Source organism: Panicum virgatum, chromosome 5N (assembly GCF_016808335.1).
Source record: "Panicum virgatum strain AP13 chromosome 5N, P.virgatum_v5, whole genome shotgun sequence".
In the NCBI taxonomy this organism is placed as follows: Eukaryota; Viridiplantae; Streptophyta; class Magnoliopsida; order Poales; family Poaceae; genus Panicum; species Panicum virgatum.
In genome coordinates this window covers 59911286-59979594 of record NC_053149.1, presented here as the reverse complement: position 1 = coordinate 59979594, position 68309 = coordinate 59911286, and the positions used below count along the sequence as shown (strand labels likewise).

At 50.1% G+C, this 68309-nt stretch overlaps 7 protein-coding genes and 1 pseudogene across 8 annotated transcripts; 5 read left to right on the top strand and 3 right to left on the bottom strand.

Moving 5' to 3' along the window:
- Positions 1-7045: 7045 nt before the first annotated feature.
- LOC120672461 (salicylic acid-binding protein 2-like) lies at positions 7046-8576 on the bottom strand. The gene is made up of 3 exons (XM_039952864.1): positions 8098-8576; positions 7784-7918; positions 7046-7517 (listed from the first exon to the last, which is right to left on the bottom strand). Exons 1-3 carry the CDS (start codon positions 8458-8460, stop codon positions 7239-7241), a joined length of 777 nt encoding a protein of 258 aa, XP_039808798.1. The 5' UTR covers positions 8461-8576; the 3' UTR covers positions 7046-7238.
- An 874-nt stretch (positions 8577-9450) lies between these two features.
- LOC120672462 lies at positions 9451-12040 on the bottom strand. Its single transcript, XM_039952865.1, has 4 exons — positions 11528-12040; positions 11352-11424; positions 10478-10634; positions 9451-9720 (listed from the first exon to the last, which is right to left on the bottom strand). The coding sequence occupies exons 1-4, from the start codon at positions 11627-11629 to the stop codon at positions 9639-9641; spliced, it is 414 nt and encodes a 137-aa protein (XP_039808799.1). The 5' UTR covers positions 11630-12040; the 3' UTR covers positions 9451-9638.
- A 10219-nt stretch (positions 12041-22259) lies between these two features.
- On the top strand, positions 22260-24275 carry LOC120672460 (peroxidase 27-like). The gene is made up of 4 exons (XM_039952863.1): positions 22260-22683; positions 22884-23069; positions 23208-23373; positions 23501-24275. The coding sequence occupies exons 1-4, from the start codon at positions 22435-22437 to the stop codon at positions 23920-23922; spliced, it is 1023 nt and encodes a 340-aa protein (XP_039808797.1). The 5' UTR covers positions 22260-22434; the 3' UTR covers positions 23923-24275.
- A 1785-nt stretch (positions 24276-26060) lies between these two features.
- LOC120672458 (autophagy-related protein 18f-like) lies at positions 26061-32139 on the top strand. The gene is made up of 8 exons (XM_039952858.1): positions 26061-27004; positions 27987-28448; positions 28525-28941; positions 29791-30024; positions 30098-30928; positions 31031-31197; positions 31393-31732; positions 31844-32139. Exons 1-7 carry the CDS (start codon positions 26825-26827, stop codon positions 31706-31708), a joined length of 2607 nt encoding a protein of 868 aa, XP_039808792.1. The 5' UTR covers positions 26061-26824; the 3' UTR covers positions 31709-31732; positions 31844-32139.
- A 724-nt stretch (positions 32140-32863) lies between these two features.
- LOC120676666 lies at positions 32864-35847 on the top strand (annotated as a pseudogene).
- An 8101-nt stretch (positions 35848-43948) lies between these two features.
- LOC120671874 (uclacyanin 1-like) lies at positions 43949-45211 on the top strand. The gene is made up of 2 exons (XM_039952135.1): positions 43949-44341; positions 44420-45211. The coding sequence occupies exons 1-2, from the start codon at positions 44152-44154 to the stop codon at positions 45019-45021; spliced, it is 792 nt and encodes a 263-aa protein (XP_039808069.1). The 5' UTR covers positions 43949-44151; the 3' UTR covers positions 45022-45211.
- A 6196-nt stretch (positions 45212-51407) lies between these two features.
- On the top strand, positions 51408-53783 carry LOC120676704. The gene is made up of 2 exons (XM_039958034.1): positions 51408-52346; positions 52874-53783. The coding sequence occupies exons 1-2, from the start codon at positions 51548-51550 to the stop codon at positions 53539-53541; spliced, it is 1467 nt and encodes a 488-aa protein (XP_039813968.1). The 5' UTR covers positions 51408-51547; the 3' UTR covers positions 53542-53783.
- A 2827-nt stretch (positions 53784-56610) lies between these two features.
- LOC120676971 (pentatricopeptide repeat-containing protein At3g13160, mitochondrial-like) lies at positions 56611-59823 on the bottom strand. 2 transcript variants are annotated; one of them, XR_005676059.1, is made up of 2 exons: positions 58231-59823; positions 56611-57122 (listed from the first exon to the last, which is right to left on the bottom strand). XR_005676059.1 is itself a non-coding variant. In XM_039958317.1 (1 exon), exon 1 carries the CDS (start codon positions 59757-59759, stop codon positions 58350-58352), a length of 1410 nt encoding a protein of 469 aa, XP_039814251.1. In that variant the 5' UTR covers positions 59760-59823; the 3' UTR covers positions 58017-58349. The 2 variants fall into 2 exon arrangements, 1 of the variants encoding a protein (XP_039814251.1); XM_039958317.1 differs by lacking the exon at positions 56611-57122 and having other exon boundaries at positions 58017-59823.
- Positions 59824-68309: the final 8486 nt, after the last annotated feature.

The following is a 68309-nucleotide window of genomic DNA, read 5'->3' as shown; positions in this document are numbered from 1 at the left end:
CTAGAAATAAAACATCGCATTCACACTATAAAATTTTATCGAAATTGACTGAAATTTGTTGGAGATGATTCAATATAACTAGCAGCTACTATGTGCAAAGCGGTGTGGCAAAATCTACACTATAAACTTTTTTTGGAGAAACGGGTTCTTATTGAGTTGTAACTATAGTTTGGCTAATAATTTATTCCATGCGCAACCCGACGAACGAGCATCCGCTTCCTTTCGGCAAGCGCACGCGACCGCGCGCGTCGGCGTCAGCCGTAGTTGAGCCGGAATATGTCATTCTGCACGAAGAAGCTCCCCTGCTCGTTGGGCACCAGCTGAAACATCTGCGAACCCCAAGATCGAACCGCACGCATCATTCAAAACTTGAAACATCGAGCTCAAAATTCAAAGACAGTTCGTGATCGAGACTGTCGTGTGCAAACAATGGACGATGCCGCCGAGATGGAGCGTGCACCTAGGTAGGTAGGTATTACCTGGCTGAACCTGAGCTAGGCCGGTATTACCTGGCTGCACCTAGGCCGGTGGAAAGGCAGAGCGGCTTCATCGATCGGGTTTTCCAATGGAAGGGAGTTCAAAAAGACTCCAGGGACATAATCTTGTATTTTTTCTGCTATGTCAATAGAAATGCACTCGTCGAGTGTTGTTCGTTCAAAAAAAAGACAAGAAACAAAGACAAAAAAAGCAGCAGGAACAATAATATTGCTTGCCCAAAGAGAACTAAAGAAGAGTTTGGCTCTGTTTGGTTACTCCTAGAATTCTAAAAAATATAATTTTGATCGTTAATTAGAGATATATTAAATAAAGACAGTTTACAAAACCAACTACAGAACCGGTATTAAATAAAGACAGTTTACAAAACCAACTATAGAACTCCAACCCCTGAAAATGTAATAATGCCTTAGACCGAGCATCACTTTAGCCAATCATTAATTAATTATCGTTATTAGATTCGTCGCGAAAAGTTAAACTCATTCGTGAAGAAGTTTTGCAAATAAACTTTATTTAGTACTCCATGTATGCAAGATTTCCTTCTTAGAATTGAATTTTCTGGAATGATCCAAACGGGACCTTTGGGAGAAAGGTAACTCGTGCAGTTCATAGGAACATATTATCTAACTCAGGTGCATCGACTATTTTTCTGCACGCAAGGAATCCACAGGTGACGGCCTCTAACAGGAAGTGAACGAGCACAACAGGTGTAGCACGCAGGTGCCGTTGTACCAGGCCCCCTTCATGGGGAAGTAGTAAAACGCCACCGAACTGAGGTGGTAGAGATCAGAGAATCCTGTCGAGCATACATGCACGTGGCGGAAACATGAGCTGAAGTTTTGCCCACGGCCACCGCACGACGGAGGCCTTGCATCGTGTTGTGGGCTTGGTTTCGGTGGTGCATATCATGTACGTACTGTGCACACTAAAGCTACAGATAAACGATGTACCGCTACTTGCTGTCTAGCTGCTTTAGAAACTTTTAACAAAGAAAAATCCCTAGGATTGTATAGAGAAAAGACTGGATTGTAAAAAAAAAAACTAGTTCAACTCGCGGGGGTGGCGCCGGCCTCGATCGTGTAGGCGTCTTTCTCGGGGCCGGTCTTGTATGTGATCTTGGCACGGCAGCGCAGGCACCTCAAGTAGAAGCGGAAGACCCTTGGGAGCGCCGATGTACCTCTCGCCCTCGGTGAGGTCCTCCTTGTGCCCGGTGAGAGGGATGACATTGTCGTGACGGAAGCCGCAGGCGTCGCAGCGGAGGTGAATCGGCAGAGACAGGTGCACTAGGTGCAAGCGCCTGTCCCTCGGATTGCTGCTCCACATCATCATCATGTCGCCTGGGTGGATGGAGGTCGGCGGCGGCGGCGGCGGCGGGAGGGGCTGCGGCGTCGGAGTCTGATGGGCGAGGCGGATCTCGATCTCGGTTCTTCTTGATCTTGGTCTCTTCGGGGAACACTAGCCTTTGCGACCCTGCCTGCGTGTATATTTATGACCTTTTTTTTAGAAGAACCGGGTTTTCATTTTATTCATAGCATCTGATGATTACAACCCAAATTACAAAGACATCCTTAAAGGATAAGGAAATTACATTCAAGTCTTTGTAAACTCCCGGTCGTCGTCGCCACCGGCGGCCGGAGCTCTCAGCTTGAAGCCGACCTCCTCCCTGGCGAAGAACATGGATTTTTGACGCCGTCTTGAGCAGCACATCAGAACCGACATGCACTACAAACACTGAACGAACTGGCTGAAGATGATGGCCAAGACCATCACATCGTCAGGCAATGAGGGATCCGACACCCCAAGGACCTCCAGAAACCCCAAATCGCCTAGCGACGAAGAATCCCGAAAGGGAACTGAACCACCAGATGTGGGAACTAACAACCAACCCGAATCCACTTCGTGTTGGTAGGTAATCCAACTCTTATTCTCTACGAGTTGGCAAACAAACCTTCCAAAATTTCTAAACATATCCATTGCCGTATTTTGGTTTACAAATCTAGCACTATCTTTGGAACCATGGGCAGCAAAGGCATCAAGAGAAACACAGGGAAACCAAACATCGATGCAGAAGATAAAATCGATGGCAAACCCATCGATGTTGAGACCCCCGCAAAAGATATCACCATTAAGCACCACATGCACCTCAGATAGCACAGGACTCGCTCACCACAAACACAAGCAATAGTGGAGAAACTCCGAAAGGGACAAAAGCTTACCGTCGACAGCTCCGCTGGTAAGAACTCTAACCCTAGACTAGGTAAAACTACTCTAACAGAAGAGGATATATACATCACCCACCGGATCCGCTGTTCCCCAAGCACATCGGCGCCATAAAGGCCACCGACGGTGAGGAAAAGCAGCGAATCCGGCGGGGAGTCAAGGAATCGCCGGCGCGTCGGCTCTCTGTTGGGGAACGGATGCTTCGAGAGATGTTGGCGCACGCGGAACAAACTCGGGCACGCCAGCGAAGCCCACGGTCCAATCCTCGAGCGGCCCATGCAATTGTAGCGCAGCCCAACTTGTTTTTGCGTGCTGTGGGCTTGCTTTCGATGTTCCTCTCCGGCCCACGGTGGGTCCGTCTCGTTCGGCGCAAGCAACGGGAGGACACACCTCTAGACTACTACGAGCCCTGATTGGTTGGCTGCCAAATTGTTGGCATGCCAATGTTTTGGCTAGGCAAAAGTTGCCAATTTTTTTTGTCAGCACTTGATTTGCTACTAATAGTTGTCAATATCTCACATTTAGTTTACCAAAATGATGACAAGTTTTTGTCTATATTTTGGCATGCCAAACCGCCTTGCCGCAGTGCGCTCGATCCATGTACTTCGAGGGGCGAAATTCCACACGCGCGCCCGGCCAGCCATAAATCACATCACATCATCAGGAATTGAGGATCCATCGCCTCGCCGTGCAATGTCTGATCAAGCAGTTGGACTCGCAGGGGCATAGCGCACACAGGGCCTGAGGGGCCAGCACAGTCGCGGCACAGATAAGGTCGCGGACGCTAGCTAGACAGCGCCCCAACGGCAATCCTTCTGTCACAGCCCAGAGAAGAAAAAAAAGAAGAAAGAAAAAAATCCCTCGCCGGGCCCACCCGTCAGCCTCTCCATTCCCTCCTCTCTTTGTTCTGCTCGGCGCGCCGCGCCGCCGGCCATTCTCGTAACACGTGTCGGCCATCCTCGTTTCGCGCGCGCGCCCTTATCCGCGGCCTCGCACTCGGCCTTATCCCCTCCGCCGCGTTCCCCTCCTCTTCCTCCTCGAGCTTGGAATGAGCAGAGCCGCCCCGCCGCCGGCACCCCGACCAACCTCGGCCGCCGTTCCTTGATTCCGCGCACCCACGGCCCCCTCACCTCGCCCTCCACCTCCTCCAGCCTCCTCGAGCTCGCTCCCGCGTTCACCCGGCCGGAATCGAGCCGGCGCCGCCCGGCCGCCATTGCCGCCGCCACCTAGAGCTCCGCTGCCGGCCACGATTCGTCGCCTCCGGTGAACCACTCCTCGATTCCTCGCTTGGGGAGCATCATCCCCTTCCCCTCGACCCTTTCCCCTCCTCACCCGGCTTCCTCCCCTCCCGCAGGGCCTCCCCGGCGGAGCCCTCTGCCCGCCGCCGCCCAGCGCCGCCGGGACGCTGCCTCGTCGCCGCTCCCCGCCTGCGTCGCCGCCGGTAGGGATCGCCGCCGTCCCCTCCACGCCGTGCGCGCGCCCTCGGCCCCTCTCCGGCCCTGCCACGCCGGCGCCGCCTTGCGCCGCCGCCGCCGTCGCCACGCACGATGTGCGCGCGCGCGACGCACCGCGCGACGGCGTGGTCGCGCCCACGCACGGGTCAAGGCGCGTGACTTGCTTTGACCCGGCCTGGTGGGCCGCTGACCCGTGGGCCCTGCCTGTCAGCCGCTGGGCCGGCCGGCTGGGGGTGCATCTAGCATTTTTCAGGGTGTTTAGTTGAGCAGCAATTTTGCAAAATTTGTAGAAATTCGTGTATAGCTCAGAAAAATATGAAACTTATTTTTTTGGATTCCTCTAGCTGAGATCTACTTAGGAAAAATATTGTTTTATATGTTACCTTGCAATAGATTTATCTATAGTTTTATCTTGCAAAAGTGAATTTAATGCTTAGTTATTTGTATACTGCTCGAAAAATGCCAAACCAAATTTTGTTAGGTTCCTCGTGAAATATTCTTTCCAGTGGTACAACTTACTCATGTGTTTCCTTGATGATTTTTAGGGTTTTATTTCGATTTCGTGTTTGCTGTCCAAAATGTGGTTTAATATAGAACTTTGTCTGGAAAGTGAGAAAATAGTAAAACCAATTTTGTTAGATTTGTTTTCATGCCTAGTTTCTATGATAATTTTATTGGATTTGTTTGGTTAATTTTGCATGTCTTTTCTGATATATCTTGTTTAGAAGAGCTGAAAATTAATATATTTATAATTAATTATAGGAAAATGCTTTTGCTACAAAACCAATTTTCCCGAGTTCCTTGTAACGTCCTGTATATGTTCAATTTAATTTGTGATTTATGCTTGCTGTATAAGTTTATTTATTAATTCTCGGTCTAGCTTTTCTGTTCGCGTGTGCGTTAGTGATTGTTTGTCGTCGCGTGTGTTACGTTTGTGCATCATCGCATATGTGCCATTCATTATGCATGTCTTATCACCCTTGCATAATCTATAGTATCACACTAATGCATGCATCCCATTTCATGCATAGCATTTCTTGCACAATCATGGCATCATGCTAATTCTTGCATCGCATTCATGCATTATAGTGACCGAGCCGTCAGAGGTCGAACCCGTGGAGCCCACCGAGTCCGTTGAGCCTGAACCCGGAGTCCCGTTCGTGGTCGAGCCCGAAGTTAACCAAGTCAAGTAGCTAAGCATAATTCCTTGCACCTATCTAATTTGACTAGCTTAGTTATCTCACTTAGGTAATGTTGGGTTATATATAGTATGTATGTATTGCATTTTTGTACCTATTTTGATGCTCTATCCTTCCTTAAATTGTTTAACCATGTCCTTGCCACATGTTAGTTAGTTAATAACTTAATTTGACTAGATGCTTAGTTCTGCTTAGAATACTCAACTGGCTTACTAGAAAGAACAGCTGGAGTATCACATTTACCAGTTACCCTTGATCGCACTGGTTTGGTTTGGTGGCTAGTGAAGTGGTAGTACCGAGATTCGAGCGGAATGGTAGGGACTAGAGAATGAAGTCACATGGGCATAGTCCGCTTGGATCGATTAAGAACCGAGTGGATGCCATCGGCCTTGAGCACATTTCCGTGCTACCACATATCCAATATAATGGTGCGGATGAGCCAATTACTTTTTTTGACTTGATCATTGATGTGCAGTCCTAGATACGTGGCTACAGGCTATGTAGAGAGGCTTAGTGTGTCCCCAGGTGGACCTATGTGTAGGAAAGTTTAGAGATGTCCCTGGTGGAACTAAGTCTCTACTCGTAAGCTAGGTGTGAGGTTCAATGATCGAGCCTTGTTGGGAACGGTTGACGTGAGTACCCCTTGCCCGGCGTGATCGGTTGGGTGAGTCGCATGGTCCTCGCGTCGTGTGGGTAAAGTAGTACATCATTGCAAGGTTATAATCAATTCGAATTGCTGCGCTCTCGGATATGAGCAAGCTCTTAGTTCGTCGAATTACTCTTAGAGAGTTCCGGTTTTATTGGTGTTGGTTTCATGTCTTGTCAATGATCTATTGATTATTATGTTATTCTTTTAATCAACTAAAATTATTTAGGGGTTTGGGCAACAATAATTAATTCTGATAAGTGATAGTGTAGAGAGCTAATGCTTATGCAATAATTACTTAACCTTAAAGTTTTTACTTGAGCCAATGCATGATCCTTACTTATTTAATCGCGTAAGTCTTGCGAGTACCTTTTGTACTCAGGTTGCTTTCTAAACCTAGTTGCAGGTGAACCGGAAGTGGTGTTCGGCCACTTCTACCCCGCTGATCCTAATGTGGGGGAGGAGTAGGTCGTTGTGGCTGTGGTGATGTCCTTGAGCAAGGCATCATCATCTTAAGTATGTTTTATCGTAGTTGAACTCCGTGAGAGTATGTAAATGCAATAAACTTTACGTTTCTGTTTAATATGACGTTCGTGAGCCCAAGGCTTGTAATGGAAGTTAGTCGAACCCTCCTATATTGAATTTGTAATATTAAGTTTTGAACTCTGGTACTGTAAAACTGCTTTTTGTGGATTATTGGCGATGTATTCGATTGTAAACGGTATGTGCATATGCTGATTCTGGGCGTATGTTGGAGCACATACCAGGACTACCGGATTTGATATTATTTTGGATGAATGACGTGTCGGTTATTCGTGTTTCTAGATGTGAGATAACACGTGGCACACTCTCCGGCAAGCACGTGTTAACTCTCATCTAGATGATAATGACCGATAATTTATTTAAAATATTATCAAATTGAGCGGTTCTCACACCTTCTGAGCAGTCGCTGCAGATTCAGGACGAGAGGCGCCCAGGGCGCACCAAATCTTCTGTGCGGATTCGCAACGACAAGTGTTGGGGTAGCCTCGTTAATAAACATCCACGATTGGTCAATTGCTCGCCACACCGTGAACTTCAATCTCATTTCGAAACAACAGGCTCGAGTTCTCCAAGGTTTCTTTTTTGATTAAGAAAGAAAAGAAAGCTGATCACAACAGAACACCATGCATCCACGCAGCGGCAGATCTATCGAGCATCGATCTTCCTCATCATCATCATTCATCACGCGTACTTGTCGGCGATGTCGGCGAGGCACCGCGCCAGCTCGTCGGGCCTGGAGAGCATCACCAGGTGGTCGGCGGCGATCTCCCTCACCTCCTCCACCGGGTTGTTCTCCACCATCCAGCTCTGGAACCCCTCCACGATGCCGTAGTCCTCCGAGCACACCACGTACACCCTGCGCACCGAGCCGTACCCGCCCGCGGTGAACGGCTGCTGGGCGGCCAGGTCCTCCACGAACATCGAGCTCACCCGCATCAGGGACGACGCCAGGGTGATGTCCTGCCGATCAGACGACAGCCACGTCGTCAGCATGCTAGCAAACGATAGTCCTTCCACGATTTATTGTGTTTGGCTGCTAGCAAACGATAGCGCTAGGCGTCCTTTTCAGGCGAGGACGCTGATGAGCCGCGACGCGACTGGGTGGCTAGTGGACATCGCTCTCGCTCTGATGCGCTATAGCTACAGATCAGTGAAAGCTCCCCTCGCAACTTGGCTGGCACGAAGGAGAAGGACAAGCAGACCAGATTCATGCACGGTGCGCGTACCTCGGGCGAGCAGAGCTGGTAGAACTTCTCCCGCAGGATCCGGGGCCCGAACATCATGGACGTGGGGAGCTTGCCCTCCGCGTCCTGCGGCTTCATCTCCGTGTCCATCCAGTCCAGCCACTTCCCCTCCACGAACTTGATCCGTCCGTCACGGCAACCACAAGAAGGTGAAACGGGAGGAACACACGGTGGTTACTTGGTCAGTCCAGATAGAGGGAGGCATCTCGTACGTTTTCGAGGAAAATAAGATGACAAGGACACGCACGACGCGACAGGAACAGCTCGATCGGCAGGTCGCGGTTCGTGGCCCTCACCTTCTCGAGCACGTGCGACGGCCGCGCGGCGCAGTCGGGCATGAAGGCGCAGAGGAACACGGCGGCGGCGACCTTGTCCGGGAACAGCTCGGCGGCCAGGGCGACGCTCAGGCCGCCGAGGCTGTGGCCGACGAGCACCACGCGGTCCCCGGCCGGGAGCGCCGCGAGGAGGTCCAGCAGCGGCGCCGTGTAGTCCCGGAACGTGGGCACCTCGCGGAGCGGCCGCGGGTCCACGCCCGACGCCGCCAGGTCCGGCGCGTCCACGCGGTACCCCGCGGCGCGGAGCCGGGTGGCCACCTTGAACCAGGACCAGCCGCCGAGGCACGCGCCGTGGACGAGCACGATGTGCTTGCTGCCGCCCATGGCGAGAAACTCGGGTACGGTGCTGCTTGCTGCGCGCGCGTCGGCTCGAATGCTCGATCACCTCTCGTGCGCCTGCAGCCACGTCTCGGCGCACAAGAAAACTTGTAGACGACGGCCTTATATAGCCGGCGCCGCCTGCTGCAGATGTGCACCAGCTGAACACGCCGCCGCTCTGGGCCCGCACCTAACGATGCCGGGTTGTCAGAGCTGCAGGCAGTTCTACTGCAACTGGGAAGGTTCGGAGTTGGTACATGTTCCCCACCGCAGCACAGATGATTAACATAAAGATCTGGCGTTGTTACATCAGGAGTGTTTCTTAACACAGAAGGTTTCTGCGATATCAGATGGTGCAGCCCGGGATAGGAATAGGATATCCTCGTGTGGCAGATTTTCTACCACCTGACGTGACTTGCATCCACATGCCTGTTCTAGAAAACGGAGTTACCCGCGACGTACATGCACACCTACACAGATTGCCAACGACCAGTTCGAATATGACAAATGAGAATGATACGTGTGACGGTGTGAGGCCAGAGGCCACCAACCTCTTTCAGAGATCAAATTGCGCACTTCATCTTTCATTGCCACAGGTCCAAAGTTAGTCCAGCGAGGCAGCCAGATTTCAGAGAACCAAATGTACTGCACAGGAAACTAATTGGCCTTGTTTATGCATGATGCAGCTTGCTTTCATCAGAAAGCAACCACCACTGCCACACTTCAATATACCGAGGACAAACAGCCACTGATTCAGGCATTCAGCTGGTAGTAACTGGTAACTGAGCATCTCAAATCGACATATTTACTAGTGTAGGAGCTGTTCAACGCACGAGAGAGAGAGAGAGAGAGAGAGAGAGAGAGAGAGAGAGGAGAGAGAGATGAGAGAGAGAGAGAGAGAGATGAGAGAGAGAGAGAGAGAGAGAGAGAGAGAGAGAGAGGAGAGAGAGAGAGAGAGAGGAGAGAGAGGAGAGAGATGAGAGAGGAGAGAGAGAGAGAGAGAGAGAAAGGATCTTCACTTTTATCTGTAAATCTTTCCTGTCCCTATGTACAAACGTCTCAAATCATGCTGGTATCCACACCGATGTATTGCTTCTCAATTAGCATCCAACCAACTCTCAGTTTCTTCTGTACAACCATTAGTAATGCGATGGCAAGCAAGGCAAAAGCAAGGGTAGTGTGTATCACTGGCCGTCAGCTTGACCTCCTGCCTTCGTCCCCATGGAGAGCGTAAAGTAGAGCAGTATCAACGTGCCCACGCTGGACCTGCCAATAGAAAAGAAAGTAAATAATGCAACGCAGCAAGCAGTGGTACCTCTGTAGGCGAGGCACTATCATATCAGGAATAAGTCAAGGTTTCACATATGTCTACGACATAACTAATATACCCAAACCAGTAAATGGTACAGTACGTTCTAAATCCAAAGGGCAGTCACAGGCAGCATTACATGGAGGTAACTCAATAAGCTAATAAAACTACAAATATGGAATTTAATTGGCATCTTTAAAAAAAGAAGGAAAAAAATGGTTCATTACACTGAATGTATGTAAACTACATTGTACTAGCAGTCTAGCACACTGCTCTTATATACTTGCCTCCAGATCAGATTTGCATTTTTTTTCTTCAAAAAAAAGATAAGAATGCATTTAAAATTTTCGGTCATGGCCAGTACAAATTGAAAATTGAATCTAAGACAAAATATATCCTACACACATAGCCAGACGGAACAGCCATATTCTAATCGATTGAGCTATTTTCAACAGTAATCTATTGATAGCTTTTCATCAGAAGAAAAAGAAGACAGCAACAAGGTTCCTAACTGCTGGTTGAGACTAGTGACACACACGAGGCAACAGAATGCAACGCGCACAATTGACATTGAAAGGGACCCTTTTCGTACTCTAATCATGCTGCTTCCAGATGACTGGAAAGATTAAGCCTGGAGATGAAAGAAAACGTATGGCCTGTATGGAATAGGACCACAGAGACAGAGGAATGGAGTATGGGTTGCTGGCTACTTACAATGCTGCAAAAGCGAAGAGGATCTTCCTGGGATCGCGCCACACGGGAACACGCCGGTTCGGACGGCGTCGCTTTGGTGTTGAGGGGTGGTACTGCTCCCTCGGGCTACCGTCGACATGCACCGGCACCGCCTGTTTCTCATACACACTCACCATACCTGTGCATAGAAAAAACTTGAACTTCAGTTCAATTCAGAGAGGGAGGGGGAACCGAAGAGCAGAACTACTTAGTGCTACCTCCTTGTTGTTGTAAGCCTTGATTTCCAATGCATCAATTCTCATTTTCGCAGCGCAACAAATATAAAACAAAATAGTGACAAGGGTTTTCATTTTATTTCAAAATTGTTTGTTCACACTTCTATCCGTGGAGTCTAAATGTTCTTCCTGAAATCAGAAATCTTGAGCAATGTATTTGCTAAAAGTAGCAGCAGATGTCCCTGCAGGCATTTTTTTTAAGAACATCCCTGCAGACCGTAGCATCAATGTGTACGTACATAGTAACTAGTAACAAAAGTAGTTCTATGATGGACTGAGTAGGTAGCGGGTAAGCACCAACGTCCATTTCCAAGGAAGGATTGATGAGAATGCAGCTATCTCACGCAAAGCATCTGACATGACACACAGCTTAATAAGGCCTATATCTGATGACAAGTCCTGCCAAACTCGTGCGTGGAGTACTCCTCATCTACATAGCGTGACGCAAGCCGCGAATTTCAATACTAAAATCAGTTTTGATGCTAAAGTATCTAGCGCTACCAAACTTAAACGGGCAAAGAACTTGGGAATTTCCTTTTTAAAGAGCTCGAGATTTGAAGTAACGAGGATTCAGAGTAGGAGTAGATGACAGAGCGAGCAGGGAGGATGAACGCGCTGACCGGTGGAAGAAGAATTGGCGTCTGTGCTCCGGTCCCGCTCGAACCCCTTAGCGGCGATTGAGGACTCCACCATCTTCTCCGGCAGCACACCAGAATCGGCCGCAACAGCGAAATCAGAAACGGAGAAAACGAAGAGAGTATACAAGCGAAGCAAATTCTATTCGAGCGAGGCTTACCAGGTCCGGCCCGGGCCCAGGCGACTCCTCGTCGCCGCGGATGTCGAGCGCCACGAACTCCGGCGCGGCCCCCTGGTCCGCCTCCCGCCGGCCGAGGTCCATGGATGTTGGGTGGCTCCTCCCCCCTCTGCTCGGTGTGTCTCAGCGACCAAATAACGCGGCGAGGAGGAGCATCACCGGTGGCGGCAGCCGGCAGGCGGCAGGTACCGCGTGGAGGAGCCGAGCACGAGTCGCCGCCTTGACTTGAACCGGTCGCGGTCCTTGACCCGTGCTGTTTGGTCCTCCGCGAGAACGGAGCACTGCAACCGCCGCGCACCAGCGACGTGATGGCCGCGGCGGAGCCTGGCTGACGACTGGGGGGGAGAGAAGGGGAGGGGCCGAGAGATGGAGGCTCCGTGGTTTTCGGCAGCGTGCGAATTAATGGCGGCCGAACAACAACCGAGCAGGGCAGGGGAAGCCCGAGGGCGGCCGCTCACCGGAAAGGGGCGCGGCGCGGGAGACACGTCGTGGCGGGCGAGGAAAGAGTGGGGGAAAACCTTCACGTTTTGGATTTCTTCTCGCCGGGAAAATACAACTCACGTCTGGGAAACGCAAAAAAGGGAAAAACATTTGAGCTGTCGCTTTAGATGTAAGGAAAGGCTCACTTTACACTTTATCCACCAACAAAATCAGAACTGCCAGCGCAAAAACGTTCGAACAGAACTGTACTCAACTGTGTTTTTCTGGGCTGGCGGTTTTGATATCCAGAGTGTTCTCCACGCAAATGGCATGCTCGAATTCTAATCTCTTGGTTTTGGGGTATTTTAAGAAACAGTATACCTTGAGCGGCAGTTTTTCCACGCAATCTCTGCCAAGTGCCAATCTGCCATACATCGCACTTTTTTCTTTGCTCGCAAAATAAAAGGAAATTGAATTATTTTTGAAATAAAAGGAAATGGAATTCGGAAACCTCTCAAAGCCAGTTCATAAAAAAGTCGGCTTGTTTTTTTACTGTTCGAACCACTTCCAAGCCCAAATGGCTGAGATGGCCAAACGGGCTGGGTGACGGCCTCCCAGCCCATTTAAGGTCACGGAAGCGATTTCGAGGGCCTAGTGGACCGGTTTTGTAGGGGCCGTAAATTAGTTCAGAGCACATTATCTGCGCGTAAATGCCTCTAAAAAAACAGCACGTAAATAAACGGAAGTACAACTTTTTGGTGAATCTAAACGGAGAGCCCTCTCCATTTAGGCTTAAATCGAGAGCCCCCAAATATGGAAAAAATGAGGTAATTACAAGATGAAGCCAGAAAGGGAAAGAAGAAGAAAAGTAACAAATCCAAAAAAAAAGTAACTCCACCTTCTCTGGTCATCTACTCCATCTCCGACGGGTTGTGGGCGGGGCGGTCGGCGGCGAGGTCGCCGCCGGCCGGGGTGGCGGCGGAGGCCGGCGGCCTTAGGGTTCGGGTTAGGGTTTGAGGTTCGGGTTGGGGGAGCTTCCATGGCCGGCGGCTTTAGAGGGATGGCCATGGGCGGCGGTTGGCCCGGCGGAGGAGGCGGGTTGTGGGCGGCGAGGCCGGGGGCGATGGCGCCGCCGGCCGGGTGGTGGTGGACAACCGGTGGGCAGAATCGGCGGCGGGGGCAAGCGGTGGAGGCAAACAGGAAGGAAGTAGAGGAGATGGGTTCGAGCGGCGGTCCTCGCCGGCGGCGACGCCGGCGAGGGGGAGGTCGGCGGCGGGGCGGGGGCGGAGCAAGGAGCAGGGTCGGGTGGAGGAGACGAGAGACGAAAGGGTCGGGCAGGGACGGAGGAAGACAAGAGGCGGAGGGGGGTCTCCACGGAACCTTATCCGGAGACCCCTCTCCGCGTAGAAGCCTCCCAACTTTTTTGTGACTTGCCATGATTTTATTGGACCCAAAAGTGATTGATGAATGGAAAATCACTCGGAAAATGGATAGCAAGCCTCTATCCAAGACGGTTATTTGAAACCAGCTAGAACGATACCCCTATATCATGTAAGAAAGAAAGAAAGAAGATGTCAAATCAAGCATCTATTCATATTTTGACAAGGTTATATCAGTTCTCTTTATAAACAAAGGTGGAAATGGAATCGCTCCTGTTTTGTGAATACATCCGTATACCCTGCCTTGCCGAACCTACTTTTCTTCCTATAAATCCTAGCATGAATTCTACTAGATACATTTTTTTTAAAAAAAATGTAAAATATGCGAAAGAAATGATCTTTACTTGTACAATATATTTCCTTTAAGTGTGACATAGATCATGCTTGGTGCTTGCTCCTTTTAGGTAATCCTTTCTTCATCTCTAATAGAAGTTGCTATGTGTTTTTCCTGCTTTTCTTCCTTTTTAGTGTTGTCGTCTAAAGATATCGATAGCAGTATGTGGTGTGGATTATTGAAAGATCCTAAACCTATCTCTACAGTATTTTGGAGTAAAGTCCATCATCGGTCCCTAAACTTGTACAGTTGCATCCCTAAACTTGCAAATCGATTATTTAGATTCTCAAATTTATTCTTCTAGGTTATCTCAGTTCTCAAACTTGTTCGACGGTGTCATCTCTGTCCCTAAACTTACAAATCACCCATTTATATCCTCAAACTTATTCAGTTTGTATCATCCTGCTCCCTAAACTTGATTTTGAGTCCCATCCAGATTAAAATAATACGATCTAAAAATTGTATATCAAAAAAGTAATTCATAATTTTTTCATATAAACTCGAATAAAGACAAACTTTATATCAAAATTGTAGCCCTTAACGCGATCTATAACTTTGTAGTTGAAAAGTTTTTGAATTAAAACTATTTATGATCACAAAATATTGTTCTAAGTCTATAGATTTTGAAAATTAAAAATTAAAATTAAATTTTGGGACAGTAAAAGACTTCAAATAACAAACTTTTTAACTACAAAGTTGTAGACCGTGTCGAGAGCTATAATTTTGACAAAAGTTTATTTTTATTCGAGACTATATGAAAAAGTTATGAATTATTTTTCAACATAGAGTTCTTAGATCACCCTGTTTTGACCCAGATGAGACTCAAAAACAAGTTTAGGGACCGGGATGACACAACTGGACAAGTTTGAGGATCTAAACGAGTGATTTTTAAGTTTAGGGACTGGGATGACACAGCTGAACAAGTTTGATGACCTAAACGCCAATTTGTGAGTTTAGGGACTGGAATGATATAGCCAAATAAGTTGAGGGACCGGTGATGGACTTTACTCTAGTATTTTGTGAGAGCGAGATTATTTTTATCAATTTTATATATATATATATATATATATACACGGCAGCGCTATTCTACACCCTAGGTGTAGAATAGGAATCCACACCTAACCAATCCAAACCAATCCGGTTCCGACCCATCGATCCAACCCGTCCCCCACCTATCCAGCTTCTGCGTTCCGCGAGCACGAGATGCGAGCGCACGGAGCGCGCGAGCGGCGAGTGCGAGACCTCCCGCATCGGGGGCGCGCGGACCGGCGGGGGCAGAGGCCGCGGCCGCGCACGGGCCTGCGGTGTGCCGCGCGGGGCGGAGGTCGTGGCGGAGCGAGCGGCGGCGGCGGGGCGGAAAACAACGCGAGCGCGAGCCATGAGCCGCGCGGAGCGTGGCGAGAGGCGAGCGCGAGAAGTCGCGCCGCGCTGGGAGCTGCGGGGCGGCATGCACGGGGAGCAGCGCGCGTGGCCTCGCGAGGAGCGGAGGCGGCATGGGAGCAGCCGCAGGGGCTCGCTGCACGGAACTATGGCTGGGCGTTCGGGTTACCCGAAATTTTCGGGTCGGGTTTTTCGGGCTTTTAAAATTTCGGGTTTTGAAAACTGGAACCCGAAATTCGCTGTCCAAAACCAAAACCCGACATTTCGGGTACCCGATATTTCGGGTTCGGGTTCGGGTAAACCCGAATTACCCGAGATAACAGTAAGAAGAGAACGCATAGCAGTATACTAAAGAGGAAGGGCGCAAGTTTGTACTAGCAATAGCAAGAAGAAATACAACAGAAAGCTTATTCAAATGCATAAACCATTTGCCATCCATGACATCTCCGTACTCCAGATTGACAAAAGAATAATGATTCCAAGCATACAACATTGCAGATCTCCGATTGACACCACAGCGGCAATAATAATTGAAATAACAAATAAAGTAATCACCAATCCACACCAGGACAAAAATGAATAAGAGGAACAAGCAAGAAATCATGGATGGACTTGCTTCGCGGGAAGACCTGGCACCGAGATGACCCAGCTGTCCAAGCAGGCCACACGGCCAACTGCCTGTCGCCGGTCAGCTGGATGCGGGCAGCAGGAGGACACACGCAGGCCCACTCTTGCGGCCATGAACGGCGATGGCACTGGGGCGCTTGCGCCGTGCAGCCGTTGGCGCGAGATGCGGCGCTGCTGCGTGAAGACGGGAGAGGGGAGGAGAGAGGATGACGAGAGAGAAGGGAAAGTTGCGGCTAGGGTTATTAGGAGGGGGTGTGCAGCGGGTCAAGATGGGTTGGGCTGAATTGTATACATGGGCTGAATAGTTAATATCTGTTGGTATTTTGTTTTTTTTTTCCAAATATCGGGTTTCGGGTATTTCGGGTAGCGGGGTTCAATACCCGAATTACCCGTAATAATTTCGGGTACCGGGACTTGCTACCCGAAATAGTGATCGGGTTTATCGGGTTCGGGTTTTTCGGGTACGGGTTCGGGTTTTTCGGGTTCGGGGTTCGGGTTTCGGGTATTATGCCCAGTCATACACGGAACGGCCGTGGACCAGCAGTCGCGCAGCAGGGAGCGGTGACCGCAGCGGCCAACGGGCGCGGTGCCGCGGTGGCGGCGGCTCGGCCTTCCCGGGAGCAGCGGAGCAGCCTCGCAGGGAGCGGCGGCCGCGCGGAGTGACAGCATCGTGTGGGACGGCGCAGCCTGCTCGGAGCGGCGGCGGGGGCGGGAGTGGCCGCAGGCGAGCGCAGCCCGCAAAAATCGCAGCTCGCGTAGAGCAGTGTGGAGCAGAGCCAGGAGCACGCGCATGCTGCGAAATTCCACTGATTTGATTTGCTGTGATTTGTAGATAATGGCATCTGCCATAGTAATTGAGCTCTTATCACCGACGATTTCACTGCCACACTGATTTGAGGGAATAGTTTTCTATTCGTGTGTATTTTGATCCATCAAATTCAGTAATCTACCTCCGCTCAAAAATCTCTATATTTTGTTAGTAAATGCACTCCGTCAAACTGACATGGCAAAAAATTATTTAAGATGCGTTGTATTGTTCCAGTAATGCGTTTTTGTAGTTTCACTAGTGACAATTACTAAACTATCTCAATATCATGTAGTTCAGTAGTCCAATATTATCATTGGTGATATATCAAAAAGTCACCAATAGTCTGGTAGTAAAAATATAAAATTACTCAAGCTTCATCTTGGAATTTGAAAAAATTACCAAAGCATATTACTTCTTCACTTAGTAAGTGAGCTACCACTCCTGTCCTATCTTCTCTTCGTATGTTTTTCTATGATTAAGTTCAGTAATTGGCGGTATGGTTTTTAGTTTTGTTCTTAGCTATCGAGATCAGTATTCGGATCTAAAATGGTTCAGTAAAAATGGCCTATTCTCTAAGATCCAGCAACTGGATGCATTGCTGTCAGTAATTGCTGAGCGTGTATGGGAATATGTGTTTGAATTACTGAATTACTTGAGATGTGCACATAGTTGGTATACACATGGTTCTTGGGTGCTTGCATTACTGAAAATACTAGATCCAAGTAATTACTGAGCATGTATGACAGAATTGTGTGAATTACTGAATTAGTTGATCCGATGACATGAAAAATTACTGACATAGTATACATATGTCAACATGCCTGGAGGCGGCCGCGTGTTATCTGTACCGAGGTGAGCATGTTGGGGTGTGGAAATTACTGAAAAAGCTTTCACTAGGGTTTGAAGTATCTGGCACTTGATATGAAGGTTTGAAGACACATGGGTAGGCATTACCGGATCACAAAAAAATTCTATGGATTTGTTCGATAAATGGGCTTCGATGTATGGAATAACTTAATCTATATATGCATAGGCATGACTGGACGTACATAAAAATTGCCGATACTTACTGACTACTGGATCTGCATGAGAAAATACTGAACATCTGGAAGGTACACCTTTGTTGATTGCAAAAAAATGATTTATGAAAATAAGGTGTTGGTGAACCTGAAAAAATTACTGGATGTATATATTACTGAATAACTAGATTGCTGAATACAAGCATCTGCTGAATATTTATTTTATTACGGAGTCTCTCAGTTACTGAATCCAAAAACACTTGAACTATTGCAACAATTACTGCCCTTCATGAAATCCTAAATCCATCCAATGTACAAAAAAAATTCTAAATAACTAGATCTCCAAATTACTGAATACATCAAATAAAAAAAGTGTAGGTGAAAAGTCCCAAGTCACCAAAAACATAAGGAAAAAATACTGGATGTACATAAAAAGAAAATACTGAATAACTGATCTTCATATTACTGGATCGAAGAAAGTACATGGTGGGTTACTGGAAAAATCATTCACCAAAAACCTGAGAAATTACTGGAAAAAAGTGCATATTACTGAAAGCTAGTTCTCTGGATTATTGAATCCAAGAATATACATATAGTTGGGTGGTTACTACACATATGTACACATATTAGTTATGTTTAACTATCTCATGTTGCCTCCAAAACACAAAAACACATAAAGTCTAAAAAAAAGTTCAGTAGTATCATTGTCGTATGCATGATCCGATGAGTTGGGAAGGGGTGCAATGCCCACATGAATCTGCCACCAGTTAAACTCTGAGAAAGATCATTGAGAAAAACAGAGCAAAAGACCGTCAGGATACTGAATTACTTGGTTGCTGGTTTACTGAGAATAAATGAAACGATGCATAGTATTAATAGGTTACAGAGAATTATATAGTATTACTGGGGTATTGAGGGATTACTCATATATGTAAGTATTAATGAATTATTAAATGCAAGCATCTGCTGAATATTTATTACTGAATAACTGGATTAATGAATGCAAGTATCTGCTGAATATTTATTACTGAGTCTCTTGGTTACCGAATCCAAATATATGAACTATTTGCAACAATTAGTAGGCATGAAAATACTGATTAGATGGATCTATTGATTACTTAACCTACGAATGCATATAAAAAATTCGTGAATGACTGGATCTTCGGATTACTGAATCCATTCAATGTAAAAAAGGAGTCTCCATGTTACTGAGTCTCTCAGTTACTGAATCCAATTACTGAATATTTATTACATAAAAGAACTACTGAATAACTCGATCTCCCTGTTACTGAATCCAAGCATGAACATGGTGTGTTACTAGAAAAACAATTCATCAAAAACCTGAGAAATTACTGAAAAAGTGCATAATACTGAATAGTTAGTTCTATGGACGAGGCGATGAGTCGAAAAGGGTGCCATGCCCACGATGAACCTGACGGAAAAGAGAAACAAAAAGAAATAATTCATCAACAAGCAGGAACTACAGAACGCAGTGGAGGGGAGAACCGCGCACACCCAAATTGCGCAGCCAGGCAGCTCCCGATTTGAGCCATTGGCGCAGATCAGCAGCCCTGCCGCCTGTCCGGGTAGCCACGCTCCCTGCTCCCGCCGCGCTCGTGCCGGCCACGCGACCGCTGCTCGAGGCTGCTCGAGGCCGCACGAGCCGGCTGCGCTTGGGGCCGCCCACCTCCGCCGCTCGCCGTCGCTGCCACTCGGGCCGGCTACGCGAGCTCCACTCGTGGGCTGCGCTCCCAGCTGCGCTCGGGGCCGTCCGCCTCCGCTGCTCGCCGCCGCCGCCACCAGGCGGGATTTCTGCGTTGGGCGAAAAGAAGCAGCCAATCAGGGTCGGGTTGGGTGGTGGGGGGGCACGTGGGGGTTAATGGGTGTCTGGGTTTGGGTGGTGTGCGGGTCAGCCGGTCAGGCGTGCGGGGTTGAGAGGTTTGCGGGTCGGGCGCGCGGGCTTGGGTGGGTTGGATGTTGGGTGTAGAATACTAATCTACACCTAGGGTGTAAAATAGCGCATAGGTATGTGTGTGTGTGTTTACCGTAAAAAAATTATGCTGTGTAGCCAATATAGGTTTGGTAATATTGGGACATGGGAGTACGATTTCTGCCACCTATAGCAACGAACAAAGATCTAGTTACTAATACAATGGTAAATAGTTAATTGGACTTGTCGGTGTCCAGACCCGGCGGTCCGGCACCAACTAGTATGATGCTGTGTGATTCCACATTCCGAATGGTTGATGCAAGAGGTAACACAGGAACGCGCCGGTTTATCCTGGTTTCGGCTGTGTGGCCGTACGTCCAGCAATGGGATGTGCGAATGCACTGTATTATCTTGCACTGGAGGTACCTGTAATAGGGGGTACAAGCGAGGCGAGAGAGGGAGGGAAACTCCCAAGTCTCTGCTAGATGATTGAGGCAAGTGCTAATATCGTGCTCCGGGGAGCGGGTGTGTGTGTGTGTTGAGGGAGCATGGATGAGCGAGCGAGCGAGGAAGATGGAGAAGGTAGAGCCCGCCTCCCCCTTTTATAGACACAAGGAGGGGCGGAGTACATGTACGGGAGGGGGAAGAAATCGCCATTTCTCCCCGAATCGGGGGTGCACAGTGAACAACTACTGTAGAAAGTACGCTGTGGGGCTCTGGAGATCATGGCGCCGGGCGTGCGGTTGTCCTAGGCGACGTTCTGGCCTACGGAGATCGCGCCGGTGCCCCTGCGGCTCCAGCGGGCGCCGTGGCATCCCCTGTAGAGGGTACCGTCCTCCATGCTTGACGTGGCGCGTCTCGAGGGTCCTGCAAGTGGGAGTCCCGCTCCGGTCAAAGTCTGGGCCGCGTTCGAGGGTTGCGCCCATGCCAATCGAGGGTCCTGCAGTGGAGAAGGTACATGGAGTTGGCAGCACAGTGGAGGAAACAGCGCCGAGCACGTCTTGTACAGGGCACCGCAGGTTCCTACTGTGGCGCCACAGTGCCGGGGATGGTTGAGCAGTGACCGGAGTTGGCGGATGGGATTCCGGTCACAACCGTTGTGTGGAGTGGTGGCCTGATGCCGTCTGACCTGGATGTTGTGGTGGAGTTGTTGGCATTTAATGCCTCCGTACGGCGGGCGGGTGAGCGAATGGGTCACTAGTCCCTTCTGCCGAGGGGTGGCCTCGAGCGAGACGAAGTTGATCCGCTCCCCCGAGGGTAGGTCCGCTACCCTCGAGCGAGGCAGAGGCGCGGTGCGCTATGGAGGGTTCCGGCAGGGGAGCCTCGAGCGAAGCGGAGATTGCTCCGCGGGTTTGAGGGGAGTTCGGATGGGCTGCACTGTAGAGCCAGGCCACGGGCCGAGCGCGAAGTGGGCCTCTTTGAGTCATTTCCTTTCCTTTGGATCGGAAGTAGACTGCAGGCCCTCGTGGGCCCAATCGCTTAACACGTGTTTGCGTTTTGAGGGTAATTTAATCCTTTGATTAGGGTGCCACTAATCATGGTACCCGACAGGACTGACATAATGACATGGCGTGCAAAAGTAATAGAACCTGGGCGAACAGTGAGGATGCATATTCTTATCCTGTCCCTATCCGACGTGTCCATCCGCAGTGTCGCTGGCGGTGCAGGGGGTCATCAGGCACGACGACAAACAGGGGTGGTTGGAACATGACAAGGGAATATATATATCATCCGAAAATAACAATCGGTCAGGCCCCGCGCCGCTCTCAATCACCTAGCAATAGCAATAGCCGCCGATTCGGTCGACGACATCGTTTAGTTTAAGGAGCCTTCACTTGGTGCATTTGTCTAGTTTTACCATTCCGTCCTGTCAAACGCAAGTACTTTGACCTTGAACAAGCACTACGGTGTGCCTCGCCAAAGATCACCCGGCAGGTAGACTAGTTCACCAACAAAGGTATACCGGCTTGCACAAGCACAAGTCCGCCCAGCGCTCGTGCGTCAGCCATTCCTTGGCCAGCAGCAGGCTGAGCTCAGCCAACCATGAACCACATGTCGAGCTCAAGTCCGCCCTGCTCCCGCTCCTCCTCCCCGCCCCTGCTTTACCGACTTTTTCCTTTTCGTGAGAAGCTTCGAGTCTCGGAGCTTAACATCAGAGCAGAGCCTCGGCCTCCAGCCTCCAATATCGACAGTCCCAGCCTCTTGCTGTAACAGCCCAGCGAGGAGGACCATCTCCAATGTGAACGTGGACAGGCGGGGCCCGTGCCAGTCGGCTAAAAGAATCCATTGACCGTCACAAACGCCACGCCGCACGACGGCGAGGCCCGGCCCGCCGCCGCCGGCCCCTCCTCCGCGTACATGCTCGCGCCCTCCCGCGCTCCTGCCGTGCCGGCCCCGTGTGACATGACTGCTTCGCTTTTCTTCTCCCTCCCCTCTCCGCGTAGCCTCCACCAACATTCCATTGCTCTGCCGTCCGCCCCGCCTCGATCGATTCCTTTCCCGGCGAGCCTTTGGATGTCCGCGTCCTAGGCTTGTCACATTTTATTTCGACTTATTTTCTCTCATATAATACTATTTATTCTACCAGCCAAATATTATTCATCAGATCATCCAAACAACCTCCAACTCGCCTATTCTGAGATCCCCGAAAGCGACGGCCTACCTACCGCGACGGCCTCGCCGCCTCGCTTTCAGCGGAGACTTCTCATCGATTCTCTCCATATGCTCGTGCCCGGGGTTTTATTCGCGGGGAGCTGGCGGATCCCGGCAATTTTTATACTACTCGGTCCAGTACCACCCAGCCCGGCGTCCAGTCCGACCCCTCGCGATCCCCATCGAGTTCCTGGCGCGCGATAGGATGGTTTCAACGCTTCTTGCGCTGCTGCTTCCGTGAGTCCTAAGCGACGCCGGCGGCGGCTCGATTCGATCGCCGATGGCATTGAAGCTCCAGCTGCTGGCGGTGGTGGTGGCCGTCGCGGCGAGCTGCCGGCCGGGCCTCGCGGACCCCGCGGTGAGCGCGCTGCCGGGGCTCCCGGTCGCCGGGCTCGCCGCCGGGTTCTACAACGAGTCGTGCCCGGAGGTGGAGGATCTGGTGCTCGCCGAGATGCGCGCCATCGTCGAGAAGGACCGGACCCTCGGGCCGGCGATGCTGCGGTTCATGTTCCACGACTGCCTCGTCAGGGTGCGTCGACCTTGCTCCTCCTTTCCCTAGCTTCAGCTGATCATCGGTTCGTCCCCTCGCGGTCCCGTGCTCTCCTCGATCGTGTTCGTGTCGCGCGCGTCCCGTCGGCGCGCGCGAAATGAGAAACACGGCGGGGTGATCGCCGCGCCGCCGCCGTGCCGGTTGGTGATGATGACGCGGGTGGATGCGGTGGCGTGCAGGGCTGCGACGCGTCCATCATGCTCAAATCGCGGAGCAACAAGGGGGAGCAGGACGCCATCGCGAGCTACAGCCTCCGCGGCTACGACGTGGTCGAGCAGATCAAGGCCACGGTAGAGGCGGCGTGCCCGCTCACCGTGTCGTGCGCGGACATCATCGCCTTGGCCGCCCGGGATGCCGTGTACCTGGTAAAGCTAGCTAGCGCCATCCATCCCATTGGTCAAATTGATGAGCGAGCAATCGAGGTCGATCGCCGTGGTGTTCATTGCTTGCTTTAATTTCCCTCTATCAACGTTGACGAAGTTGGCTTTGCATTGTTGCCGCAGAGCAACGGGCCGCGCTACGCCGTCGAGACCGGCCGCCGGGACGGCAAGGTTTCGGCCAAGTTCGACGCCGACAACGACCTCCCGCCCCCCTTCTCCAACATCGTCGACCTCAAGACCTACTTCAGCGTCAAGGGCTTGGGCTGGAAGGACCTCGTCGTCCTATCAGGTAAGCGAATTACTTGGAATGAAACAGTGCACGAGCAACTAACTAGCTAATCTCCAATGAGACGAGAAGTTCATGTTCCAGTTAAAGCCGATCGTTCGATGAATCCTGCCCGTCGACTTGCACGCAGGGAGCCACACGATCGGCAGCGCGGAGTGCTCGACGTTCGCGTCGGACCGGCTCTACAACTTCAGCGGGAAGGGGGTGCAGGACCCGTCGCTGGACAAGGCGTACGCGGCGTTCCTGCGGGAGGCGTGCGAGCCCGGCCTCCAGAACGACACGACCACGGTGGCGATGGACCCGTCCACCCCCTACGAGTTCGACCTGAGCTACTACCGCCACGTGCTCGGCGACACGGGGCTCCTCCTCTCCGACCAGGCGCTCATGGACGACCGGTGGACCAGGGAGTACGTGGAGCGGATGGCCGCCGCGGCGTCGCCCGACGAGTTCTTCGCCGACTACGCGGTCGCCATGACCAACATGGGCCGGCTCGAGGTGCTCACCGGCGACAGCGGGGAGATCAGGGAGACCTGCGCCGCGTACGTTGACTAGAAGCGAAGCGAAGGGGATAGGCTAGCTAAGGCTAGAGCGGCCGGCGATTGTGGTTGGTTGGTGGATCCGATCGCCACGTGGCGGCGGCAGCGTGGGAGCCAACCAGGATGCACTTGCCGTATCCTATTTGGGGGCGGTTGGAGGATTGACTTCGCCGTGAGGCTGGATTGGATGCATTATTCTTTGCTGCCGAAAAAGAAGTTCAATTGTACTAGCTAGGATGTAAGGAAAAAAGCCACCTGTTTTGTTCTTCAACTTGATCCTCCATTGTTTGGTGAGGTGTTTGAAACTTGTTCTCGTTCGCACGATGACCAATTGGCCACTGACCAGGTAATATGACAGTTTTTTTTTTTTGAGAGAGGAAGGTTGTGACAGCTGAGGTGACGTTGTTTTGTTCGAACAAATTTTTTTAGAACATTTTGTCCGAATAATTTGCTCAAATTCTTTGCTTGTACTGCAAAAAACTACACGGCCCAGGCAGCCGGCAGCCCAACGGCCCAATGGCTTTCGACAGAAAATTAATCGAGCCCCGATGCTAATTTGCTCAATTCTCTGCTTGAACTGCTACCTGTTTGAGCCCGCACGGAGTCGGCCCATCTGCTGTCTCGGCCGGTCGGCCCTTTCTCCCGACCTCTCAAATCTTGCTGGGCCTGGCCCATCTAGCAACGGGACACGTTTCTCTCTCCCTGAGAAAGGAAAAATAATAAAAAGATAAATGTTTGTTTGTACATATGTGGTGTGAGTGAGACGTGTGTGTAGGGTGGGTGTGAGTACATGTATGAACAGATACTACAGTTGTATCTAGATGAGAGACTTCAAAAAAAAAAAAGAGAGAAAGGAAAAATAATAAAAAGAAAAATTCAATGGGTCCGAAAGCCACCCACATGCTTTTCTCAATTCGTTGTTTAGCAGAGGTCGCTTGTTTCAGTTTCAGCACAACGCCGTGCGATTCCCGTGCCTAAACACGGGCCCTTCACCCCTTGCGTGTTCGGCAGAAGCATATCCCCCTCCCCATCGCCGTATCATGTCATCATATACGCACATGCAATCCAAATATTCCTGTTGCGGCCGAGGCGCTTAGGGGTAAATCATCATGGGGTACTATACCTCCCCGCCAGCCTGTGGACTGTGGTCATCTAGGCTTTAGTCTCCACTTTGGACTTTTCTTGAACTCTCCTATCCAAGCTCGTGTTTGGTTGCAAACTTTCAAATTCCAAAAAAAAATTTCGGCACCTGCATGGGACTTAAATCTAGACGAAATAAAAAACGCATTGCGACTGCTGTCTGTAAATGGCGAGACGAATCTAATGAATCTAATTAGGCTGTAATTAGATGCTAAATTACTACAGTAATGCTACAGTAAACAATCTCTAATGACGGATTAATTAGGCTCATTAGATTCGTCTCGCGATTTACAGACGAGTTATGTAACTCGTCTATGTAATTATTTTTGTGATTAGTCTATGTTTAGTACTTTAAATGTAGAAGGATGTCTTTTCAAAATTTTTACATCGCGCAACGAAACGGGCCCAACCTAAAATTTCCTCCCCCGGTGCCTTGGAAACCAAGGTTCCTGCCAGGCTGCCACGGCGCTCGCCGCACCCGTGCTCCCGTCCCTGTTGTTCCAAACGGGACATGTACGGCGAGGCCAAAAAGTCCGTCGAGAGGTCGGGTCTCGCCAGATCTGCGCGGCGCCGCTATGACACCCCGCCGCCGTCTAGAAATAAAATTAGGGGTGTTTAGTTGGTAAAAAAGTTTGGATTTAACTACTGTAGCACATTTCGTTGTTATTTGATAATTAATGTCTAATTATGAATTAATTAGTATCATTAGATTCATCTCGTAGGAATCAGTTAGACTATGTAATTAGTTATTTTTTCAACTGCATATAATGCTCCATGCATTTGTCTAAAAATTCGATGTGACGGTACTGTGCAAATTTTTTGGTACTGCGCAATTTTTTTTGAAACTAAACGCAGCCTTAGACGGCAACAAGCGACGCGGGGGCCACACGTCAGCTCGGGTGCCCCGACCCGGAACAGCAATCGTAGACGGCGAGGCAACACCTGGCTTTGGCTGGCTCGGTTTGCGTTTGGTGTGGTTATCTCCCCAGCCAAGCCAACGACGACCGGCGCAAGCAGCTTCCTTCCTTCACGGCTTCACCTCACCCCGTCGCCCATCTCCCGCTCGCGTCCCGTAATCTCGCACGCGAACCCCAAGCAAGGCAAAGCAAGCAGCACGAAGCGGCAACCGATTCCAAATCCGTCGCTGCGCAGCTTATCCCTTCCCCCGCTTCGTCTCCGAGCGCCAACCGTTTGGAATTAGCATCGGGGGCTCCATTAATTTTCTGGCCAAAGCAGGGGCCAAGCCGCGCTTTACCTCCTATTCTATTTCACCGAACTAATCCCCCCCTCCCCTCGCCTCGTCCAGGGAAAGGAAGGAAGAAAAAAAAAGTGGAGAAAAAAAAAAGAAACCGCAAGCAAACCCTCGCTTTCTCCGATCGAATTGCTCGTCCCCGTGCGACCACCGCCGGCTCGGCCGCTCCCCACCACCAGTCCCCTCCCCTCGGCGCCCGCGCCGGATGATCTAGGCCTCTCGCCCGCCCGTGCCGATTTCTCCCCCAATCGAGCTCCCCTCCCCGCGCGCGGCCATGGCGAGCACCTGAGATACGGTCAGTGGGCTGTTTCTCTGCGAGAGTCCCCCCGAGTCCCCACAGAAACAGCCCGGGGGCTTCAGCGATCGGTTGGGAGAGGTTTGGTTCGGTCTGATTGGTTGGCTCCGTCTCGGCTTCCTCCTCCTCTAGCTTGGAAGCTAAGGCTGCGCTTGCTCGGTTGGTTCGGTTTGCATCTGAGGAGGCGGGGGGCGGTGGTAGCGTGCACGGGTGGTCTTCGTCGCCGGCCTCATGCGGGACGCCGCGCAGGCTCCAAGCGGCGGCGGGGGCTTCTTCTCCGCGCGCTCGCTCTCCAACTACATGCGGATCGTGTCGTCGGGGGCGTCCACGGCCGCCTCCACGCTGCGCTCCGCGGGGGCCTCGCTGGTGAACTCGATCGCCAGCCACGAGGAGGACGGGAGCCGTGACCAGGTTCGTTTGCTTGCTTCAAGCCTTAAACTGCTCTATAGCTGCGTGCTTTAGTTTAGCCCCGCTAATAAATGGAAATTGAGGCACCTTTTAGTTGGTTCACGTGTGCATCCGTTAAAACGAGCAAAAAGTGTATTTATGACACTTCCAATTCTGTTGGTACCCCAATATTTGTTTATGCCAGTTTGTTTTCCATGCATTAAATATTTTGACCTGCAAACACTTTTAGTAGTGTGTGATTATTGCAGTAGTCACTGCCACTTGTTCAGCAGTTTGCAAAGTTCTGAGATGATTTGGGTGTTATCAGACATACCAAGCTGCTGATATGGAAACCACAGATCTAGCAGAAGTAGACAAGTTAGCTTGGAAGTTCTGCTTGTAATTCTATGGATCTGAAGTCCTGTTTGCTCTCGACATTATTCCACCTTATATTCTACATCCTATTTGTTCCAATGATAAGTTATGGATAAATCATAATCCTAATTACAAGATTAGGAAAGGAAGTTATACTCTGATCTATTAATGATTGCCATTTTGACATGGAAATTAAACTTTAGTTTCAGCATGGTCCATTACAGTATAGTAAAATTATACAGTATAGATGAAATATTGCGTATAGGTTCCTGATAGTTTTTTTTTTCGAGCACATGATTTGTTGTAAATCTTTGTGAGCTATATTTTTCATATTGACAATTAACAACTAACATTGCATAACTAGTATTGAAGAAAGAGCATGGTTATATGCCCCATCTGTTTCTGAATATATGGCATTTAACTTGTCCTAAATGTCATATATTTAAAAATGGATGGAGTATTAATTTTTTAGTTATCAGTCATGCAAGATGCATATACATCGGATCAGTGAATGATGTGCCTATGCTTGTAATTTCCATCTTTTGAGTATGTTATATTCTGTAATCCTTGTAGGCAATACTTCCATATACTAAGACACCAACACTCTTCTTATGTGTTTTATGATTTTCAGGTACAATGGGCTGGCTTTGATAAACTCGAATGTGGGGGTGGGATGCTACGACAAGTCTTGTTATTAGCCTACAAATCTGGCTTCCAAGTATGGGATGTGGAACATGCTGATGATGTACGGCAGCTGGAATCCAGACACGACGGCGCTGTTTCTTTCATACAGCTTCTGAAGGATCCAATTTTCACAATAAAATCTGAAGACAGATTTGCAGATGCACGGCCATTGCTAGCTCTTGCTTGTGAAGGAACTTACACTGGAAGTGGAAACAACCATGACACTAATGTTCCTATTTTTGATGGAATAAATGGTGCTTTCCATAATATAGGCAGTGAGAATCTTCCTACTGTCATTCGATTTTATTCATTGAGGACCCATGAATATGTGCATACATTGAGATTCAGATCAGCTGTTTATTCAATAAGGTGCAGTCCAAGAGTTGTAGCTGTTTCACAGGCTACTCAGGTATGCCATTTTCACTCTTCTGAAACCTTTTTTTTTATCATAGAGTGATCCTAATGGGAAAGAATACATTTTGCAGATACATTGTTTTGATGCTGCGACAATGGAGAGAGAATACACTGTTCTCACCAGTCCTACAGCTTCACAAATTTCAGGTTATGGGCCACTTGGACTGGGCCCTAGATGGATTGCATACTCTGGAATTCCAGTTCCTGTTCCAGGTACAGGACGTGTTAGCCCTCAGCTTCTTAGTCTGTCTCCCTTTGTTCCACCCCCTGGTTCAAATGGTAGTGTGGTGGCATACTATGCAAAAGAGTCAAGCAAACAACTGGCTGCTGGCATTGTAACACTTGGTGATGTTGGATACAAGAAGATATCCAAGTATTGTGCAGATTTCATTCCGAATGGTAATGGTATCGTAAAGCAAAGGAGTTCTGGCTACAAAGCAAATGGAGCAACAAATGGGCACCTCATTGACAGTGAATATGCTGGAACGGTACATACTTCTTACACAGTAGATTTTTGTCATGGATAATTCTGATATCTTGAATGTCGTTAGGAAATTTCCTGATACTGTTGCTGGCTTTATCATGTAACTAATAATAGTAACAGTCAATCAACTTTAAGGCCGGTAGGGACATCGAAACCCACCTGACCAGTTGGCTAACTATATGTTGATGCTACATAAATATGCTTGTGTAGATTGTTTACCACTTCACTTTAGTGAATAAAGTAAAGCAGGAGTTTTATTGATTTGTTTGATTTTGGTGAATAAAGTATGAACAATATTACCCTAAATACTAGACCAGATGGTGTACTAGGAAATGTGGATAGATTATTTTTTGGCCTGGATGGAATTCAAAAAAAGAGTACCCCAATGGATTTGGGTGGATCGATTTTTTTCCCTTACCCCTGTGATTAACAAGTATTTAGGTGGCATTTGGTTGGGTTGTTTTGCTCCGTGATCCGTTTACATGGATATTGAATACCGTTACTTCTTGTTTGCTTCAGATATGCTGTAATCAGATCATGGTGAGATCTTTTACTTGCCTGTCCAAAGTGGTTACAGCCCGCCTCCTGGCATTAAGCGATACCTTTTGGCGTATTGATGTTTGATACCGTTACACTTAAATAACGAAGCAAAGGGTGGAATCATCCATTCCGTCGCTGATACCACTGTGACTTGATTTCATTACCGTTGCTGTTACCATCAGTTGAACCAAACACACTGTTAGTGTAAACAATTGTTCTTTTATTTTTGCAATTACAGTTACATTAATATGATTATGCCATGTCTTTTCCTACTTCACAAAATGTTGACCTGTAGTTTGTTCCCCTTTGGCAGGTCATTGTTCGAGATATCGTCTCTAAGTTATTGATAGTTCAGTTCAGGGCGCACACTAGTCCCATTTCAGCACTTTGCTTTGATCCAAGTGGAACTTTGCTGGTGACAGCATCTGTTCATGGCCAAAACATCAATGTTTTCCGCATTATACCTCCTCCACATGGGACATCAGAAGCAGGTCAAATTGGAACCTATGTTCATCTGTACAAATTACAAAGAGGCATAACCAATGCGGTAAGCTGGCATACCTATTTCTTTCTAATTATTTGTAATGTGGTTGACTATAAGGGTATCACTTTTCTTGTAGGTCATAAAAGACATCAGCTTCAGTGATGATAGTGAGTGGATAATGATTAGCTCTTCAAGAGGAACTAGTCATCTGTTTTCAATATCTCCATATAGTGGATCAACAAGATTCCGTTACAGTGATAACAACTCTGCAGAAAATGATTACATAGTGGATTCATCATCAGTTAATCATACTGCACATTGGTCCCAGAAGTCAGCGCCCTCTTTGAGTCTCAGTCAGAAGACACTTTTCATATCCGGACCTCCTCTCACATTATCTGTTGTTAGTAGGATAAGAAATGGGAGCAACTTGTTTAAGGGTGCTGTCCATGGTGCTGCAGCGTTTGCAACTGGTGCTTCCAGTCCAATTTCTGGTGCTATCGCTTCAACATTTCACAATTGCAAGGGTGCTGACCATAATTCAGATGGCAGTTCACGCATGAAGTATTATTTACTAGTATTTTCTCCATCAGGAAGCATCATACAGTATGTTCTCCATCTCTCAGCTGAACAAGATTCTGGATTTGATTTCCCCGCAGGCCCCATTTCTTATGGATCAGAAAGAGAAACTGATACAAAATTTGTTATTGAAGCTCTTCAGAAGTGGGATGTTTGTCATAAAAGAAATAGAAGAGACGGTGCTGAGAGTTTTGCATATAGTGATTTTGAGAATGGAGAAAATAATAAGCTTTTCCAGAAAGTTATGAAGAAAGGAAGTAGTAACTATCCATTTGATTGTGCTGCTGTTGAAAGACCAAAGCTTGGTGCTGATGAAAATCGTAATTTCTTTATTTCTCAGAGTGAGTTGCAGACTCATGTTATGCAAACTCCACTTTGGTCTAGATCTAGGGTATTTTCTTGCACCTTTTTCCCTTTCAATGCAGCATATATCTTCTCTATTTCATTGACATGCTGGGACTTATTGTAATACCTGCTTATTGACTGATGCCAGATACACTTTCAAGTTATGGAGGGTGAAACTTTAGAAGCAGACAATCTCAATATAACTTCAGGGGAAGTTGAAGTCGAAAAAATTCAGACCCATAACATAGAATCAAGGTCAAAGAATCTCATACCAGTCTTTGACTCCCTTCATACATCAAGGTTTCAGCAGACAAGGTATGTTTGAAGCTTACATTTCTTGAGCACTTCTTGTTAGTGATTGATGGCCAATACAGCTAACTAATGTGTTTCATCTATACGGTTATAATTTTTAAAAGATATTCAGACCTTCATCAGGAAATGGGAAATTGGTGCTGGTACTTTTTTCTGATTTGATTTCTCGTGTGCTGACTAATGTACTTTTACCTCTAGGTTGAACATTCCTGATAACAACAGGTATGGACTGCTTCAGCGACAGAAGTCTGGGATTTCAGAAGATGGTAGACTCTCTCGCAGAAGCAGTTGTAGTTCTTTGGACTGCATGTCTGAAGGGCCCAAGAGCTCTGATGATGGTGGTTTCAGTAAATATGTAGTAGATGATAGCAGTGCTGCTGTAAATAACAATCCAAATGTTAAACTTCATGCCGAGCTTGTAAATAATACGGGGTGCCTCAAGTCAGAGGCCCAGCTCGGATTTGTACATAGCAAAGAGGATGGTGAAGATGAAGAGCAACTCCCAGACTTGTGATATTGAGTTATTGACTCTGTCAAGGTGAGTGTTTTAGCATATTTGTTATTCTTTAACACGGGCTCAGACACATACCTAGATTTAGTTTGCACGTTAGTGCCCGTCATGGTCGTGAGCTCTCAACATGGTTTGCAGATGGTCGATGGGATGGAGGAGCCTCTTTACTCGCTGAAGTCTTCATTGTGCGTGTGTAGCTGAATTCTTTCATTTCTCCATCCGAAGTTCTTTTACCTCTCTTCTATAGTTCTAATCATAGGCATTCATGGAAATTTTACCAAGAGAAAAAAGATAGAAAGGGAGGTTGAATTATCGCCCTATGGGTGGAAGCTTTGGTGCTGTGAGTTGGGGTTTCTATCTTACAGCAATTTGTACATAACATGATTGTTCATTGCAATTTCAGTAATAGCACGTAATTTGTGAATATCAGAAAACTCTACATAGTCTCAGCCTCTCAGCTGCGAGAGATCTTCCACCAGTTTAGATATTCCAATTTCTTCTGTACCTTGCGACTGGATGAGCTGAGGATGTCATTCAGATTACTCCATTTTTATGAAACTTTCAATTTTCCTATGGAACTTCTTTTAGTTTTAGCAATCTTTATCTATTTGGAGAGGCCTCTGTTCGGCTGGTTGTGGCTGGTGCTGAGAGAAAAGTACTGCTGGTTAGCTGGCTGGTGGTTGATGCTAATTTGGTGTGAGAGAAAAACATTGCTGGTTAGTTGGTTGGTGGTTGGTGCTAATTTGGTGTGAGAGAAAAACATTGCTGGCTGGAAATTTTTCACGGATTGGCTAGGTGGTGCTGATTTAGTATGAGAAAAAAAAATTTGGCTATAAATTTTTCGCTTGAATCCATATGGATTTTAAGGTTAGGTTCATCCAGAAAAGCCTGGAGTATTATGAAATGGATCGGCAGATTGAGCAACTAATTACATAAATTGACCAGGAAAATAAACTGAGGTACGAATTGGTACCAAAAGCTGGGAAACATGGGACATTTATTCCATTACATACTTGAATTGCTATTGTCAACTCCTTACCTTCAATTATTTCGTTTTCAGCGGTTGAATTTCTCAAACATACTGTTTTTTCTTAAAAAAACAAATGTCTTCACCATTAGAAATGCTGGATGAATAATAGTAGAATAACTTAGCATGGCCTTTTCAATTATTATATTGAGGCAAATGATGTCAATTCGAATTTGAAAACTTGTCCCTTTCTCGGTTTCTCTACCTCTGCAACGCTTCAAAACCTTTCCTCAACCCAGCCTTTTGTCACACACAACGATCATCGCCCAAAAAGAACCATAGTCACAGACATCTCTCCTCACTCTCTCAAAGAAGCAAACAGAGTTACAGAGCGCGAAGATGACGAGGACACCTCAACTCCTGCCTCTCCTCGTCGCCGCCATCGCCGTTTCCGCGTCCGCGGCGGCAGCGTCCAACACCACCACCTCGTCGCACCCCGGTCGCCTTCAAGGCCTCCTCGCCGAAGTGTGGCGATGGCGGGAACGCCACCTGGCCGACCCGTCCTCGCACCCGGGCTTCGGGTCGGCGCCTGGCGTCCGGCCGAACACCGTAGCCGCCTGGGTGCTCTCCTTCCTCGCCGCGTCCGTGTCGAGCGCTGGCGGCGTGGGCGGCGGGTCCCTGTTCCTGCCCATCCTGAACCTGGTGGCGGGGCTGAGCCTGAAGCGCGCCACGGCCTACTCGTCCTTCATGGTGACGGGCGGCGCCGCGTCGAACGTGCTGTACAATGGCGTGCACGGGCGGTGGCGGGCCGCTGATCGACTACGACATCGCGCTGCTGTTCCAGCCGTGCCTGCTCCTGGGCGTGAGCATCGGGGTGGTGTGCAACGTCATGTTCCCCGAGTGGCTCATCACCGTGCTCTTCTCCCTGTTCCTCGCCTGCTGCACCGCCAAGACGTGCCGCGCCGGGCTCAAGATCTGGCGCTCCGAGAGCCGCGGCGGCACCAGAGCCGAGGCCGGTGCCGGTGCCGGTGCCGCGCCCGCGCGGCGCGCTCACCCCAGCACGGAGAAGCCTCTGCTGGTGCCCTGCGACGCCGAGGACGGCGGCCGCGGCAATGGCGCCGGGTTCCCGTGGAAGGACGTGGCGCTGCTGGTCATGGTGTGGCTCTGCTTCTTCGCGCTCCATGTCCTCATTGGAGATAAGCACGGGAAGGTGCGTACGGTTCGTCTCTCATCCATCAGCTCCCCACCACCTCCGCGACGCGCTCCATCTCGATCGGCCTTGCCCGCTACCAGCATGGGCTGCATGGCCGTGCACGGCTGCGGCCGAGCCCCGGAAGCGACACCCGCGCACATCTCCGATGCCATGCCGGCGCCGAGTTGAAGGGAGCACCTGCGCCGGTGAGCGTGTGGCCATGATGATCACCATGAGCACAGAACCAGAGTAACTGGGAGACGGATCGATGGGGTCGCGTCGCACAAAGCGAGCGAGAAAGTAGTGTGCCTTTCGTAATCTAGCTATCTAGGCCGCTTCTTTTCGCTTGTCATGTTACGTTGTGAATTATTCGCCTTTTTTTCGCCATAGTGGGAAGTAGGGCTTGCTCCTATCCGTTGCATTTCTTCCCTTTGCTAGTGGAACGTCTCGGTCGTTTTTACTCGACAGTAACACCGGCACTATCGCGCCTCAACACACGGTGCCCTCCATTTTTCTTTCTTTCTTTTTTCTCGCCTCGTTGGCGCGCGTCCTAGCTAGACCGTGTCCAGATCGTACTCGCAAGCCCGTTTTAGAAAGAAACTAAGAATTTCATACTTAGCATGAGCAGGTTGGTAAACCCGAATTGTCCTGCCACTATCTAGTGAACTGAATGGTCAGCGTCAAATGCCTGTTTATGGCAGCTTATATCCAGGTCAATGGCTTCTTGAAACCTCTGCCTGTCCCTGCGCTCAGAATCCTAGCAGCAGATCGTGCTTCTCCACTTTCACCGCATACGAATTCAGAGCCCTGAAAACGTTAGAGGCAAGTTGAGGGCCGCCATCATTTCTTTAAAAAAACTTTATGAAGTCATGAGTGACAGTCACAGCAGATGCACTCCCTCTTTCAGACATTTCAGTTCAACAGAGAACATTTTGAACTCGACCTTATCTGCGCAGGGTTTGATCAAGATAAAACCCTGCGGCGTGGCCTACTGGCTTATCACCTTGTTCCAGCTACCTGCCGCCGTTGCTTTCACGGCGTATATCATGTACGCCAAGCGGAAGAAACACGATGTTCATGGCCCAGAGGATGGCAAGGTAGGTCGCCCGGCCAACTTTATTTTATCTGATTATTATTGTTGTGGCAAAGCTCGGAGCAACTTGGACTGAGCATGACATGGCCGAAGCAGGCAGATCTTGTGGGAGCTACAATGGAGTCCACCCTGCCGTCACTCACATTCCCGCTGGCGGCTTTCGTCACCGGGGCTCTGAGTGGCCTCTTCGGCATTGGAGGGGGACTGCTTCTCAACCCTGTTCTTCTCCAGATCGGGATCAATCCGCAGGTATACATGATACCGGACTTTTTTTTTTTCCAGTTATACCGTTCCCCATACTTGCCAATGCATCACTGGATTACAGTTGAACCACAGCTTTCGCTCATGTTTTCAGTCATGCCAAAAAAAAAAAATTCTTTGTCTGCAGACTGCAGCAGCGACGTCTTCGTTCATGGTTCTGTTCTGCGCGTCCATGTCCATGGTTCAGTTCATCCTGCTGGGCGTGAAAGGCATCGGGCAGGCCTCCGTGTACGCGGGGATCTGCTTCGTCTCGTCGGTCGTCGGGGACTCGGGGTCGTCGTGATCGAGCGCGCCGTCAGGAAGTCCGGGCGCGTCTCGCTGATCGTGTTCCTGGTCACCGCCGTCATGGCGCTCAGCACGGTGATCGTCACCTGCTTCGGCGCGCAGGATGTCTGGATGCAGTACACCAGCGGAGCGTACATGGGATTCAAGTTGCCCTGCTGACACCTCTTGTCGGCTTCTTTTGGCTTGGCCTTTGGGCTTTCTGAATGAAGATTTTGCTCTCGATATTGTGATGGCTAGTTTTGGGGCTTGCTGAAATAATTTTCCTACCCGTGAGGTTCCTGGGAAGAAGGACTGATTCTGGACACTGATTCTATAGACTTACTAAAATGCAGGTCGTTTACTTAGTACTCCTTCCATTTCAAAATTTTCAAAATGCAGGTCATTTAAACTTTTCTAGATTTATAAAGTTTGCTATGCACATAGACATATATTGTATCTAGTTACATAGCAAATACTATAAAACTAAAAAAAGCTAAAAACAACCTCTATTTTGAAACGGAGGGAATATATGGGTCGCTATCGTGCTATCATCCTATCGCCAAATCATTCCTTTCATTGTGCACTTGTTCGCCGGTGAGCTACGATTTGCTACTTATATATATATATATATATATATATATATATATATATATATATATATATATATATATATATATATAGGGTATTTATATAAGGCATACATGAACGTTTTGATCTGTTAAAAAGGATATTTATATGAACGTGCAAACAAAAGAGGTCAACAGGGTAGGTTTTTAATTGTTGCCAGTTTTTTATTTTGGAAGAACTTGTTGGCCACTTGACCGCCATCGCTGGAATATTTGTCAGCAGCTTTACATCAGCAACTTATCCATAGGTTAGGTGTGCTACTCTTGAGAAAGGCAATGGTCAGTGCCAATGCGAACAAGCCAGGCATGATCTTGCAACAATACAAAACAGCAAAAGTTCTACGGATTGTAGGCATCACCCGAGCTGTCTGTTAACACCGTCAGCAACTCTTGTTCCTGCATCCAGAAACCTGTAGAGTAAAAGATACAATAAGAACCACGTCGCGAGGACACATGGGTTCTTCTTTTCTTGAGAGCACCAAAGGAACACATGGATTCACAAACTTATCTGTCTATGCAGAGCCAAAGTTAACGCCTACCTGCGTATATCAAATCAAAGAAGGTATACGAAATTTTCAGGCCGCATCAGAAACACTGAAAAGAAGATGACGAACTCCTGGATGCTGCTCTGCTCCTCGGTCCTCGCCTCTGCTGCAGGGCAGCAGGAGCGACTAATGTTAAAAACTTTAGATCGACTAGGAGTAGATCGGCGGGTTTTCTGTGAGACATACCTTTCACTTTCATTGTCGTCCACGATTCCGGTGCGACCTCGTTCGGCGACGAAGACTGCGCACAGGCAGCGACGGGTGGTGCAGTACGGGGACGACGGCGTCATGGTGCTGGTGGCGGCTTCCCGTCGCTTCAGCATCCCCTCTCTAGATCGGATTAGGGTTAGGACAGTGGGAATAATAGCGGCGACCAACCTCATGTTTTAATGCCGCAGTTCCAACCTCCTCTATATATGGCACTGCGCGACGGGGGCCCACCAGCCGTCTATTGGGCTGGGCGTCCCCGATCAGGACGCGAGTCAAGGTTGGCCCAGTCGTTGGACTGGCCCGGTGGAGATCAATACTAACATTCTCCCCCTTGATCTCATCTTTGTACTTTAAAATTTCTCAATTTGAACTTAACTCTTTACTTTCTCTTTAGTCGCTTTGCTATTGGTCTCATCTCATTGCAGATCAGTATGTAGGGCGTGCCTCATCATGACGGTTATTAGTTACCGTCAGACTTAACAGCCACAATGTACCTTTCTGTATTGAAACAAGACCTTAACCTTTCTTTGGGCCCTTTAGTAATCCAGAAATCATAGGCCTCCCATAAAACCCATGTCGACTTGGGCGGCAGGCCCTTTTGGTAAGCGGATCCGCAAGCACTTGCTTGATACTTTGGTGCTCCATGACTTCATATGATTCTGGATTTTCTCCTTTGCAACATATAAGCCATTGTCAATGTGTTTGGCAGCACACTCGACATGTTGCCATAGGAGTGAAAACATTCGAATGGTATACTGCTGTTGTCTACCATTATCAATTCCGGGTAAAGGTTTTATCAACCATTTTGCCTGTCCTGTCGCCTCATATCATGCTAAACTTTGGGTACACGACCCACGGTATCACAACTATTTTGCTTAAGAGCTTTTCCACAATAAAACTCCAAGCGCGAGTGTTAGCTACTACTGTGGGCTTCACTAAACAACTCGCCAAAACTTAATTCCTTTTGCTCACAACCTTTTGAGAGCACATGTTCCTTTCTTACTCAGTACGAGGCTGACAATACTTTGCAAAATTGCAAAACATTCTATAACTCCATTCCAGTGATCTATTGCTGGACTGGACTTCTGCCAAAATGTCCCGGATACTTGCACTATGTCAGGGTAAATTCTTTTGAGCACTAATTTTGCTTCCAACAGTTAAAGCACATGGAACCTTTTTTTCTTTTGATCGATCATATAACGGTTCCTGGAATTCTGAAAATTCCAAAACTATTACCCTTGACAATAGGACAGGCGTAGGCTTACTCGCATACATACTTTATATCTTTCAGAACTATTTTCTAAGTATGCTCTCTGCGATAATCCTTAATACCCCTTTACTTTTATCCCAGTGAATTTTTATTTCTAGAGCGAATGATTTTTCACCGAGATTATTTTATCAAAACTAGAGGTCATAATAACCTTCTTTAAACTTTGTAGGAAAATAATTTCCCATCTTCAAACTTTGCATATTTGCAATTTGTCGTCTTGACCTTTAATTAAAACTCAAAACTTTCTTTGTTCTCATAAAACTTTAGATACCACTATTCTGATTTCATCAGATGGTATTCGGATGTTCTTTTCTTTTCACAACAAAACCATTTGGTTATGTCATGTATATACACTTTCTCGTACAAATCTTTATTGGAAGATATTTCACCAACATCCATTTGATGCAATTCTAAAAGTAGTATGCACCAATGTCTCCATGATTCTAAAAGAATTCTTTCATGAGATTGTACAAAAAATGTCTCATTAGAACTTATCCTTTGTCTTTGCATAAATCTTTTTGCCACAAGTCGTGCTCAACGACTTTCCATGTTCCCTCTGAAGTCACATTTAATTTTGTAGACCCATTATAGCCTACTGTCTTGGCTCTATTAGGAACTTATTTTATGTTCCAAAATAAATTTGAAACTTCTAGGTCTCATGACATCTTTTATGGCTTCTTGCCACCTCGATGAATGAGACATCTCAATTTCTGTCATTCAATCAACACCTCAACATATGATGAGACAATTGTAGTGCTTGAATCATAGGAGTGAACATACAGTCTCACTTCTCTTCAAGGCTTAGTTCTTTGCATACTTACTCCCCCAGATTATCCCATCAATTGTAAAGATGGAATATCTTCGAGCTTTTGTTTGGGTTTGTTCTTTACAAGCCTCAAAGGGTGCTTTAAGCACCACCTTGCTTTAAGCACCACCTTTTCTTTTGGATGTTTTGAGGCTCAATTTTCTTTTCTTCTTATTTAGAGCTGAAAAACTCTAAGAATCTTGCTTATTTTTATGGTTGGGATATCAACATTATGACCATTGTACTCCCTTTTTGGTCGGTCATACTCACTTTAATAGATCATCCTTGCTTTTAAAATGCATCGCATTTAACTTTGCGGGGAAAATTCTCTCTAAATTTTAATCTTTCTTGTCTCTCTAATCTTTCTCCCCCTCGAAATATGGCACAAACTTTGCTGCCACAATTTCGAAACTATTTTTAACACTTGTGAACGAGGAGCATTTCATTACTAGAACTTTATTCATATGACCAAGTCATACAAAATAATGGGAGTACTATTTCCTCGTTTCTTTTCAAGAGCTCCTCAGAGTTCTTGATTTGTTGCACTTTCAAGAACTCATCAAGTTCTTCATTTTGCTATACTTTTGCAAGTCATTCTTACAATATTGGTTAGCATACAACTTTCTTTTTATCCTTCGATTCTTTTCAAGTCACTATAGTAGTGCATGAGAATTACTGGGATAACTTTAAAAACTCCCCCAAACTTCTTTACCTTTTTTTTATTTTATGTGATACTCAAGTAGCACATGATCCATCACAACTTTTCCTGTCATGCAGGATATAAGTGACAAAAACTTTTCCGACATGCGGTATAAAACTTCAAAGGCATTTGCAACGCATGTTTAATTCAACGTTGGTCAAATTGAACGTGCGTCAAACTCATTTCAACCATTATCTTTACTGTTGAAGGACAAGATAGCACTTTATAGTGATAAAATTTTGGTCACAATGACTAAAACATGCACATATACTTTCTTTTCTGATTAAATCTTCTCGTTGGTTCCAATTTAATCAGAAAATTTAACGAATTACAATATTCGCATGAACTTTAGTGAGAGAAACCAAAACCTTTTCGAAAACAGTTTCATCTCTTTTCCATATCAACTAAAAGTCAGAATGGAACAAGCATTTTTCTTTCTTAACCTCAACTATATCACCGTTGGGTAGAAATAGAATACATGACTGGAATAAAAATTATAATATTGCCATCATCAACTTTGGTCAGAAAATGACAACATCATAATATACTTTAAATTTATTTTCTTTTAAGAGCAAGCTAATGCTCAACTTGATACTTACAATGGCAAAATGGTGCCAAAATATTATTTCTTTAACATACAACAGCGGAAGCTTTTCTTAACCTTAAACATAGAGGTTCCTTTTTTCCCACAGGGAAAAACTCAACTGAGTCTATCTTTCTTTATTGCAGCGGAAAACTTTTCTTTCTTTTCAGAAACAATTCTTTGTTTTTCTCTTTTCTCTAAAAAATTGATCATTCTGATGCAAAAAGTCAGAGATTTATCATTGAACTTATAAATATAATATTGTTATCATCAACGTTGGTCAGAAAATAACAACATAATAAATTAACTTTAAACAAATATCTTTCTACTCCTCTATTTAAATTTTCCCGTTGGTTCCAATTTAAATAGAGGATGAAACTTTTACTTTGCAGCGGAAACTTAACAAGATTCACTTATTCAGAAGCATCTCTGTACTCTTTTATTCTTCTAAGCAATATACACGTTGGTGTAATATTCAATAGAAGTCAAATTCATCAAAACTTTACTCAAAATTGCTTCTGAAAATCGAAAACATAAAACCAAGGCTTTACTGTTCTGTCAGTCCAGTGTTCGGCCCACTCAGCATGCACGCGCGGCCCGAATCAGCGAAATCGGCCCGCCGCCCATGCGCGCGCGCTGCACTTCCGCGTGCGACCCACACTCGCGCTCGCGCGGCCCATCCGGCCCAGCACCGCCGGTCGGCCCAGCAGCAGCTTGAGCAGCCCCTGGCCGTCGGATCAAATCCGACGGCCCTCCGTGGATCTCGCCAGGGCAAACACCCGGCGGCCACTCCTCCCCAAACCCTAATGTCATTTTTCTCTTTCCTTTCTCCCTCTTGAGCCTGTCTCAGCTCGAGCCCGAGCTGGCGGCGGCCACTGGCTGCCGAAAGGGCGCCGCGCCGCCATGGCCCTCCTCCCCTTTCGCCAGCGCCGGTGAGGAGCGGCGCCGCCCGCACGTGGCCGCGGCCCTCCCCCTTTCTACTGAGCACCGAGCGCAGCGCCGCCGGCGCCTCTCGCCGGCCCCCGGTCATTGCTCGGAGGGGGCGCCTCTCGCCGGCCCCCGGTCATTGCTCGGAGGGGGCGCCTCTAGCCGGCCCCCGGTCATTGCTCGGAGGGGGCGCCGCCGCCGGCTCTTGCCGGCGCACGGCTGGGTCTGGTCGACGGCCCGCGACCCTTCTTGTTCTTTTCTTCTGTGCCGCATAGGGCAGCTGCAGTCAGCGGCACCGGCCATGGAGGCTAGCTGCACCTGCCTTGGAGGCCGACGGCGCCGGTGAAGGAGGACGCCCCAGTGAAGATCCGGTCGGCTCCCCTCACCTCTTTCTCTCCCTCCTACTCTTTCTCTTGCTTTTGCGCCGCACAGAGGCAGCGGTGGCCGCCCATGGCGCCCTGAAGAAAATGGTGGCGCCGCCGCCGGTCCACTCGCCGGTGCGCGTGCTCGCCCTTGGCTGAGCACGCCGCCGTCGAGCGGACTGGGCGACGGTGCCCTGAGGACCGAGTCCGCGGGAGAGGCACGCGCCGCGGCGTGATGTCCTCTGCCGGCGGCTCGACTTTTCTTTGCCATACGGCGTCAAACAACGCCGGCGGTGTGTGGCGGTAGCGGGTGAGTCCCGCCGCCCTTTTTCTCTAGGGTTTCGTTTTTCTTGTTCGATTTCCATCGAAATCTCTATGTCTTTTGTCTCTGTTCTTTCGATTCGTGACCGAATCCATTTTTCCCAAATTCGATCTACTCTCTAGATTGGCTCTGATACCATTGTTAAAAACTTTAGATCGACTAGGAGTAGATCGGCGGGTTTTCTGTGAGACATACCTTTCACTTTCATTGTCGTCCACGATTCCGGTGCGACCTCGTTCGGCGACGAAGACTGCGCACAGGCAGCGACGGGTGGTGCAGTACGGGGACGACGGCGTCATGGTGCTGGTGGCGGCTTCCCGTCGCTTCAGCATCCCCTCTCTAGATCGGATTAGGGTTAGGACAGTGGGAATAGTAGCGGCGACCAACCTCATGTTTTAATGCCGCAGTTCCCACCTCCTCTATATATGGCACTGCGCGACGGGGGCCCACCAGCCGTCTATTGGGCTGTGCGTCCCCGATCAGGACGCGAGTCAAGGTTGGCCCAGTCGTTGGACTGGCCCGGTGGAGATCAATACTAACAACTAACTCTTCGGCGCGCCTGTCCCAAATGGAGATCGCAGCTGATGGAGACCTCGCTAACGTTCTCGCGTGCGTGCCTGCTTCTTGATCCCATTTTCTTCCATATTGGAGTGCCTCCAAAAATAAGACCATACATTTCGCTTTACTTAGTTCTAGCTCTCTATTTTATCTATTAGTGCTAATAGGTTGTATCTATATTTATGTACTTCTGTACATCAATAACTAGCAATCTAACTGGAAACAAACACGGAGGCAAATGGCAATATTCAGGTTTCAGTTGCAGTCGGCACCACCTTACTGACGCGACGCCTCAATTCTGAATTTTTTGCAGACAGCGTCGGCGATGACCATGTTCATGATGCTTTTCTTGTCCTCGGTGCCGACTGTCCGGCTCGTCATCCTGGGAGTCGACGGGATCGTGAGCGCGCTGGTCTACGCCACCATGCTTCGCGGCCGCCATCGTCGGGCTGGTCGTGATAGAGAGGGCACCATCCGGTGGTCCGGCAGGGTCTCGCCATCGTGTTGGCGGTCGCCGCCGTCATGGCGGCTGCCGTGACATTATGCTCCGGGGCGGCCCGTGTATGCGCGGAGTACACCGGCGGGGTTTACATGGGCTTGAAGCTGCCATGCTGAAGAGTGGGACCGGGTGGGCACCGCCGTGCTGGATCCGCGCACGGGTGGGCACCGGCGCCGCCGCCGTGCGTTGCCCCGATGGGGCGGGCGTGCGGCGTGCGCGTGCCCTCCTCCGATCAACTTTTTGCCAAAAAGCGAGCCCAACTTTGCTATGTTCCCCGGTCGCTTTTCGGGTGCGCTTGGGATCAGCGGCAGGCACTGCCCATTTGGCACCATCTCCCCCCGTGCTAGCGCCGCGCATCGCACCGCCCGGGAGCTTGCTCGCCGGCCGTTGCGCCCGCCGCCCGCACATGTGCTGCAGGGCCGGCGCGCGGCCGAGCGCTCTCCTCGCTCGCCCCCTCGCGCAGTCCCTACGCCCGTGGACGGGTCCGCCCGGCCGTATCCCGCGCCGGCAGATTCCACGACCCTGTGGGAACGGAATGTCTCTCGCCTCGGCCCTTGAGCGCTTGGCGGCATGGCGCGCCCCCGCCGGGACACGGGAGGCCGGGAGCGTACGACCCGGATAGCGGCGCGACGGGCAGCAAAAGACGCCGCGCGGCCGGACAACCGCAATGCGCCGCCAAGGCCGGAGCATGCGCGCGGCCGGGTTTGCCGGCGGGGCCGAGGCGCCGATCCCTTCCACGTGCTCACGCCGCCAGGCACGTCGGTGGTGGGAATTTCTGCGCTCGGATCGCCGGTGCGCGCGGCTGCCTGCTGCTGCAGGCGTTCCTTGCGGCTGGATACGTTTGTCAGGGAGCGGCCGCGCGCCTTGCGGAGTTCGGCACGCGTGCCCAGGGAATGTACCCTTGGCGCTGGACAGACCTGCACTGCACATGGGCGTCGCTCAGCAGGTACATATAGAAACTTACCGTTACAGGAAACGGGCGAATGTACAGCAGTGTCTAACTGTTGCAAAGGTCGACCTATACTCTCCCAAGTGTGTTCTGCGTACCAACTCCTTGGCTGTTTCCGTGTACCAGGATCTGTCACAACGAAATTCCACTGCAGGGTTTGTGCCCCGAGCGTGCATGTAGGATGCCGTGCGTGACTGTCACAGGCTCACAGCAGCAGTGAGCCCTGCCAGCGATCCGTCTGTGTATATATTGGAGGACCAGAGGCTGCACCATTGTTACTTGTTACGCCAACCTCAGACACACTGACTAGATCATGCCCTCTGCGGCGGCGAACATGGCGGAGATCAGGGCACTGGCATGCGTCGCGGTGGCGCTGTCGTCGCTGATCCACGCCGTGACGGCCGCCGATTACGTCGTCGGCAACCCGGGCGGCGGGTGGGACGGGAGGACCGACTACAAGTCCTGGGCTGAAGCCCAAACGTTCGCCCCAGGAGACACCCTGAGTAAGTAGTTGCATAGCTCGATCGTTCCTCGTGTGTTCTTTCTTACGCGCATGCAACACCATGTGGCGTGGCATGCAGCCTTCAATTACAGCTCGTACCACAACGTCCTCGAGGTGACCAAGGACGCCTTCGAGGCGTGCACGACGGCCAACCCGATCTCCTTCGACAACAGCGGGAGCACCACCGTGGTGCTCACCATGCCGGGCACGCGCTACTTCATCTGCGGCGCGCCGGGGCACTGCCTGGGCGGCATGAAGATGGAGGTGAAGATCGCCGACCGCCCCGCGCCCGCCACGCCCAGCTCGCCGCCACCGCTGCCACCACCACCACCTTCAGTGGCGCGCGACGCGACGAGGCAGCCTGCACCGGCGCCCACGCCGTGGGCTCCAGCGCCGGCGCCCGCGGATGCGCCGCCGAGGCACGCGGGGCACAAGAAGCAACACAGGAAGAAGAGGGCGTACTGCGCGCCCGGAACCCTGGTTGCGCCGGCGCGGCCCCCCACGGTGCAGGCCGTGGAATCCCTTTTCCCGTTCGCGGAGGTTGCGCCGATGTCCTCTTCGACCCCGCCACCGCCGGCGGCGACGTCGTCGGGCGGGCCTGGCTCGCCGCGAGCAGCGTGGGGGCGCAAGGCCGCCGCGGCGCTGGCAGCTTTTGGCGGGTTCGTGCTCCTAGCCCTGTGAGGAATGAACGAACCGGAGAGGCCTTCGATGTACGAGGTCGTCGCGTCACGTGCACGTTTCATTTGCTTAGTTTGGGCGTGCTGTTGTTATTACTAGATTGTGATGACGCGTGATATGCGTGGAGAGTTTGGAATAGGTGTATCTTTGGTGTGTTGGTTCTAAAGTCTTTTGTTGCATGAGATTCCATACGCATGTCATGCCTGATCTAGTCATGCCCGGGCTTGTACCGCCCTTTGTCGGCCTTGGCCCTGTCGAGCTTCCTGGCATCATCCTGTGGGCGGGCTTTGAGGGGTTCGTGCCTTCGTGGGCTTCCTCGATGTCCAAAGCTATAGTGTGATTAGCGGGTGCTAATGCACCCCCTAAAAATAGAAAAATATTGATTGTCTAAATTTTCACCATATTGGCAACTTTTATAACTCAATTCCACCTACAAAATAGGAAAAAACTATCAGATGACCCGTCGCGACGATGTGCGAGCGCGCGACGCGTCAGCCCATCTCGAGTCCAACAAACCCATGTGCTAAATTTTGCTCTGCCTTGCGCTCAGCGTCTACGGCCCACCGATTCCATACGCATGTGCCTAGATTCGGCAACATTCATATCCACATACAGCAAGCAAGCGTGAGAAGAAATTGACTTTTTCTTACATGAATCTATTCTAAAAATATTTTATCTACTTCGTGTTACCTCCATTTTAAGAACTGATTTCACCAATGTGTTCTACGCAACGAGACGAACAAAATTAGATATCACTTGCATATGTTTTAACAATATTTTACACTAGTAGCAACTTATGTGATGACTTACTCTCTTTTCTCTAGCAACTTATGTGTATATCATATTACTTTAGTAACAACTTATGTGTGCTATATCATATTTAGTAATAAGAACTTATGTGTACAACAACTATTATTTTGTAGCAACTTATATGTACGAGTTTATGATCGATTTCATTTGCAGTAATTTGTATCTTATATGTGTGGCAATGTATAATAAATGGTGTTTTGTGACAACTTTTATTTTATATGTGTGAATTTTTATTTTTATACAGTTTATATATAAACTTATGTGTATAATAACTTTTTTTTACTTCTCATGTGCATTTTTTAGATTAAGGAATACTACTCATGTATATGATATTTTATGTTTATGTCAATTTATGTATGATATCGGTTTTATTTTTGTGACAACTTATGTTCATAACAAATTATGATTTTATTCCAGCTTTATTTTTTTAACAACTTACAAATATTTTTCTAACTATTATCTTATATGTCTGGTAACTTATATCTTACATATGCGACAACTCATGTACATAATAAATTTTATCTTTTAGCAAGTTTTGTTTTATGTATATGACAACTTTTATTTCTATGACAATTTATATATAAACTTATGAGTTCGATATTTACTTTTTTTTACTTATATGTATGACATTTTGTGTTCGTAACAACTTATGTATATGATAGATTTTGTTTATGGCAACTTATGTTTATGACAGATTAAGTTTTTGTGACAATTTTATTTATATGGTAATTTATAAATATTTTATATGGCAATTTTTATCTTATTTGTGTGGCAACTTATGTGTATGAAAACTTCTGTTTTTGTGGCTATAACATATAGCAACTTGCTACCAGTTGAAAACATCATCAAAATATATGTAAGTGGGATCTAGTTTTGACCGTCTTATCACGTAGAACACAATGGTGCAATCGGTATTCAAAACAGAGCTCGTACGAAGGAGATAAAATATTTTTTAGAAAGTTATTTTATACTAGAAAGGTTGAAAATGACATCACCTAGATATCAGATATCAAGGGGGAAACTAGGCATTGAGTAATAAGTACTGCGCGTGAGAGACACAAGCGCATGAAAAAGATGCAGTACACGTGGAAGGCAAAAGCACACACGCGACCGGTCGCGCTTTAACGTCGTCCTACAAAATAAGCGTATCCTCGTCCAATTTGCTCTAGTTGCGCCGCTAGTCCTGACTGACGAGGCCCGCCGCCGCGCCGTCTATACTATGGGCGTCGCGGGGGTTATCTCCATATCCGTCCTTGACGGTCACGAGTTCCATTGGGTCGGCAGCTTGGGGCCCAAAGTTTGACGGTGTGGGCCTCCCCCTCAGAAAATGGGCCAGGCCGAACTACAGATTGGATTTGGCGGAGTCCGAGACGGAGCACCGCACATTCGACTTGGACTTGGACGTTATACATTGCATCATTCGGATTCGGATTATCGGATAGTCGATGGAAGTGAAGTGACGCTACGTCCAGCCATCTTTGCTCCCGCCGGAGCTAACGACATCCTCGTGACGGGACCGGCGCACCGCTGCCGACGAGGAGCGGCGATAGCCTTGGAGCTTGCTCAGCTCAGCAAACCTGCCTGCCCGGCTGCGCAAAGCTGGAATCTATCATGGCTGGCGTACAGTTGCGGCAGCAACAGCAAAAATGCAGGTACTGATGTACCTGTACAGTAGTCATGCGAGGCGGTGTCACTGTATTTCCAAAATTTTAAAAAGCGAGCGACAATTTACGCCCGAACAGAAAATGAGAGAAGGAAAAAAAATTCTACGTACTCCACCTGAAAGCCGTACGCGCATCATTGTGCAGCAAAAGCTTGCCCAGCGAGCGTGTCTCGAATGCTGCGTCGGTATCGGTTCAGTACAGTTCCCAACTCGGAGCAGACAGAGTTTATCACTTTGTTGTCAGAGAAATCGACATCATTAGCTGGTCGATTAGTCCTAACCACTACTTATCATCGACGGCGACCTTTGACCGAGGCGCCGTGGTATTTTCGTTCCAGGGCTCTAGAACCTCGTTCATTTTTTTTCTTTCTGTTAGCTGTAGTTGCGTTCACAATGATGCCGCGTACTGCAAGCGCTGTCCCGTAAAAACGGAACAGCTTTTAAGCACTGATTCAGGAGATTTCGACTTTTCCTAGCGCCGGCCAGTTTCAGCGAATTTGTCTCAAGCTACTACCACTCCATCAAATGACGACGGATTAGGCTCTACTAGAGCGGTTATGATGGGGTCGGGGACTGCAATCGATGATGCCCAAACCTGACGAGGAGTGCGTGGAAACTCTGAACAATTCCGCCATCTGGCGATCGGCTTCCTTCCTTCCTGGCGCAGCACTGCTTCAGCGAGCACGGTTCTACTTTCCAGAGAAGTAGTGTCCGGTTCCGTGCGCGTGGTCTTCAATTCATTCACTTAGGCCTTGTTTACCTGCGAAAAGTTTTAGATGTAAAGTACTGTAGTACTTTCGTTTGTATTTGATAATTATTGTCCCGCTATAGATTAATTATGCTTAAAAATTCGTCTCGCATATTATAGCCAAACTATGTAATTAATTATTTTATTTAGCTACATTTAATACTTCATACATGTGTTCAATGTGATGGAAAATCTCGTAAAATTTTGAAATTTTGAGTGCATCTAAACAAGAGCTTATTACAAATTGACAACCTGCCGAGTAGCTGGGAAACTAAACTACTATGCTAGTACTCCAGTAGTTCTTGGCACGAATGATTAACCTGCAAACAGTGCCAAGTGTCTGCAGCGCAGCGCAGTACCAGCGCCAGGCATGGAAAAGCGAGGGCATTGAACCCGGCATGAATGGCCTAGCTAACAACCAGCCACCTCTCCATGTCCTGGAAAAAAGAAAGAACACGAGCCCCGCCCCCGTCTCAACTCTCAACTTCTCAAGTGGTTTGGCACCTCACCGTCCCTGCCCGTTCCCCACCACCCAGATGAGAGAATGGTTAGCTGCGATGCGAGTTGCCACATTGACGACGGTGACGTATGCCGTATGCGTCTCGGGTTCACCTATGGTTGCGCTGCTCGTGTCATTCTTCCAGCAATCCAGCGGGAGGTGCGTCGGCCGATACCATGGCCACGGCCCACGGGAGCCTGGTGGTTTAGCCGTAGTACGAGACTGCACGGCGAGTTAAGACAAACAGTTGGGCACGGAGGATGGCACAAGTGAGCACCTGCAGCGCTTGTCGTTACCGCCAACACAATGATGGCGTCCCCGCCCTTGGAGGACCATACTATTGTACAATAGTATTGTTGTACGCCGCGTGTACGTATCTGCTACGCTACGCTGATACTACTACCGTTACAACAGAAACGCATGGCCCCCCTCGCACGGCTTCCTCCGATCCTGACTTTTCAGACAGCCAGTATACATGGTCGTACTCGTACACCGGCAGCACTTTCCGGGCCTTTGTTTTGTCGTGACCCGCGTGATCGGTATGTGTATAGGTATCTCTCACAGACTCACACTCACCGGTGGTCAAGAGTCATTAGACACACACTGACACACACTCACCGGGCAGCCGTTGCTCACTTGCTTGTAGCAGAATCGCAGGACCGATCCGCTAACCGCTAACCCCGAGCGGTCTGCCTTTGAAAGGTATGCCCTCCCCGCACATGCTGCTGTTGCATTATTTCAGAGCCAACACTGTAATCACTGCAAATGATAGTGCTAAATGAACACTGTGCTTCGTAGCTCCACAGCCAGCCATGGCATGAGGCATGCAAGGCGAAGACGAGAGCAGCAGGGCCCTGGGAGAGCTCGGAACGGCCACGCATCCCGCATCCGGAACTGGATAAAAGCACGCAGCTCGACTGGCTACGTCGTCGCCGAGCTCCACCAAATCGAGCATACGCAACCACGGCCTCCGGCCGCCGTGTCCCGTACCCGGCGGCGCGGATCACGGCCTCGGCGATCTCGTTCGGTTACGCTAATCCCCTAGTGCAAGGTTTCAATATACTATTACTAAGAGTGATATATCATCATGCATAGTTTCATTTCACGATTTCATAGGCGAGCCATTACATTTAATTACTATGAACGTGATTGGGTGAAATCAGATGAGATGAAAATCTCTAGCCCCCAATGCTAGTTCATCAAGTTTCATAGTCTTGGAAACAGTGTAACCCAAGTTTCATCTAGATGAAACTCATTTCTTCTCTCTCTTCATAAATTTCTTGCCATATCATCATTTTTACCTATGTGACACCTCATTTAATGTGTATGAAATCTCTATAAAACTTGCATTGCATTAGGACTGGCCTTACCAGTCGCCGCTGATGTGCTCGCAACCACGGCCGCCCCGGCCCCGGGGGTCCCTGTCCTGAGCGCCCCCCAACGGGATGGCCTTGCCTACCGCGCGGTCCCTCGCACGGATTTGTTCTTACGTGTCGGCCTGGTCCCCGTCGCGGCGGCCGTCCTCGCGGCACCCGTTTCGTTTCGCTTCGCTTCGCTTCGTTTTCTGTACGGCAGGCTTTGGGTCCGGAAACTAGCCTCGCTGTCAAGCTGCGTGACCGACCCCCCCCCCCCCCCCCCCCGCCGGGTCACAGGTCGTCGCCGCGCGCACGGCGCACCCACCGCCCTCGTATCCTCCTTAACTATTCGAGCTGAGCTGAGCTCGGCCCGGCGGACAACACCGACACGCCAGGCAAACCACCAGGACAGTAGCAGGCCCGGCCAGCAGCGCGGGGCCGAGCGCCGAGCCCGTTTAGTTCCAAAAACGCAGCCCCCGTCCACAACGTGGTGGCGCGAGGATAAGATCGACGCATGGGACGGTTCTGGGCTCCGAGTGCGCTCGGCCTGGCGACGCGCTACGCCGCGGCGGGGGGGGGGGGGGGGGGGGGGGGCGGGTGTGGCGCGGCCGGTCGCTGCCAGAGGCGAGCGGTGGGCCGGGCTAGATACGGAGGGGCGGCGCGGTAGCGGAGAGCCGGAGGGTTCGCGAGGATTCCGAGCGCGGGTGGACAGCTAACGGGCGGGGGACCTGGATATGATCTGCAATCGAACGGTCGTCATCGCGAGCTGAGCAAATCCGACGGCTCATGGGCTAACGGGCGACGTGGACCCGCTGCCCGCCCGCGGAATGGACCCAGCTTTCGATATTAGAAGATTTGGATATCAAATCGATATTTTGATCAGATGTCGATTGGGTTTTTCGGACACTAATTAAAAAACTAAAGGTCTGTTTGCTTTGCCGCCTACGGCGCCGCACCGCGCCTAAGGCGCGGCGGCCGATTCGGCCGCCACACCTGCGGCGCGGAAGGTGTGGCGCGGTGCGGCGCCGTAGGCGGCAAACCAAACACGCCTTAATTTCAGAACTCACTCGAAAACCGCGAGACTAATCTTTTGAGACCTTTGACCTCATTAGCACATGTGGGTTACTGTAGCACTTATGGCTAATCATGCATTAATTATGCTCGAAAGATTCGTCTCGTCGTGTACATCCTAACTGTATAATTAGTTTTATTATTTAATTATATTTAGTGGTTCATACATGTGTTCAAAGGGAAGGTGAAAATTTTTTTGGAACAACGGGAGGAGGAGGATTTAATTGCCTCCGCCAGCCTAGGGAGGAGGAGGATTTAATTGCCTCCGCCAGCCTCGCTCCCTCGCGTCGGATGCCGCCGCCCTGCCGCAGGTAATGCCGTGACCGGCCGCCGAGCGACGGACGACGGTCGACGAGGCTGCGCGCCACCGACGCCGCGACGCGATGGGCGAGAGGAGGAGGCGCGGGAGCGCTGCCGCCGCCGCCGCCCCCGGAGGTGGCGTCGCGCGGGTTGCTGAGGAGGAGAAGGCCGCGGCGGCGGCGCCGGGGAAGGGGCCGCCGCCGACGGTGTGGTTCGCGCTCAAGCGGTCGCTGCACTGCCGCTCGGAGCCGTCGGAGGTCCACGTGCCGAGGGCCAAGGCGGCCGGCCCCGCCGCGGGCGCCGGGCACCTGTCGTCGATCGCCACCAAGCGCGCCGCGCCGCGGTCGGGGTGCTCGCGCTCCATCGCCAACCTGCGGGACGTCATCCACGGGAGCAAGCGCCACCCGGGGCAGCCGCCCAGCTGCAGCCCGCGGTCCATCGGCAGCAGCGAGTTCCTCAACCCCATCGCGCACGAGGTCGTGCTCAGCACCAACTCCCGCTGCGAGCTCAAGATCACCGGCTTCGGCGGCTGCGGGGGGCTCGGCGCCGTCGGGACCGCCGCGCAAGCCGCCGACGGCGCCGTCGTGTCGTCGTTCGTCGGCACGCTCCGCCCGGGCACCCCGGGCCCCGCCTGGGCCGGCCACGGCCTCCACTACTGCGGCTCCATGCGGGCCGGCGGCGTGCGCTGCACGCCGCCGAGGTCCCCGAACGTGCTGCTGGAGCGGAACGGCTCCGTGCCGGCGGCCGGCCACCGCGCGTCCTGCGAGGAGGCCGCCAAGGCCGACGCCGGCAAGGGCTCCGGCGGGCTGAGCTGCCACCGGTGCGGCGAGCAGTTCGGCAAGTGGGAGGCGCTGGAGGCGCACCACCTCTCCAAGCATGCAGGTGAGGCCGCCGCCGCCGGCATCTGCGCCCGCATTTGCATCTTGAGCTTTCGGTGGTGGTACACACAGTCCCCCGTGGATCCTCACGCCGTGCGGGCGGTGGGCGGTGCCGGCCGCGTCTTTTTAGCCAAAAAGTTTGCAACTACCTGGTACAGAGTTCGGGCTTCACCGCCGTATTCATGATCATCCAAAGATAAAGAGTCTGCCTTTTTGCGAATCCACGCTTGCAACTTTTTCAATAACTGCGAGCCTGTAGCATCAGATTCTACTGGATTTTGCGTTCCGTAGCACGCGGCTCGGTAACTCCATGCTTTTTCTCCATTAAGATGTACGTGAGCCATTCATAGGATTCTTAATTGCAATGCAGTAACCAGAAACTTACTACGTTTTCAGAACATTTTCATTTGTTGTTCATTTCTTTTGAACTTCTTTTGTAGTTCATGAAAACTTCAACTTGAGAAAACAGGATAGTGAGATTATCAAGCTTCCGAGTTCTGAACCGGCTACTTGTTTTCGATGCGTGTGCAGTGACGGAGCTGGTGGAAGGGGACTCGTCGCGGAAGATCGTGGAGATCATCTGCCGGACGAGCCTGCTCAAGTCGGAGAGCAGCTGCGTGCGGATCGAGCGGGTGTTCAAGGTGCACAACACGCAGCGCACGCTGTCCCGCTTCGAGGAGTTCCGCGAGGCCGTGAAGCTCAAGGCCAGCAAGCTGCCCAAGAAGCACCCGCGCTGCCTCGCCGACGGCAACGAGCTGCTGCGCTTCCACGGCGCCACGCTTTCGTGCGCGCTCGGCTCCGGCGGCGGCGCCTCCTCGGGCAGCAGCAGCAGCCTCTGCGCCTCCGACAAGTGCGCCGTGTGCCGCATCATCCGGCACGGCTTCTCCGCCAGGAAGGAGGGCAAGGCCGGCGTGGGCGTGTTCACCACGTCCACCAGCGGCCGCGCGTTCGAGTCCATCGAGGCGCCGCCCCCCGCCGGCGACGACGGGGAGCCCGCCGCGGCGCGCAAGGCGCTGCTGGTGTGCAGGGTCATCGCGGGGCGGGTGCACAAGCCGCTGGAGAACCTCAGGGAGTTCGCCGGGCAGACGGGCTTCGACTCGCTCGCCGGCAAGGTCGGGCCCTACGCCAACATCGAGGAGCTCTACCTGCTGAACCCGAGGGCGCTGCTCCCGTGCTTCGTGGTCATCTGCAAACCGTAGCCCAGCATAGCGAGCTCGAGAGCTGGGACACACCTCGTTGTTACTACTAGCAATTAACCATTCTTTTTTCTTCTTTTTATATCTTGTGCTCTCTGTAGTGCGTCTCGGTTGCCACTTCGTTGCCGTTTGTTGCAGCTAGGCTATCGATGGGATCGGATGTGTCCATGCGGGTGTCCATGTTTCAGTGTAGGTACGTGCATGCTTTCATGTGTGCCTCCCATTCACCATCGTCTTCAGAGCAACCAAGCACCCCGCGTACTGGCCTGTTCGTCTCTGAATTTGTGAATAGACTACAGTAGGTTCCAGTTTCGCGGCAACTGCTGACCCTTTTCTTTTCAAATTTTGTGCTTCAAGGTTTGTGTTTCAATTTCAACCCTCCCCTTGTTTAGTTACGAAGTTCAAAATTTCAAAAAAAAATTCCGACACTTGCATGGAGACTTAAATATATGCATTGCACAGTTTGCTTGTAAATCGCGAGCTGAACCTAATTACGCTGTAATTAGGTGCTAAATTGCTACAGTGATGCTACAGTACAATCTCCAATGATGAATTAACTAGGTTTATTAGATTCGTCTCGCGATTTACAGACGAGTTATGTAATTTATTTTGTAATTAGTCTATATTTAGTATTTTAAATATAAAAATATTATTTTTAAAATTTTACACAGCGCAACTAAGCCCGTGTTTAGATGCAAAAATCAAATTTCCAAATTTTTTTCCTGCACCTGCATGGAGACTTAAATCTAGACGAAATAAAAAACGCATTGTTACTGTTGCCTGTAAATCGCGAGACGAATCTAATGAACCTAATCAGGCTGTAATCAGACGCTAAATTGCTACAGTAATAACCTCTAGTGACGGATTAATTAGAATCATTAGATTCGTCTCGCGATTTACAAACGAGTTCTGTAATTATTTTTGTGATTAGTCTATATTTAGTACTTCAAATATAAAAAAATATTTTTTCAAAAATTTTACAGACCGCACCTAAACACGGCATAAACAAAGCCCGCACCTAAACACGGCCTAAACAAAGCCCTGTCCTATTGTATCAGGAGAAAATCTTGTGGTGCCAGTCGCCAAGCAAGGAGTGCTGCGTCTGCGTGCCTGCGTGCGCAAACCGGGCAGCGACGCCATGTCGTTGTCACATCGATGGCTACCAGCCGTCTGAACCGGACAATCAATGCGCTTTTTGTCTCGGCGTCTGCGACAACAGTGGCGGATCCCGGCGGCGCCGGTGCCGCGCTGGCTTCCTGGCGCGTCGGCGTGGCCGATGGCCGCCTGCCCCCGTCGCATTTTCGCACGACGTTCGTGAATGGTTCAACCCGTCGCCCCGCTCAAAACGCCAGCGAGCAGCCTCGCCGCCAGCGGCCAGCCTACCGTGTGTTTGGTTGCGGGGTCAATGGGTTGGGTTGGATCTAACTCGGATTTTGGGGACGGAGCCGACACATTCATTATTTGGTTGTACTTTTGATTTTGGGAACGGAGTGAACCGATTCCATGTTTGGTTGAAGGAATTGAGAATATGGGTATGATGGCATGATAACACCGTTAATGAGGGTCCCACTTGCCACCAATAGACCCCACCTGTCATCCTCGCGCCCGGCCCCCGCCGCCGGCCTCTCGCCGCCCGGCCCCCCGCTGGCGGCCTCCTCGCGGCCGGAGGAGCGCGCGCTCGGCCTGGGCAAGCTCCGCCGCCGGCGCGACCTCCGCCCAGTACCCATGCCGCCCCGCTGGCGGGACCACCCTCCGCCGCTGCCCCCACCTCGCCTGCTCGGCCCGCCTGCCCCATCCGCAGCGCACGAGCGCTGTCCCGCCGTCCCGCGGCCGTGAGCTCCGCCCAGCCGAGTCGCGGTTGCTCGCGCGCTGGGGCCGCTCGGCCCGCCCGCGGCAGCAGCTCCGCTCCGCTCGCCGTGGCCGCTCCGCTCGCCCGCCGTGGCCCCTCCGCTGGTGGCGCCTGGATCCTGTCGCCGGCGAGGGATGGGGAGGAGGAGCGCCGGCAAGGGTGTGGGAGCGACGGGGAGAGAGAGGAATGGGAGGGAGGGGAGTCGCGAGCACAACGAACGGAGAAGACGAAGAGGGCGGCGGGAGACGCTGACGTGGTTGGAGCGGCTCCGTTCGCCAGATTTCGAGGGAGGAGTGCAACCCGCATCTGAGGGGAATATTTCCCTCTGGAGCCAACCCTCTCTCCTCATCTCCATCCAAACAGCTATGGGAGCGGGTTCGCTCCATCCCAACCCGTCCCGACCCACAACCAAACACACGGCTAGAGCTTGACACTGCTACTCTGCTGCGCCCCCAGCTCGGCCCCCGGTTGTCTGTTCTCTTTTGCCATCACCCTCCGGGCCTCGGAGCACCCTGCCGCGGGGATGATGACCGTGAACCCGCCTCTGCGTCACGGGGTTTGGTAAAAGAACTTGAGTAGTTTTACCGGCTCATCAAACGACGGACCTGTCTGACCAGACGCCGTATTAACACACCCCTAGTGCTAAGCGCCAGAGTTAATACCTGAGTTTTTCTATCTCGGGTGTCCCGGACAGGGCATCAGCTACACAGCTGGACAGCACAGCCAGCATTAATCTCCGCTCCATTGACCGCACTCACACGCATTTGACCGCACGTACACGCGCGCCTACAATTCCGTGTTTCAGATCCTTGCTTCCATTCCCTGTTCCTCAGCGCAGCGCGCTCGCTAATCACGATGCCCCGAAAGTCACCACCTGCCAGGCCTACTTGCGATGGACAACGTTTTTGCAAGTTTGGAGCCTTCTGTTCCAGCTGGGTTTTAGTAGCCATCTTTGTTTCTGTTCGGTCGCGTCTAGAGCGTGCCTGCCTAACTCTTGTTGACTGGCGGATGCTTCGGCTGATTACGTACGACATCGTGAAGGCAAACGAGAGACCACAGACCTCACTTGTCTAGTGGGTTTTCAGGTGCAGAGATGAGCTTAGCCTCAGTTACTAATATTTTTCAATTTTTTAACAGCTTTGACCTTACAATTTTGGTAAGTCATCCAGAAACTTAAACTGAATCCTTACCGTTTTAATGCAAGCCCCCTCTATCCAATCGGACCCTTTCAGTTCCTCTGGGCCTCTCTTTCGCGGCATCCCTTTCAACTTCCTTCTTACAACATTAGGGCTCATGCCCCGTGGTAAAAGACGAGAACATTTACAGCGCAGTTTCTGGGGACAGCCCACAGTTCACTGAAAGCTCATCAAAAACTCGAGACAATTCTGTAGAAAAAAATAGAGGAGCTAAAAAAGGAACACCACCACTGAAGATCACCAGAGCTCAGTCGGACCACCAACGGAGAGCAAATCCATCTCCCGCACCTGCGACACCCAGTCCTTCAAGCTCATTGTCGACTTCACAGGAGTAGAAAACAAGTCTTCGCCGGAGCAGAGCTTCATGGCTATCACCCCTCCAGAATCATTTCTGGTCTTTTTGCCATAGCAGACAAATCTGCCAGATGCGCCGCGAGGTCCTCCTCCTTGTTGGCACTGGCCGGGCACAGAATTATCCAATTCTGTGCCAGCCTCACCACTTTCAACAGCAGGACTCCCATATTCCTCCATTCTAGATGCTGAAAACAAAAATCATTCCTTAGTCTCCAAATCCCCCAAAGGGCAGCTGAGCTAATAATGTTCACATAAGTAAATTTTTTGGGGTGTCTGTTCCCTCCCCGCTGAGGGGTCCGGATAGTATATGGGGGTCCGGGACCCCGTGGGAGGTCCGGGGCCCCCGACTGTTTTGGCGGAGCGCTCCCTTCTCCGGGACACGCGGCGTCACCGAACCCTTCCCTAGCAAGGAATGGGTCTGGGGCCGCTGACCAAGTGAGAAGGGCTTCGGACCGCGGGGGTCCGGCTGCTCAGGCCGTTAGCGCGTAGTCAAGGATAACTACGAGGCTCTCGACTAGACACAGCAAGAGGGGGTACCCTAGTCCAGAGGTACCGACAAGCTTCAAGTAACCAAACACCCCCTCTAACATGTATCTCCCTTGCTGAGCTAGTGGGGTATTGTTTCTTCGTAGACTGAATGTACATAACATGTATAATATATACCTATTAACATTTGGTCTCAAATCATGGGTATGCCTTGGCATACAGGGCATACCCCTGCCGCCGCCCATGGCTCTGGGTATAAAATATCCACTTTCTAGTGTGAGTGTGTGACACACTATCTGTAATAAAACGGAGGCTGTCATCTAGACTGACATTAAATCTCCCATAAGATACAAATTTCCATATTTGAAACTTGACATAGCCAATCAAGTTAACAGCTCAGGAGTTACATATTTATTTGCTTGCAAAAGCAAACAGTGGCATTATCAAAGACCAGTATATGCAAATAAATATAAAGCTTGCACAAGAATGATTACAACAGAAAAAGGCACTAAAACAAATATAACTAACAATTTTTATAGCATGTGACAAACAAGCCAAAGCTAGAAATTCTAGGAAGAAAGGTTTGATGTAAATGTCATGTAAAATGAGCAGAGGTATTCTTACTGATCAATTTACAGCAGTGAAGCAACAAACCATTTCTTATTAGTACTACAGAATAACAATTGTACATGCAATTCTGCTGTATTGGGCCAGGCAAAACAGTAGGGCAACTTCTGTTTGCATCACCATAGCACATCGATGCCTAACCTACAATGGAATATCCTAATCAAGCATTTTTAGACACACCTTCCTCCTCAGACCCCTCTTCATCCAATGCGGAATCTTCCCAGTCAGCTTCAGCTTCTGCATCAATCAGTGGCGGAGGCAGGATTGAGTTTAGGAGGGGCTTTCATGCTCTTCTTCCCTCATTCTTCTTCCACAAATTTGTAGGAGGGGCTTAGTGGTTGGGGGGGGGGGGGGGGGGGCTTCATGGGATTTCCAGCGGTAGGAGGGGCTCGAGCCCCTCCAGACCCACTGCTGGATCCGCCCCTGGCATTAATGTCTTCTCCAGTAGGTGGCATCTTCAAACACATGTCTTCTCTAGTATGTGGTGGCATCCTCAAACTCTTCCGATGATAGAAGTTCTTCCTCCCATGCTCAACAATCCTCTTAGCCTCCTCCACCCTTGAGGCAGCAACCAATGCAGTCACTACCCGTTGCAGTAACGAGCATTGCACTTTGCACTTCCTACTAAGGATCTCATAGCAGCATCTTAGAGCAGAATCAAGCTCCCCAGCCTCAAGAAGACATGGCACAAGGGTATGAAATGTGCCCCTATTTGGTGCACAATCATTCTTTACCAGATCAACATATGCTTTCTTGGCCTCATCCAACCTGCCTTCGTTGCAATACCATCGAATAAGTTCATTGTAGGACACTGAATCAGGTTTGGGCCCATCCTTCTGCATCATCTCAATCAAACCAATTGCATCCTCAATACTTCCATTGGAAACCAAACCCCGCAGCTTTGCATTGTAGCTCTCTGTACCCGGCTTAACATTCCTCTCCTTCATCATCTCCCAGACTTTCTCGGCATCATCAACGCAACCACTGTTGTAAAACCCATTAAGCAGAGTGTTGAAAGTTATCTCTTCGGGGGTAAGACCGCACTTGTCCATGAGCCCGATGACGTCGAGGGCGGCCGAGAGGTCCGGCTTCTGGCACAGCGCGCTGATGAGAATGTTGTAAGAGGAAACACTGGGGACAATGGTGGGGTATGAGGCCGGGATCTGCTGGAACGCGGTGGCGAGCGCATCGAAGTCGCCGGCGTCGACGTAGGCGGTGAGGAGGGCGTTGAAGGTCATGACGGATTTGTGCTTTAACGGAAGGTCATGGAAGGTCGCGGCGGCGTGGGACGGCATGGAGGCGCGGCCGTAGAGGCGGACGAGGCGCGTGGCGAATCCCTCGGTGGAGGCCTCGAGGAAGGGCTTCTGGGAGTCGAGGATGGCCGCGACGGCGTCCTGGCGGCCGAAGGAAGCGAGGCGGGCCACGGCCATCTCGTACACGCCGTGCTTGTCGCGGAATCTCTGGGACGCGGTCGACGCGGCGACGAACTGGAACACCAGCTTGTCCGGATCGCGCTGCCGGATGACGGTCCGCACGATTTTGCCGATGGACATCTTGCGACCCTTGTTGGGTTTCGCCTTCGCCTCGCCGGCGGCCGCTTTCGGGGCAGGCGCAGGCGCGGGCGCGGGCGCGGGCGCGGATTTGGTTGGTCGGGCACGTGGTTTGGTCGAGGAGAAGATGCTGGAGAGGCGGCGCGCGGTGGAGGCCATGGCAAATGTGGGGCGCTGGGCGCAACGCGACGGCGGCGTGGGTGGGGTTTCGTCGAGACGACCGCGAGAGAGGCGGAGAATGGAGAGGGGGTTTTGCTCGGGCCCTCCTATCCAGCTTCCGGAAGGTGGAAAGTCTAGCAATCTAACAGCCCATTAAGGCCCAGCAGTAACTTACGGCCCAAACAGCGGCACACACGCATGACTCAGGTAAAAAGCGGGCTGCTGGTGCTGATACCTGTTGCTGCGGTCAGTGGAGGTTCATCCGTGGCCCTCTGTGCTATTTTTTGTTGTTGTTCCATTATGTTTTTTCTACCTATTCCATTATATTTTTCTACCTAATCTTTGTAATAGTATATTCAACATTTTGGTCAAACTAATTTAACCATTTAAAAAGCTAATTCAACATTTTAGAAAAACTAATTCAACATTTTTTAAAAAAATGTTGAAACCGTATATTACAAATGTTTAAGTGATATATTGAAAATGTTGAACAGGTATTTTGAAATGTTGAAATAAATAATTAAAAACATGATATTGCATCTCATTTCGTGGCATTAATTCCAGTGAATATGATGGTTCAAACAGATTTTAATTTGGGTGAATAGTTTAAGAGAAAAGATCCATTGAAGTTCGAAATTGATTTTGGTTCCCATCCTCAGTCTTCGTTGTGGTCGCGACACGTGTCCAACCTATGGGATGGCTTTTCCGCACGCGCTGCTAGCTCGTTGCAGTCGGACGTTGCTCGGATGCGATCTATATGGTTCATAAGGATTGTACTAATCTCAAACAACGGAAGATAGGTAGTTTACAAATTTAGTTGAAGATGTATAGGATTTCCCAGTTTGTTTGGGCCCCGCGGAATATTTACAGCCCAGCCTATTTCGGCCATGACGGAATATTTCGAGCCGACCACCCGGTCCATTACTGGCAGCTTCGCGTGTCTTTTTTAAATTTTATATTTTTCAAAATTATTTTTTACAGAAATATATTTTCGGTTTCATAATTTACATATTTATACCCCTACCGTCCGGTTGCGGGGCGGCCGGCCCCCTGGCAGGAGGGCCCTTAATATAAATAAAATTTATTTTTAATCGCATTTTGGCCCCGTGGGGGAGGCTGCCGCCCAGCAGCCGGGCGGTAGGTACCCGCCGCCCAGTGGCGAGGCGGTAGGCCAGGCAGCCGAACGGCAGGGGGCAGGCTTCCCTATATAAAGGGCTGAGCTTCCCTCTCCCCTCTCATTTGCTTCCCACGACATCCAGAGAGGGGGAGGGAGAGAGGAGGGGTGAGGGAGGGAGTTGCAGCGGCGAAGCCCTGGCGGATTTTGGATCCGAACCGCAGGTAATAAATATTTTTCAACTTTCTCATTCTAATTTTTTTGCATATTTAATTTTATAATTAGTGTATGCAGCAGTAATGATATTTTAGTGATTTAGGTACTGTTTTTATTATAATTTAGGTAGAATTAGAATTAGTTTTTAGAAAAACCATTTAGCTTTACCAACCATTTTTGTGTATTGATTAGTTGTTTAATACAAGAAATTTTTTTGAAAAATGCTCAGAAATTGTAGAAAATGCTAGAAAAGTATATGAAAAATTTAGATAAATTGTAGAAAATGCAGAAAAATTGTAGAAAATGTTAGAAAATTTTATTTATAAAATTTTATTGAACAAAAATTATAGAAAATGCTAGAAGGAACATATAGTCCATATCTTAATTTCAATTAATTTTGGTATGAAGTCTAATTCCTTTCGCATTTACATATGGGATCACAACAGTTATATGATGTGAGACCTTCTTCGTATTACCCTATGGCGACAGCAGAATGAACGCAAGGTAAATACCTAATCTGTAGCCCGAATTTATCATGTTCTTCTTATTTCTATGAATATTTTAAATAATTTGAATGGTTTACATGATCGCACCACCAGCTTCCTGATATGGGTCCTTCTTCGTATCCACCACCAACAGGTACGTATGATGAATATGTACCCAAATATATGACTTATAAGACGATGATTAAGATATCTTAATTGCTACTGCATAGGGACCACACAGGATACCTTTGAGGCGAGCTTCGAAGACTGGAGTCGGTTATTTTGTACACCTAACCAGCAGGCCGATCCTACCTTCCAGACACCTGTGGCCACCGGACGTCCAGGTAGAGACGTAGGGCCTCCAAACCGACACACCTACCCTACAGACCACGTCCACGCACAGCGTAAAAGAGGTCGACATGGCCGGGGTGGTTAGGAGGTGCTTATAGTTGTTTCTGTATTTTTGTTATGGACATGTCGTCATGTTATACTTATTTCGTTCTCATGCATCACCTATTTCGTTCTCAGTTGCGTATGTGTATGAATTGCTAAGTTATATTTTTCATATTCATCTACTTTACTAACGGTTTTTATTTCTATCCAAAATATTTAAAAACACATCTAATGCCGCACTGCCGCACTGACGGTCAAGGTTTAACCTACGGCAGGGGGCTGCCGGCCCCCTGCCGGGCGGCGGGTAGGCCTACCGCCCCGCCCCCGGGCGGCGGGTACCTGCCGCCCGGCTGCCTCCCCAGGGGCCAAAATGCGATTAAAAATAAATTTTATTTACATTAAGGTCCCTACCGCCCGGCAGGAGGGCGGCAGGGGGCCGGCCGCCCCGCAGCCGGGCGGTAGGGGTATAAATCTATAAATTATGAAACCGAAAATATATTTCTGTAAAAAATGATTTTAAAAAATATAAAAATAAAAAACGCCAGCTTCGCCGGGGCCGCAGGCTGAACCGGTCGTCGCCCTGTGGCCCTTCTTTGGCGGGCTGGCGGCCGTCGCCACCGCCACGCACCCTCTTTCCTCTCTGGCGCCCCCCTCCTAGTTCCTCTCAGCCATTACCAAGTTCCTCCCTCTCCTCCGCGGACGCCTTCGTCCCGCTCCGCTGGCTCGGCGACCCCTCCTGCCACATGGTCAGGCGGTGGACCCACGGGGCTAGCGTCCAGATGTCACGGGCGACGAGCGTTGATCTGGTGGAGGTCGACTTGACGCCATCAGTTTTTCTTTAGCAAGCTCAGCCAGGTGTTTTGCTAATTCACAGTAGGGCAACGAGAGGATGATTGGTGGGCGTGGGAGCTTGAGAAACATGGTAACTACTCTGTCAAGTCGGCGTTTCGAAAGCTGTATGAATGGATGAGGTGATGAGGAGATGCCAAGTGGTTCAGGTCATGATTCCTAGAAAAAGATTTGGAAGTTACAGATGCCTCTGAAAGTGAAAATCTTTTGGTGGAGGGTCCTGCACGAGTTCCTCCCAGCGAAGGAGATTTACATTGGAGACACATTGAGCCAACAGCATTCTGTGAGGTGTGTGGTGCGGACAGAGAAACTATAAAGCACATACTGACCGAGTGCGCTGGGGCGTTGATGTTTTGGAGAGAGGTCAAGACAATTACAGGGGTGAAGCTGCCGAATCTTCATCCGGTTTCTTGGGCAAGTGAGGAATGAGGTGTGCAATGACAAGGAATGGGCAATTGTTGTTATCGACATGTACTCACTTTGGATGCAGCGGAACTAGAGATGACATGGCGCTGTCTACAAATCGGTCAGTGTATTAGTTCGATGGTCACTTGATACTGCTTTCGATTTATGGAATATGATAAAACCGATGCAACTGATGAGGGAGAAACTAGTTATGCAGTGCTGGTGCACGCCGCCGGCAGGCTGGTTCAAATGCAATACAGATGGTGCTTTTTATCCAGACCAAGGGCAAGGTGTGTCAGGAGTTGCCCTCCGTGATGAGGCAGGTCTCTTTGTTGGTGGATAGGCGAAATGGTATCCCCACGGCCTCGATGCTTTGACTCTAGAAGCTTTGGCTTGCCGGGATGGTGTTGCTCTAGCCCGGGACTCGGGTGCAACGTCTCATTCTAGAGACTGATAGCCAGGAGTTTGTGAAGCTTTGGAAGAATGGTGCTAATCAACGCTCAAGGATCGCTTCCATCATTAGAGAAACTCGGGATCTTAGCTCTTCTTTTGTTGATTTTTTTTGTAACTTTCACAAGTCGATCTTGTAACCGAGTAGCTCATGTCCTAACTAAGCAAGTGTCAGGTGATAATAGGCTGGGTGTGTGGCAGATAGCCCCAACCTGTGTACATCACTTGTTAGCTTTAGATTGTAATCCTGATTGATCAGTGAATGAAATCACCAATTCGCAAAAAAGAAAAGTAGGGCAACCCTAAAAAATAAATACAGTAGGGGAGAGAAATGTAATACTGCACAAAGGTTTAAAACTCTGAAGACATTGTAGATCTGCTGGCTAATTCTTTTTTTAGGGAAACTTTTTTTTGCTTTTTGAGGGAAATGTTGGCTGAATCTCAAAGGCAGCAGTAAAAATTGGGAATGGTTGTTGTTCCCCCACCGAGCAACAAAGCATGCTTTCAGTCACATTTGCCTTCCAAAATTTTCCCCGGTTCAGATCATGACACGATACCTGAAAATACACCAGGTATGCAAATGATGTTGTACATTGGTCATTTGCCGTAAACCGCATTAGGATTGCACCTCCTGCGATATTAAAATTGATGGTCTGTCCATACTGCCAAAGCAATCCTATCGACTATCGTAGAGCACGCATCCATTTTCTTGCAGTTAGCGCCTGTGCCACCGCGAGATTTTACTTCAAGAAGGCTTATAACACGACGGACCCAAACCCGGCGAAGCAGACCCAGAACGTTGATGCGGCGTGTTAGGTCGAGGCAAAGTCACGGCGGCGCGCGGCCGCAAATCCAGCCGCAGCGCGACGAGGATCGGAAAAAGATCTGGCGGAACTTATGATCGATTTGAGCGGCACAAGGCTCTGGATACCAATTGTCACGATCCCAATCAGGAAATAAAGGAAACCTGAGAAGAACCAGAGGGGGAACGAGGAAGAAGAAGAGCGAACAGAGAGATCAGAGAGAGAACAGAGCAGGCGAGCAGCAAGAGGGCGGGTTCAGAGACAGTTTCAGAGTTCTGTTATTCCTTAACTAGATTACACCAGCGATCCCCTTATATGGATGCCAACGTCCAGTTACATGGGCCGGCCACTCTGCGCCGGGCCCAACACAAACTCTAACCAAAAGGCTATACCATACACGGCCCAGCCTAGCCACTGGAGGTCCTGACAGCCTTGTCCATCGATGCACAAACATGAATCATCCAGCCAATTGTCTTGTGCGTCTTCCATTCACTGTTGCACCCAAAAATCTGAGTTCATACATTTACAAAAATAATACCTTAATATGAAGTGTGACGAATTGGTAGTTTGTGCACCATCCAGTAATAACTTGTCGGTTCATTGTTCTAAGGGTCAGTTGGATCCATGCCACTCCAATTCCTTGAAATTGGATTTCATGTTGAAATCCATGCCATTGAGTGGCATGATTTTCAACATGAAACCCAATTTCACGGAGTTGTGGTGGCATGAATTGAATTTTCTCTTGTTCTAATGGCAGTTATTTGACGATTCGTTTGGCTATGGTTGGTGGCTGGTGCTGATTTGTCATGAGCTGATGGCTGGTGCTGATTTAATATGAGAGAACATTACTGCTGGCTGGTTGGCTGACAAACCAAACAAATCGAGCGAATCTGATCAAAGTAAGAAAAAAAGTGCATGCCTAAACGAATCAATTCTGCAGTGAAGATAAAAAATATCAACCTGTAGCTTGACACACAATGACGCTAGTCACCTGCCGAAGCTCCGCAACATATCCATGGCTGAATAGATTATGCTCTTATATTTGCAACAAAGCAACTTCAAGAGCTGCTCGTACGGTCGTACCACGGCACCGGTGAGCGCAATCACTCGCTACCATTCGAGGCGGCGGGGGGATGGGAAAGCTCGCATCTAGCGAGCGCTTGGGAGGCGGCGGCGGCGGCGACCCGCCCGGCCGGCTCGCCGGCGCTACCCTGCCTCCCGCCGCCCACCCGCGCCCTCCCCCAGCCACCACTCCCAGGACCCCTGTTGCTGGCTCTCACCCAGCGCCGCGAGCTCGGCCTCATCTTGCTGGCGAGCGCAGCGCCGGCGCGCAGCTGAGAGCTGGTGCTTCCCGTCGGCCGGGGTGCAGTTTTCAGGATCGCCTCCTCCGTGATTTCTACTCCACTGCAGTCCCAGGTGCCGTTGCTCCCTCCTCTCTAGTTCCTCTCTGGGCCACCCCTGGATCCTCGTCCGTTAGGTACAACCTAGCTTTTGTGACGAACATGCTTAACTACTTGCTCACTGTCTGTCCGGGTCGCCTGTCCGTTTCTCGTGTGCGTCCAAAGATGTTTCGTTTTGTTGTCGCGAATAGAAACATAGCTCATGTTCTAGCGGTCCGGGGTTGGCTTTGCCTGGGAACCTCTGTCCTCTACCTTCATGCTTCCATGGAGGGAGCCGTCCGCGCGGCTGCGAAGGTTGAAGACGAGTGCGGTTCTCCCAATGCTGCAGTTAAGGCGCCCCAGTCAGCGGCGCCTGATGGGACACCGGCCTGCAGCGAGTTAGGGCGGCCCGGGGCTCAAGACGCGTGCTGCTCCGCCTCTGCTGAGGGCAGTCACAATCCAGACTCTACCATGGAGTCTAAATTTTTTATTTATTATGTTTTGCTGATGTGACAGTATATTTATAGAAGAGAGAGAAATCAAGACTCTAAGTCTTATTTAGACTCCAAGTCTTCACATAAATCAAGAATGAATGTGAGAGAGTCAAGTGGACCATATAAATTAAAATAACACATTTTGCATTAAAAAATATAGTTTCTTGTGATGGTGTCTTTGAGGCTTAGACTCTATGAGTGGAGTCTACATTCACCCTGTTTACTGTGTTGGTGCTGGAGGCTGCTATTAGAATGGTGTGAGAGAAAAAACACTATTGGCTGGCTGGTGGCTGGAGGCTGCTGCTGGAGTGGTGTGAGAGAAAAACACTATTGACTGGCTAGAGGAGCAGCGCAGCGAACGGGGTGGTTTAGACTGTCCTGACGCTTTTCCAACGCCAAAGATCCCCTGAAGATTTGCTTTGCTCCATACCTGCTCCTGCGGTCTTGTCACCCCTGGCAGAGACGTGCCGGAAGCCGCGGATACGCCCCTGCGCCCGTCCTCCAGCCTGGCCCCTATGAATGCGGCACAACCACCTCGCCCTTACTCCTACATGCAAGCCCTGCTCACTCCCACCAAGCCGGCCAAACCACAACCCAAATGCCCCCCACCCATCACTACCACCTCCGGCTGCTTCCGCTGCCTCTCGCCCGACCACCAAGTGAGTGCCTGCCGCGACCCCATCCGTTGCCGCAACTGCCGCGGCAACGGCCACCGCCTCCGTGAGTGCAAGATGCCGATCGATCGTGTGTTGACACCCATGCCGCGCCGCCGTCCCAAACCCGACTCCGCTCGCCCCTGTCAACGCTGTGCCTTTCACCCCCCGCACCACCTCCCCTCCACCGCCGCCCTCCACCCCGCCGCCGCCTACGCCTGAGCATTCCGCCGCGCTGTGTGCGTCCTTCGACCCTCTCGGCATGAGTGCCTCCACCAGCGCCGATCCGCCTGACTTCGAGCTCCCGCGCGGCCTTGCGAATGCGGTGGACGCGCTCCGGGCTGGCACCTTGTCCCCTTGTAACGAGGCAGGGAAGTCTACTGTGCTGGATCTGCCTTCTCCGGCCGCGGCCCCGGCGCGAGTCTTCCCCAAGGCTGTCGACATCCATGTCACCTGTCCGCACGGCAAGGCGCCGATGGTGCCACTCTCTGTGGTGGTTTCGCCGCCTGCGTCGCCTGGGCGGCGCTCGCCTTCCTCTGCCTCCTCCTCCCCCGCAGCTGCTGGCGGCAGTCTCGGCGGAGGCTCCCCGCTGCGACTTGTCGTCGCTTTTCACAATCACCTTGACATCCCGAGTGATCTCTGGGTGGACGCTGAGGAGGGGGAGCTTGGCGGCAGCTCTGCGCAACTCCTTGTGGTTCGTGTTTGGCCTAGGCACCAGCAGGTGGGAGCCGATGGGAACCTGAATCCCTTCTTTGGACCGCCACCGCCAAATCCTTTCCACCAGCCCAATGTCCCCCATGCCGACCTCGCCTTTCCACCAGCCCATCTTGCGCCTCCACCAACAGCAAACCCAGCCCCGCAGGGCCCAAAGCCACCACCTCAGCCGCCTCACGCACCCAACCACCTTGCTGGGCCGGCAGCCAATCTGCTAGCGCTTGCTGCACTTTTTGCGGCCTCCAAATGCGCACTGCCGCCCCCACCTGATGCTTCCCCGGCTCTGGCTTCCGCTGAGCTCGTTGCTTCGGTGGATGCTACCCCGTCGCCGCTGCCCCCGTCTCCTGTGGCTCCCCAAACTGCTAGGCGTTCGGTGCGTCGTGGTAGACGCCCCAGGGTTGGTGTGCTGCTCCGTTCTGCTGCCGAGCCGCTAAGGCAGAGTGCCCGCCTTGCTGAGAAGACGGCTGGGATGTTCGTCGACTCTCCTAACAAGGTTGTTCAGCTGAAAGCCATGAAGAATGCTCTGGCCCCTTGCTCTGCCAAGCTGAAGGATGTTGTGGAGAAGAAGAACATGCTGACCCGTTCCAAGCTGCCG

Bases quoted from the DNA above. Each gene is read 5' to 3' on its own strand.
- LOC120672461 (XM_039952864.1), bottom strand. From the start codon at position 8,460: ATGGGCGGCAGCAAGCACATCGTGCTCGTCCACGGCGCGTGCCTCGGC. The intron at 7,919-8,097 runs GTGAGGGCCACG...GGACGGATCAAG, and splicing joins CGTCGCACGTGCTCGAGAAG to TTCGTGGAGGGGAAGTGGCT. The intron at 7,518-7,783 runs GTACGCGCACCG...TCTGATCGGCAG, and splicing joins ACCAGCTCTGCTCGCCCGAG to GACATCACCCTGGCGTCGTC.
- LOC120672462 (XM_039952865.1), bottom strand. From the start codon at position 11,629: ATGGACCTCGGCCGGCGGGAGGCGGACCAGGGGGCCGCGCCGGAGTTC. The intron at 11,425-11,527 runs GTAAGCCTCGCT...CTGCCGGAGAAG, and splicing joins CTGGGCCCGGGCCGGACCTG to ATGGTGGAGTCCTCAATCGC. The intron at 10,635-11,351 runs GTCAGCGCGTTC...TTCTATGCACAG, and splicing joins CGCCAATTCTTCTTCCACCG to GTATGGTGAGTGTGTATGAG.
- LOC120672460 (XM_039952863.1), top strand. From the start codon at position 22,435: ATGGCATTGAAGCTCCAGCTGCTGGCGGTGGTGGTGGCCGTCGCGGCG. The intron at 22,684-22,883 runs GTGCGTCGACCT...GGTGGCGTGCAG, and splicing joins TCCACGACTGCCTCGTCAGG to GGCTGCGACGCGTCCATCAT. The intron at 23,374-23,500 runs GTAAGCGAATTA...ACTTGCACGCAG, and splicing joins GGACCTCGTCGTCCTATCAG to GGAGCCACACGATCGGCAGC.
- LOC120672458 (XM_039952858.1), top strand. From the start codon at position 26,825: ATGCGGGACGCCGCGCAGGCTCCAAGCGGCGGCGGGGGCTTCTTCTCC. The intron at 27,005-27,986 runs GTTCGTTTGCTT...TATGATTTTCAG, and splicing joins AGGACGGGAGCCGTGACCAG to GTACAATGGGCTGGCTTTGA. The intron at 31,198-31,392 runs GTATGTTTGAAG...TTTTACCTCTAG, and splicing joins TCAAGGTTTCAGCAGACAAG to GTTGAACATTCCTGATAACA.
- LOC120671874 (XM_039952135.1), top strand. From the start codon at position 44,152: ATGCCCTCTGCGGCGGCGAACATGGCGGAGATCAGGGCACTGGCATGC. The intron at 44,342-44,419 runs GTAAGTAGTTGC...CGTGGCATGCAG, and splicing joins CGCCCCAGGAGACACCCTGA to CCTTCAATTACAGCTCGTAC.
- LOC120676704 (XM_039958034.1), top strand. From the start codon at position 51,548: ATGGGCGAGAGGAGGAGGCGCGGGAGCGCTGCCGCCGCCGCCGCCCCC. The intron at 52,347-52,873 runs GTGAGGCCGCCG...ATGCGTGTGCAG, and splicing joins CCACCTCTCCAAGCATGCAG to TGACGGAGCTGGTGGAAGGG.
- LOC120676971 (XM_039958317.1), bottom strand. From the start codon at position 59,759: ATGGCCTCCACCGCGCGCCGCCTCTCCAGCATCTTCTCCTCGACCAAA.